The sequence below is a fragment of the Gouania willdenowi genome, chromosome 14 (genome assembly GCF_900634775.1).
Source record: "Gouania willdenowi chromosome 14, fGouWil2.1, whole genome shotgun sequence".
In the NCBI taxonomy this organism is placed as follows: Eukaryota; Metazoa; Chordata; class Actinopteri; order Blenniiformes; family Gobiesocidae; genus Gouania; species Gouania willdenowi.
Genome location: NC_041057.1, coordinates 22,523,744 through 22,595,832, shown reverse-complemented (window position 1 = coordinate 22,595,832; position 72,089 = coordinate 22,523,744). Strand labels below are relative to the sequence as shown.

At 38.9% G+C, this 72,089-nt stretch overlaps 4 protein-coding genes across 4 annotated transcripts in view; all 4 read left to right on the top strand.

Annotated features, from left to right (window-relative positions):
- The window catches only part of LOC114476069 (collagenase 3-like), an 18,844-nt gene extending 14,134 nt beyond the window's left edge, over positions 1-4,710 (top strand). Inside the window, exons 3-9 of the mRNA XM_028467325.1 lie at positions 3,233-3,361; positions 3,469-3,630; positions 3,737-3,860; positions 3,937-4,070; positions 4,162-4,321; positions 4,399-4,502; positions 4,598-4,710. Coding sequence (XP_028323126.1) covers positions 3,233-3,361; positions 3,469-3,630; positions 3,737-3,860; positions 3,937-4,070; positions 4,162-4,321; positions 4,399-4,502; positions 4,598-4,710 — 926 coding nt within the window. The remainder of the gene's footprint in view (positions 1-3,232; positions 3,362-3,468; positions 3,631-3,736; positions 3,861-3,936; positions 4,071-4,161; positions 4,322-4,398; positions 4,503-4,597) is intronic.
- Positions 4,711-20,457: 15,747 nt separating this feature from the next.
- Positions 20,458-28,773, top strand: c14h11orf54 (chromosome 14 C11orf54 homolog). The gene is made up of 8 exons (XM_028466452.1): positions 20,458-20,618; positions 20,704-20,802; positions 20,894-20,967; positions 23,749-23,850; positions 25,954-26,130; positions 26,340-26,489; positions 28,233-28,349; positions 28,442-28,773. The coding sequence occupies exons 1-8, from the start codon at positions 20,552-20,554 to the stop codon at positions 28,613-28,615; spliced, it is 960 nt and encodes a 319-aa protein (XP_028322253.1). The 5' UTR covers positions 20,458-20,551; the 3' UTR covers positions 28,616-28,773.
- Positions 28,774-31,014: 2,241 nt separating this feature from the next.
- On the top strand, positions 31,015-35,969 carry LOC114476068 (homeodomain-interacting protein kinase 2-like). Its single transcript, XM_028467324.1, has 7 exons — positions 31,015-31,535; positions 33,123-33,289; positions 33,735-33,926; positions 34,394-34,575; positions 34,689-34,926; positions 35,016-35,105; positions 35,442-35,969. Exons 1-7 carry the CDS (start codon positions 31,496-31,498, stop codon positions 35,967-35,969), a joined length of 1,437 nt encoding a protein of 478 aa, XP_028323125.1. The 5' UTR covers positions 31,015-31,495.
- Positions 35,970-38,679: 2,710 nt separating this feature from the next.
- LOC114476080 (A-kinase anchor protein 10, mitochondrial-like) lies at positions 38,680-65,329 on the top strand. The gene is made up of 15 exons (XM_028467339.1): positions 38,680-38,889; positions 42,162-42,209; positions 44,318-44,503; positions 49,942-50,430; positions 52,011-52,109; positions 52,905-52,989; positions 53,088-53,211; positions 53,531-53,667; positions 55,010-55,154; positions 57,586-57,753; positions 57,909-58,018; positions 58,271-58,353; positions 60,821-60,873; positions 60,959-61,051; positions 65,023-65,329. The coding sequence occupies exons 1-15, from the start codon at positions 38,868-38,870 to the stop codon at positions 65,026-65,028; spliced, it is 1,848 nt and encodes a 615-aa protein (XP_028323140.1). The 5' UTR covers positions 38,680-38,867; the 3' UTR covers positions 65,029-65,329.
- Positions 65,330-72,089: the final 6,760 nt, after the last annotated feature.

The window sequence follows — 72,089 nt, the reverse complement described above, 5'->3', positions numbered from 1 at the left end:
CTGGCTGTGCTGCTCCGGGGCCCACAGTGCCACTTGCCCGTCTGCGCCATCTACCCTCTCGCGTGGCCCGCCATGCGGACGGGCCCGGCTCACACCGGACAGGCCTCCTACATGTTCACTTCACCACACTCCCAGCTGGTCTGGCTCACTCACAAAATGCACCACACACCCATACCCAACCCTTGGGGGGCTGGATGGTGGGGCTGGGGGTGGAGGGGGCCGCCACCTGTGTTACTATGTAGTGGCGTGGGGGCGGCACTCCCACCCTAGTTGCCCTACTAATCCCTCCAATTTTAATCACATCTCAACATGCCACCCCCCGGAGGGTGTATTATCACTTACACCCTCCGGCCTATTACACCACATACACATAAATCCACAGAGGCTGGATGGGGAGCACCGCTCCCCTCCATCCCCCTTCTTTTAATCACACCCCATACATTCACCAAACACACACATTCACACAGGGGATCGGGAAGTGCCTCTCCATTGGGGAATGGAGAGGCACCATAACAGGGTGGTGGGTTGGTACACACATTTGGGCCTCTCCGGTGGGGGCCTGGCCCCTCTGTTGGTGGCTGGGCCACTGCATAGAGTAAAAATACATCACGATGGTGCGGTCGGGCGTGGCGGTGGGTCTCGGAGGGGCTTTGCCGGGGTCTCTCCTTGCGGGGTCTTTCCGGGCGGTGTCGGCCTGGTGGGGCGCGGGGGTGCCTCTCCCCCTTGGGTGTGGCTTGGTGCTTGTTTCGTCTCCTGGTGGCCTTGGGGGCGGGCCCCGCGGTGTGCGGGCCCGGGGCGGCCTGCCTCGCCGGTTTGGGGGGTGGGTGTGCTGGGGGGGTGCTGGTGTCCTCACCGGGGTTGGGGCGGGGTTGTTTGGCGCCTCGGGATGATGCTGTTTACTGGGGGGGCGGCGCTAGCTGTTCCGGTGGTTGAGGTTGCTTTCGGCCGCCTGGTGGGTACGTCCTGCCATCTGCGGACTGGTGGGTGGGTCCGGGGCATCTTTGGCTGGGGGCTGCTGTCCCTTACTTGATGTGTGCCGTTGGGGTGCCTCCGTCCCCGCGGTGGGGGTCGCCGGTTGCTCGCGGGCCGGCGGGGGGCGCTGCCCCGTGGCTTGCGCCGTTCGGGGGACGGCGGGCCCTGGGCTGCTGGCCTTGTGCCGTCTGGGGCTGTGCGGTTCTGCTGGGCTGTGGCCGGGTCCTGGGCCGGGGTGGGGGGCGCGTCCCGGGGGGCTTGGCCCGGGGGCTTGCCCTTGGGGGGTCCTGTTCCCGGGGGGTGCTCCTGGGGCCCGGGGTGCTTGGCCTGCTGGCCGGGCCGGTCGTGGCGGGGGTCTTTCGGGGCGGGTGGCGCGTGCCGCGCCCTTGCGTACCTACTGGTACGGCCCCTGCTTGGGCAGTGCCCCGTGAGGCAGGGTGTCGGGGCCCGAACAGGGGGCCACATCCCGGCGGGGCGGTCTGGCTTGGCCCTTGGGGGGGGCCCTGGCTTTAAAAAAAACTGAAGCTCGTGGCGCGGGCGGCATCAGCAGGGGGTGATCTGGGGCGCCATGGGGGGCTAGGTTGGGGTGCCTGGGGGCCGGCGGGGGGACTCCCAGCGGCCCCCTGGTGCCTTATGCGGCTTGGGGTGTGGTCGTCCTCCCTGGGCGGGCTGCTCCTGGTGCTGCATCCATTCCGGGTCCTTCTGGCCTGGGGTCGGGCCCCTGCTGGCTCTGGGCTCGCCGGCGGGTGCCCGCCGGCTGCCCGTTCGGCGCGGCTCTGGTCGTCTGCTGGGCGTGGGCTTCGGTTCCTCCGCTGGGGCCTCGGGCAGGGAGTTCTCTGGGCCCTCCCCTCGGGGGGTTGGGCGCGGGGGTGTGTGTGGGGGGGGGGGGGGGGTCGGTGGGGTGGGGGGTCTGGGGGTTGGGGGTGGGATCGGTGGCGTGGTGCGCTGGGTCCTTGGCTCCTTGGGGCTTTCTCGGGTGTGTATGGGGGGGGCGATGGCTGCCTCTCGGCTTGGGACCTTGGGGGCGTGCGGGGGGCTGCTTGGCCGTGGGGTGGTCGCCGGGGGCCCTTAGGCTGCCCGCTCTCGCTGCTGGCCTGACTGCTTCTTCGGGCCCGGGGGCGGCTCGTGGGTTTTGCAGTGGCGGTTCTTGGAAATACATTTGTCATGTATGCACTGGCCTTGGGCTGTGGGATAACACTCATACTGGGCTCAACCTTAGACACCTTGCACCTTGTTCCCAAATACCTGTTTTATGGAATTTCCACTCACCTCTTCCTCTGTTCACAGCCACCACTATTATTCCTAAACCGCACACTGGTCACCAAACTGCACAATATACACAACCACAATTTCACATCGCATCACTTGGAACCTAACAACTATTCCCCACTCATTCCATATCCTATCTTGTATCCCTCTTCCCTGTTAACTTCCCCACCCCCCTCCAACCCCTCACCTTGGTGTAAACACTGCCCTCTCTTTTTTTTACATCCTCCCTTTAATAAAGTATTTCTTACCCTTCCCTAGGGAGGGCTGGTGATGGTCACAATTATGCAATGAAATAAATAAATTTATTTAATTGCAATAATAAAATATGCATTGCTGTTAAAAGATTGCACTTCTTGTAGTGTTAACCTTCGACAGCATGTGCAGACAAGGTAAAAAAAAAAAAAAAAAAAAAAAAAAAAAAAAAAAAAAAAAAAACATGCAGTGACTCTTTAAACTGCTTCATAGGAGTTTATTTGCAGACTAAACACACCTGCAGTAAATGAGGTTAATATAATCTACTGTAGAAATAAAAAAATGAGCATCAGCAGTAAACATCTGCTCTAATTAGATGTTCTACAGTTCACAGCCAGACGTTGTCAAACATGGAGTTTGGTGACATTTTTTAGAGTTTTTTTTCATAGATTAGCTGAGAGCAGCTGTGTGGATGTTCTTGTTTCTAGTGTGTGGGACAAACAAAGTGTGGGGTAAACACTGTCAGTGTGTACAGGATGTTCAACACCTTCAATTACACCGTCACCATATTTACATCACAATAATCACACAGTATCCAACTATATCATTAAATGGTGATAGCAGCAAATTACCACACCTGTTCAGGCTCTAGTTAAACCACAACCTCAAAGAGGTGCTTTCCAATTGACAACAATGTGTATATACTATACTTCGGATGAAATCATATTTTTCAGTTAAAAAATTAAGTAGTTGTTTTTAATACCAAAGTCACCACATACTGTATATGTTTGTATTGTAGAACATGGTGATTTCTACCCATTTGATGGCCCTGATGGCATCCTCGCCCACGCCTTCCCACCATCCCCCGGCATCGGAGGCGATGCTCATTTTGACGAAGATGAGACTTTCACCTTCCGCGCAGACAGAGGTAGATTTCTCCAAAGTGTAGAGCTTGGTATTTTCTTTGCCGCTACTTTGTCTTTGAGTGTTGACATTATTCATTATTCATTCATCGTTCTGTGTTTCCTACTTCAGGATACGTTCTCTTTCTGGTCGCGGCTCATGAGTTTGGTCACTCTCTGGGTTTATCTCACTCTGATGATCCTGGTGCTCTCATGTACCCTGTGTACTCATACAGCAACCCCGACACCTTTGTTCTGCCCCGAGATGATGTGAACGGCATCCAGCACCTTTACGGTGAGTGCACAAGTGCTCAATATTTACAGAAAACCTCACCCCACACTTCTTCTAACACGACTAAATAACAACAACTAAACACTACAAAACACTCTTTGTTCTCCAGGTCCAAACCCAGACACTGTTGAGCCTGGCCCTACTGCTCCTCCAACCCCCGATGCCTGTGATTCAACCATGACCCTGGATGCTGTTGCTACTCTGCGTGGAGAGATGCTATTCTTCAAGGACAGGTATTAAAGATGACTATTTAAAAAATATATAAATTATTTGTTATTTAAATGACTTCATTTGTGTTTGTGCTTTCAGGTTCTTCTGGCGAAGCTATCCTCAGAGCGTTACCCCCCAGCAGACTCTCATCACCAACTTCTGGCCCCAAGCTCCTGTCAAAATTGATGCTGCGTATAAAAGCCAAATATCGGACACTGTCTTACTTTTTAAAGGTACAAATTCCCTGTGATTTTTTCATGTTTACATCCTGTTAATTTGCTTTTACGTGACCGTGACATAAAGTCTTTGTTTTAATCCCATCAGGTCGCAAAGTGTGGGCCTTCAGAGGGTACGATCTTGTGCGAGGCTACCCTAAACCCATTTCTAGCCTCGGTCTGCCCAAAACTGTTTCCAAAGTGAATGCAGCCCTCTATGATGTTCACTCAAGAAAGACTCTGTTCTTTGTAGGCGACCAATATTACAGGTTTGTGTAAAGAAGAACTGGATTTGCAATCCCTTTTGCTTTACCTTCATGGAGGTAACTTCTATCTCCGTTTTCAGTTATGACGAGACAAAGAAGACAATGGACCGTGGATTTCCCAAAAATGTGGATGAGACCTTCTCTTCTATGACCAGCACAGTGACAGCACCTTTCCAGTACAGAGGTAAAATTCCAGAGAACTTTTGAAAGCAGCTGAATGGGCTAAATGGTTGTTATAGAGATGTTGACATGCTAACATGCTATATCTTTGCCCTGCAGGTTTTACGTACCTCTACAGTGGACCCTACATGTATGAGTACAGCATGAGGAGTGTTGCTGAGAAACAGCTACTTTTTGCGCTGCACCAACTACTAGAGCAGCAGACCGGCTGACTAATACACAGAGGCTCCACAACCCACAGCGAATGTGCACTAAATTATTTGATTGGAGTCGTTTTGAATGTTACAGAGAGGTTTTAAAAGTCTCCTTTAAAGCAGCTATTGATTGTGAACTCTTTGAAAAACAAATCAGGTGTTAAGATAACTAAGTTATTTAAACTCATGTTTACTTAAATTATTATGTCTCCATTATGTGTTTTATTTATTTTTTCTGTTGCTGTTTTTGAAAAATGTTTTCACACTGTATTGAAGTTTAATAGTGAAATATTTTACCATTGATGAAGTTGCACACAGAACTATGCATGTGAATATTTGTATGCAAACTTTATTTTGTACTGGATTAAGGATAAAAAATTGAAATAAAATGTTATAACCTTACAGTTACAAAATGGCGAGTCTTTTTCAGTAAATTCACCAATTAAAAAAAAAAAAAATAGCAATTATTTCAGAAAAATTAATTGTTTGTGGCTTATGAGGCATTGACATTTTTAGAATCAGAATGATAAATATATGTAGGAATAATGCACTCAAAGTAGGCAGATCTTTTGAAGCATCACAGGATGGCTTAGGTGGTAGAGTGGTCATCCTCTGGGTTTTCGATCCCGGTCTATACCGGTCTGTGTGTCGAAGTGTCCTTGGGCAAGATGCTGAACCCCAAGTTGCTCCCAGTGGTTGACTAGCGCCTTGCATGGCAGCTCTGTCCCAGTGGTGTGTGAATGTGAGTTTGAATGAGCAAATATGTAAAGCACTTTGTGATCTCTGTCTGTGAAAGGTGCTATAAAAATAAACATCACTTACTTACTTAAAATACTTCATACATGTCTCAAAAGCAGCTCAATCAACCACAACACTCGCAAATATACTCACTTTAGAAACACACAGTGTCAATCTGAGCAAACTGATCTACAAAATACTAACTAGTATTACTAGCATTACATAAAATACTTATCTTACAACTTATCTTTCAATCGTGAATATTTCTTGTCAAGCAAATTAGTATTTCATTATAAAACAAGATTTTTGCACTTCGATGGTTTTAAATGATTGTACGTATATGCCGTGATATATTGCAACAAGACGATCAAAACAATTTACAGCAAGGACATTACTAGTACTTTGGGACCTTACAAAAATATAAACATTACTCTAAACAGGAAAATGCTGAATCTCAGAATTCCAGGGGCAGAATACAATTTCATTCCATGTCACACCTTATGTCTTCTCTGGCGATGCATTTATGTAACCACAATCAATGTATTTTCCAAACTTCCAGCTGATGTAAAGCCATAGATTACTTTATTTTGTAAAATCTGGCTCAATACAGTAATTGTGGGATGCATGTCTTGCCCATTGTTTTGCTGGAAAATTCTCATAATTGATGCAACTGTTGAACGCTGCAAGTTTGGCTGCAGCTTTAAAGCAGCCTCTGTAAGAGAGAGTCTATGATTTAGCACATGGTGAATCATTGTGGCCCTGATTTCATCAGAGCACAGCTCTTGGTCTTCCTCTCTTTCCTTCTTATAACTCTTTGATCCTTATACAGTCCAAGGAGAAAGAATCAGAGCCACTCCTTTGTTTCTAATGAGGCCAAACACAGATCACCTGAATCGGTTTTTAGTTGACAACTACTCTAAGCTGTGTTTGTAATTTCATCATTGTCTTATTTATCTTTATTGTCAATATTTTTTTAACATAATTTTCAATAAATTTCAATGTGGCTGCAGCAGACATTTTTTCCCACCATTATTCTGTTTTGATTGTGTTTTTGAACAAAGTGTGTTAGCATTTGAAAAATGTGTGTGTTAAAAATTTAGTGTTTTGCAGTTGGTGAATTCGTGACTGAGAAAAGAGCTCATGAAATTTGAAAAGTGAGTCACAGTTTTGTCCACATGAACAGTATTCAGACTGTGTTAAGAGTTTTGAACATGTGACTTCAGTTTCAACCAATGCTTATTAACTATCGGTAAAAACTACAATGAGCTGGGCTGGGTGCTTTTATTATGTATTTTAATATACTTACTCAATTAATACCAATACAAGTGTTTTGACTGTCTAAGATGTTAAAGCTGTCAAAGCTGAAGGTAATTTTTTATTGTTAAACATACTTGATATGTAAATGGTGTAAATGGAGTAAATGAAAAAAAGGAATTGGTTTGAATAGTGCTTCTAAGACAAAGTAGTAAGTGCCTTTACATTCCCAGATAGCACACATACATCTCGCCGACGTCGGCACAATGAATGAAGTTGCATCGGCGAGACGTATTATGGAGAGCGTTTGCTCATTGGGCAGACGTAGCGGAGACATCGGCGTTTGGATGATGGCTTAAAGATGCTCAGCGCGGCCTCTATACAGCTTATAATAACCTTTATTTAGCTCAGATCATTCAATTAGTATAAATATCTCCATATCCATAGTCGAGTATTTACTTAAATATGATAGGAATATGGCAATATCACAAGAAAAAAAAAAAACAATATACTTTTTATAGTTTTTATTTTGGAGGGCACTCTTGGCCTGCCTCCCAGCAGCTTTCTCCTGTAATTGATTAACTGCAGTGTATAAATGGGGAGGCTTTGCTTCAGTTCAGTGCTGGGACATTTACTATGGTTTTTCTACGTGTTTCACTTGTAATCTGGGCTTGGGTTCATGCCAGTAATTCCTGGATTGACAATGAGTGTTTGTTTCCCTGCATTTGGACTTTCTTCTTTGGTTTGTGTTTTTTGGATTGCCTCTGCCTCATGGACTGACCACCTGTGTGCTGAATACCTGCTTGTCTGACCACACCTCAAAAGACAATAAAGATTGTTTTTTTGAACCTGAGCTCCGCCTCCGTTTCTGCATTTTGGTCTCTACCTACACCTGCATGTCACAATACTACCAACAAATAGCTTATGTGTGGACAAAATAAAGAGAAACACAGTTCATGATCATTAATGTATATTCAGCAGTATAGCCAAAAGAGCCCCAGCACTAAAACATCATCATTTTTTTTTTTTTTTTCTGCACATGCTGTCAAAGGTCAACACCACAGGAAGTGCAATCATTATGAGACAGCAATGCATATTTTGTTATTGCAATAAAATACATTGATTTATTTTATTGCTTAATTGTGACCATCACCAGCCCTCCCTAAGGAAGGGGAAGAAATCTTTTATTATAGGGAGGATATAAAAAGGGAGAGCAGTGTTACACCTAAGTGGAGGGGGGGAAAGGGAGCAGGGAGGAGAGACTTAAGGCAGGAAATAGAAAAGGTGGGGAAGAATAGACTGTTCTTCATATATCATCATGTGTGCAAAAAAAAAAAAAAAAAAAAAAAAAAACTGCCCTGGGCCCGCAGATGCAGCCAGGCCAGCAGAAAGAGCGGAGGCCAGGGAGCCCCAGGCAACCCCCCCGCGGCCGAGCAACCCCCCAGATGCCCCCAAGATCCCAGGCCGAGAGGCAGCCACCGCCCCCCACACACACATCCGAGGAAGCCCCAAGCAGCCGAGCACCCAGCGCATCCCCCCACCGTCCCCAACCCCCAACCCCAAGGACCCCCGCTAGCGTCCACCCCCCCCCACCCACCCACACCCAAGCACCCAACCCCCCGAGGGAAGGGCCCAGAGAGCCCCCCGCCCGAGAAAACATCATCATGAAAGTGACATTTTATATTTTATAAGTGGTAGCACTGATTTGGGGGGGAAAAACACACAAAATGATGCATTAGGAGTAGAATGCCGACGAACGATCTGAGACCGACATCAGCGAGACGTACTGTATGCGTGCTATCTGTGTTTTCAGCTCAATCACACATGAATGGGACAAAGCTATCATGTAATGCACTAGTCAATCATTTGGAGTAACTTAAAGAACACTGACAGGTAGAACCTTGTAATCAAACCCACAATATCACAGGAAACAATGCTCTAAGTTGCTGAGTTAATTAGTCAAACACATCATTACAATATATTATATTTCATGATGGAACTGAGCAAATTAGCAGAAAGAAAATCACTAATTAACTAAACCAATCGTCTGTTTGCAAGACAGCAGCTGTTAGCGTTTAATGGCAGGTTTCAAACTGCTGTCCAAAATTAGATCATTCAGACGAAAATCAAAAAACGAATACCCACATATTGTATCCAGACAGCATGGAGATGTTGATCATTTGGTATTTAACAATGTTTTATTGGCTCCATGAGTGAAAAGATGTTTAAAAATGCTGTTTTTGTATTGACTCAATTGTTCACATGAGAGTGAAATTCAAAATGCAGTAAAAAAATAAAAAAATGTTTTTGAGAGAAAATTGTGATATTTTCCAAACATCATGTACAATGACAATGATTTTTTGAGGAACATTGAAACTGTACTTAGTGAGAATTTGCAGGTATTTGTTTACATCATTGTTTACAGTCATGGATCGTTTGTGTAGGAGAGTCTGAAGATGCGCTTTAACAAATTTGGTGTCATATGAGCCAAAATGGAGTTTTTATAATTTTTATAGTTCTTGAGAAATGAAAATTAAAAAAAAGTGAGTAATTTACTTCACAGTTTGCCGTAGGTTTAAGTATACAAACCTTTTCTGTGTTGCGGCTAAATTTAGAGGTTTGCTGTAGCGCCATCTTTAGGACGATTGGTCTGTTTTTACAGCTCAGTGGTCCTGGATCTTAGTGCAAAACTTGGTCAGTGTTTGTGCATGGAAAGTATAGAATAGAATAGAATAGAATAGCCTTTTATTATCATTACATAACATGTAATGAGATAGAGCTCCCCATAAAAATACAAACATAATAATAATAAGAATACAATATAAATAGATTTAAAAAAAGTTCACACACTCATATCAGTATTAACATAATACTGTGCCAGCATATTGCATAGAAACTATTGCACATTACCCAGTATATTGCACCAGTTAGATAATATTGCATAACAGTGTATGGTATTGTAGATTTAGTGCATATGAGAGTTCAGAATGGTTATGCCTTTCGGAAAGAAACTGTTCTTGAGTCTGTTTGTTCTAGCTTTGATACATCTGTAGCGCCTACCAGAGGGCAACAGGTTGAACATGTGGAAACCAGGGTGTGAACTGTCCTTGATGATGCTATGTGCTCTGTTGAGGCAGCGTGAGGTGTAGATGTCCGTCAGGGAGGGGAGAGGGCAGCCAACAATCCTTTGAGCCGTTTTTATTACCCTCTGAAGCCTCCTCCTATCTGCCTCAGTGCAGCTCCCGTACCATACAGTTATACAGTATGTGAGCAGGCTCTCGATGGTCGAGCGGTAAAAGGTCAGCAGCAGTTTTGAGTCCAGGTTGTGCTTCCTGAGGACTCTCAGGAAATGTAGTCTCTGTTGGGCCTTCTTGGTAACCGCAGAGATGTTGTTTGACCAGGAGAGGTCCGCAGAGATGAGGACACCGAGGAATCTGAAGGTGTGGACCCTTTCCACACACTCACCGTTGATGTAGAGGGGTGCAGGGTCTGCTCTGTGCCTCCGGAAGTCCACGACAATCTCCTTGGTTTTTGTGATGTTAAGCTGCAGGTTGTTAGCAGAGCACCACGCTGTCAGCTTCAGGACCTCCTCTCTGTAGGCTGACTCGTCCCCCCTTGAGATCAGACCAACCACTGTGGTGTCATCAGCAAATTTCACAGTGATGTTGCTCTCATGGGTTGGCCTGCAGTCGTAGGTGTAGAGACAGTACAGGAGGGGAGTACATGATTGTATGATTTCCTAAAAATGATGCTGGTAATTAAAAAGGAGATACTAAAACACAACTTTTAAAACCAACCAAAAGCAAGATCATTTCTGAATGAAATACATTAATGAACTCTAATCACCCACACTGCTTAGAATTTGATTTACTTAAAGATTAGAGGCTCGTTGTAAGCAGTTGTGAAGCTACATATATACAGTATATAATATACTGTATATGTAGCTATACTGAGGGCCTGCTCATTTTTATTTATCTTGAATTGAATTTATTGGTGTTATTTAAATAAATAAAAATTAAAAAAAAAAATAAAATTTTTAAACTGAAAAACAAAAATTGTATTTAAAAATGAATTGTACATTTTGACAAACCTTTAAGTTTATACATAAGTCTTTGTGGGAAAATTAATTAAGTTCCAATTGTGCAAGATTTGGTTTCTTCTTTTTTAAGTTTATACATGTTGTTATGATGTTTACTGTATGCAAGGGATCCATGGAAAGATTTATTACCAAAAATAAGACTTTTACTTTGAGTACTATTTAACTGAGATACTTTTTACTTGTACTTCTCACCTTCCGAAAACACTTCAAAACCCACTTATTCTGGACTGCTTTTAATGTATAGCCATTTTATATTTTTGTAGTCTATCTATTAGGGATGTAACGATTAATCGTAAGGCAGTTAAAAATCGATTCATAGGTATCACGATTCACATCGATGCTCTGAGAATTCAATCGCAGTACGTTTTTAAACAGCAGAGGGCGCTATATATCCTTCTCATCTAAAAGTGTAGGCGGCGGGCGGAATCTGCTACTACTATCTTTCTGGCCGCCACCTACTCTTAAACATGTTCATAAATGATTCTTTACCCCTTTAGCACCGAAAGAATATCTGTAATATTACGTGACTATCTGTAAAAGTCACGTTTTTCTATTAGCTCTGTCTGCTAGCATAGCTTCTCTTCTTCACTGCAAGGATATCTGCATGCCAACCAACCACTGGGTTACCAGCGCCCTCTGCTGGCCCAAACAAATATCTGACGTAAATGCAGTGCAGACTGTTTTCTTTTTTTTTTTAAGTCCAATTGTTAAGGCACAAAATACGTTTTCAGTTGCACTTTTAAAAAGAAAAGGAACTATTATTTAGTTTTGCATTGTTTACTATAGAACCAGAATTTAAATAAATAGGCTTCTTCTTCATTTGTATTATTCCTTTAGTTATTTCATTCAAGATTTATTTTTAATTAAATTGCAGAGGTTGCTGTGGTCCTCTCTCAGAGCCACCAGCCACTGTGCATCACTGTCGTGTGCTGCCTCCTTCTCCCATATGCCTTTCCAGTACTGTTCAGTTTCCAGCCTTGGTGGGTCTGCTCTGTTATTGTTACCCTGCCACTGAGCGTACACTTTCGCTGGTTGAGTTGCGAACAGACGATTTACTCGTCTGGCTTCGTTGTCTCTCGTGTATCTCTTTAGGCGGCTGGCCAAGGCTTGGAGCCTTTGTTTGGCAGTTTCCAATGCTTCAGGTGTGGGCATCTGGCTGTACCTTTTGGGTACTTGCTTTTTCATTGCACCTTTCAAGGACTCTGTCAATTGACTCACTTCTCTCTGTGCTGCCTTGATGCTAGCCTCCAGCCTTCTTTTCCATGGTGGGTATTTTATCTCATGGTTGCTCTTACGACAGCCAAGCGTCTCTAGGATCACTGCTGCTGTGGAGTATATCAGCTCATTGGTTTCAGTGATGGTTGATGTAGGAAATGTTCTCAGAGCTGCATTCAAAAGTTGAATAGGTTTCATTTCGGTGCCATCCAGAAGTGAAATAAAATTAAAATGAACATTTTGAAATGACCAAATTACGCCAAAATAACAGATACACACACTCGGGGTTTCAGGTCGAACTCGCACCGCGTCCGGAAGATATTTGCTCCACACACACACATCCACACAGACGTCCCTTGCTTTTTAGTTAGACTTGTACAGTGCCCGTCGGAAGTATGCATTCATGTGAGAGCATAAGGGGTATATTTGCGGGTGCAAATTTCCTGGTTTAATGTCATCATTGTGTTTTTTTTTTAATCTTTCAGTTGTCTTTTTTGCATTTTTTGTATAATTATTGTTATTTGTTGCCATAGTAGTGTGATTCTGGAGTCGTTTGGTGTATTTTTTGTATAAATATTGTTTATTTTTTGTTTTATTTTACTCATTTAGTATATTTTTTATTATAAATACTGTGTGTGTGTGTATCTCTCCATCCATCTCCTCCGTGCGTTGTCTCTCGCGCGCGTCTTGCACATAATCCGTTGCAGGTTGTTAAGAGAGACACAGAAGTACCACGAAAAATAAACGTTTTGCAACACCAAAGTCGCAACTCTCTAAACGGCTCTGTGTGAGTTCAGTATTTTCACGTGTCGTGCACAAACGTGCATCAGCCGTGTGTGTGTGTTTACATTGTAGCTGCTAGCATCTTTCTTAGCACATAGAATAATATAAGAAAGACTAACCCTAACTCTAATAATTAAAAAGGAGTTTAGAAATATAATGGTCATTATAATAAAGCAATAACATTAATACAGTAATAGTACAATTATATTATAATAATAATAATATTAATAGCAATAACAAAATAACAAAGAGAATCCAGTAACTGTAATACAATAATAAAAACAATAATAAACGTAAAATAATAAGGTAATAATAATAATAATACAATGAGAATACCAGTAACTATAAGATAAAAGAATAATAAAAAAAAAAACAATAATATAAAAATAGCAATAACAACAATACAGTAGTAGTACAATTAGATAGGGATATAATATTAATAGTAGAAGTAATAGTTATAATAATAATGGCAATAAAATATAATGAGAATCGAGTAACTATAATACAATAATAAATATTAAATAAGGTAACAGGAATGATAATCTTTGATGATAATACCAGTAACTATAAGATAAAATATTAATTAAGAATATAAAAATAGCAATAACAATAATACAGTAGTAGTACAATTATGAAATAATTATAGCAATAACAAAATACTATAATGAGAATCCATTAACTATAATACATACAAATAACACTACAATAATAAAAACCAATATAAAATAATGAGGTAATAGCAATAATACAGTGAGAATACCCGTAACTATAAGATAAAACAATAATAAGAAACACTAATATGTAGTCACATCATTCATCTCTCCTTCTTTGGATGCAGCGTCGAGGTGTATTACCTCGAGCACCATGTGATAAGCATTAGCTTAGCTTAGCTTTCTTAACTGCCGACATTAGAACTATGTGCATGTTAACATGGACTTTGCGAGTTTTTCTGCTATAAATGACTTGACTTCTCCAGCGTGTGATGCTCTGCTCCGGAGTAAAAGCGTCACGTGCTTTTGTTTTGCTCATGTGGTGAAAATATGAGCGTTTATAATGCTGTGTTCACGGATAAACATGCATGTTTACTTACCAGAACTACTAGTACGTCTACAAACAATAATCATAGTGGAGCTGTAATTATAAAATAAACGTTAATTTGACCGTTTTGCTACACCAAATTACTCTAAAATAAGATTGATTAACGTGGATGCCGATTTTTTCTTTTTTTTAGGTGTGTTGCAGTTGATCACCGTTCATCTGTTTTGCCTTCAAAATGGATGCCGGAAGTCGTCTCTCAACATATGGTGTGCTAGTGCCCCCTCACACTCTAAAATAACAGATACACACACTCGGGGTATTTGGAACCCGTTGACCGAGTTTCAGGTCGAACTCGCACCGCGTCTGGGAGATATTTCTTTCACACACACACACACACGCCCACACGCACACGCTACTTGCTTTTTAGTTAGATATTAAGACTATTTATTCATTCTGTTAATGAAGGTAATTTCTTCACATAAACCCTTATGCTATAGTAGCTAATAAAACATCACACAGCATTATTCATTTGAGCTGCTGTTGTCAGCCTGTTACATTTTTGTATCAATGACCCTGTGATGGACTGGAGCCCTGTCCATGGTGAACACCCGCCAGCACCTGATGGCAGCTACAGAAAGGCAGGCCCTGAAAAAGTAACAGTAACAGAGTCAGTATCATTGTTTTCTTGCATCTATAATGATGAAAATTGTGCATTAGTTTTAATGTTTTTTATAATACTAAGCTCACGCCAAAATCTAATGCCTTAACAATTAAAAAAAGAAAATAAATATTCATACGTGAAAATAACTAGAAGGTAATGCAGTACATTAGTAGTAAAACTACTCATGTCAGCAGGTTTAAACTAACCCTCTGATAGAAAGTCTTCACACGGGTTATGAAGTCTTCGTTTGCCTTGTTTGTTCTTCCTGTGTGTGACAGTCAGTGCAGAACTCACACAATCTGATTTCAATGCTTTGCTTTTTCTCTCCCCTGTCACGTTCCCGGGTGTATCTGAGGTCTGCTCTGTCTGAGATGTTTGTGAGCTGCAGGCCAGAGTGGACTCAGGTACCCTCACTGAGTCATTATCAGTCAAAGCTGAAAGCTCTCGTGCTCTTTTCTTCTTCTTTCCCAGCACGTCTACATCAGCAGCACTGTGGGGGGCTTCAGTGAGGGTCAGCGTCTCTCTCTTCCCTTTCTTTTTCCTGTTGACCTCTATTCCATCTCCACTCTGGCATGGATGTGTTTCCTCATCATCCTTCCTCTCAGCTGCCTCTATTTTCTTCTTTTTCCTGAGCACATTGTCTTCCTCTAAACTTGTACTAATTTCTGCTGATGTTGGATCACTGAGGGCTTTTTCCTCTGCATCAGCATGAGGAGAGGAAGCGGTGACACACTCAGAATCCTCAGTTCCAGCCAAGGCTTCACTGCAGATGGAAATACTTGATTTCTTCTTCTTTTTCCTCTTTTTAGTCACCAAATAAGCACTATCAGCGCCCTCTGCTGGTTTCTGGGGCGGTTCCTCCTCCTCCTCATCCTGATTAAGCAGGACACCCACAAACTGAGGGCTACTCTTCTTCTTCTTTTTCTTCTTCATGGATATGTGTGAACTGGTGTGTGTATTATTAGTCACTGCTTCAGTCACTTCTCCAGTTGGATCATCATTAAATACAGACTCAGGTTTCTCTGATGTTTCCTGAGGAGTAGCAGCATCTTCCAAACACTTGCTTGTTTCGTCCATCCGTTCCAATGACAGCTTTATTATTTTTGACTTTTTCTTCTTTTTTTTACTCACCTGAGCATCCTCATTAGGAGGATTAAAAGCTGTGTCAGCCTGGATCTGCTCCGTTTCTTCACTGTCAGTTATTTCCCTCTTTCTTTTTCCCAAAATGTCTAAATCCTCCTTGGCTCTCATGTCAGATTTTCCATTTTCCTGCAAAACTTCTTCTGCTTCACGACGGTTCTTGATCGTCTTCTTTTTCTTCTGTTTCAGCTCTGCAGTATGCATCTCATCCTTTGTAAAGCTCATTTGATCTTTGATCATCAGGTTAGAAGCTTCCTCTTCTCTGCTCTTATGTTCTTCTCTGTTCCTCTTCTTTTCCATTGTTCCACTTTCATGGCAGGCTGTGTCATTGTTTGTGCCATTGCTATGGAGTATTTGGCCTCCAGCTTCTTCTGTCGGTAGGAGTTCAGGATCTGCCGCAGCAGCTGATTTACTTCCATTGTTTTCAGGGTCTTCACGAGGATTGAATTCACCAACTGAAGCATCATCGTTGGAGCACAGAGTGTCCGTCTGGTTTTGATCCAAAATGTTTTCCAGTGATGGCTCAGTTTGATTGGTTTTACTACAATCCTTCCATCGCTGTATCTGAAATCGATCTTTGTCAGATCTCTGATGTTTCTCTCCTCCAGCCTGACTGCGGCTGGCTCTTTTCTTTGACGATACAACAAAACAGTTCTTCTGTCAACACACACACACACACACACACTTTACACTCTACATTCTGGATTACTGCTCGTAACACAATCTGCTTACCACCACTCGGATGGCCTCCTTTTCCATCGTACCATCTTCATCCCTGCATCAGAGGAAAGATTTAGAACTGAACAATACAAGGTGTGGCAGTAAAGAGCACATTCAAATGCTTCGATAGCCTCTGAAACTTTTCTGTTATTCCATGTAATGTAAGGTAACCTTTATTGATCACCGCAGTGAAATTCTTCTCAACAGTTTTTAACCATTTTCCCCAAGGAGGAAGCAGTGTGCTGCTAACTGCAGGCACCCAGGGAGCAGTTGGATTGGGGTTAAGGGACTTGCTCAACATCCCAGGTATGATTCGAACCGGGAGCCCTTCAGTGTTGTACTTTGACACAGGTGAAAACAATCTTTGACATACTGTAGGGCTGGGCAAAAATCAATTCAATCTATTTATTGAATTTGTAGATAAAAACATTTTTTATTTTGCAAATTCGAGTTTAAAAAAAAATTATTTTTTTTTTACATTTTTAAATTTAACATTTTTTTCTCCCACCAGAGTTTTTTTGGAATTTTTCGCGTTCCGTCCTTGTGGGTTACCGTAGCGCGATGTGAGCTAGGCCCCTCTTTGTTTACTCTTTGAGTAGGCTGTATATGTGCCACAGGCAGGTTTAATGTTTTATTCACACTATGCTGTGATTTAAGCTACTGTGAAGTTGCTGTTACACTTTTGCTGAAACCTGGGTTAAAACTTGTTGAATGACAGAGCCTCATTTACTTTTTAGTTTGGTATTGTTCTATGCATTTTAACTCTTGAGGACAATCACAGCAATAAAGTTGCAGTTTTGACAATATATCTGATGTCTGCAGTCATGTTTAAGTGCATATAAAAAAAATAAAATTAAAAATCGAATCGAAACTTTTTTTTTTTAGGCAAACTAGCCCAGCCCTAACATACTGTAAGTGTAGAACACCTTCACGCTCTCACTTCCATTTTCATGGAAATGCTATTTTTTTTACTAGTTTACTAAAGTCCTCCTGTTTTGTATTGTAAATTCCTAATGATGATATTCACAGGCCTATATTTTAAACAGATACAGTATATATATTTACATTTATTGCTGCTATGAAGAAATATTTTCCCAATTGTGGGGCTAATAATGTATGGTATCTCATTTTATAATCTGAGATCAGTCACCAGGTAAAGGGACAACAAGCTATTTTTTTTTTAATGTAAACTTTATAACAAATAATATTTGTAATATGGAACAAACAGGGGACTGAGTTGTACAAAAAAAGGCACAAGAATTGATAAAAAAAAGACATAATAAATACAAAAGTTATGTAGCACGCTCCAGTTTATGATACAGGTATTGTTCAGTGTTTTTGTTTGTGGCAATCCTACTTTTTCCAGTATTCATCTCCTTCATTTTCTCCATGCTTCTATCGGGTTTGTCTTTTTCAAGGTACATAGAGGTGAAGGAAAAATCCAGCATTTTTTTTAGGATGTTGGTAAGCATGCATCCTCCCACACACAGTAGGGCTTTGGCGGTATCCACATTTTGATACCGTCAAACCTCCTCCCTATTTACGGCGGTATATGGTATTACCGTGACTAATTACAAAATATGACGTAAGGCTCAGGGTGCGTTCACACCTAACGTGGCTGTGTGTGTGTCCTTTGCTCATCTGCACAGAGCGAGATGATCCAGAATTTTCCAAAGCACAATGGATTAGTGTATGTGTGTGTGTGTCTGTCTGTCTACGGAGCCGAGTGACAGGAGAGAGAGAGGTCTGATCACTTCTTTTCCTTCTTCTCCGGCCGTGCGTTTACAGCAGTTATCATTAACAGCGTTGCTTTTACGGGTTAGATGATCAACTTACGGAGTCACTAAAGGATGAGCTCACTCAGAATGTAGGCTTATTCAAGAAGTTAACTGCTTTAATTTGGCTCAGGTAAGTTAAGGAAGCCTCTCTCTGCAGCGTCTCACAGCTGGAAGGAGGGGCTGTGGCCTCGGCTCTACAGACAGTGAAGGACGGGGGAGTTGTCGCTTGAAAAATTCAAATTTTTCAACTTTGAGCGACTAGGTCGCGCTTGACCAAGTCGTTCAAATCACGCAAGTCACGTCGCATGAGGGGAGATAACTTGAGGTTGCGTCATTTACATTGATTTGAATGTAATCTAGTCGCTTCAACGGAGGCGCCGCGCTGTCACGTAACGTCAACCCATTCAACACATAAGTGCTCCTGGACATAGAATTGTGTTTAGGCATTAAATAAGTTATATTTAATATTTGTCTCATAAGTGCATTGCATTTTTTTTAAATTACATTATTAAAATTGATACCGTTGCTATTTTCATGACCCCGCGGTATACGGTATTACTATATTACCGCCCAAGCCTAACACACAGAATGATTATCTCTGCACAGTGAAGATGAACAGAGGTCAAAGCCCACATCACAAGTTGTGTGTGATGAAACTGGAAAACCATCAAAGTTCTCTGTATTATTGAAGCATCCAGCTATAACAGATCCCAAAGGTACACATGGGGTGTTCACTTGAACTCACTCTGATAGTGGAGATAAACACAGTCCATCCTCATCAATAGTAGGCAGGGATGCTTGGAGATCTTCTCCTCTATTGAAGCTCGCCTGAAGCTCCCTGACTCCGATGAGGAAGCCTCCCATCACAGCATACTGTAGCATCAGAATATAGAACAAAGCTCCAGGGAACGTTCCCAAACATTCTCACTAAAGAAGTGGAATACTTACATGGAGCTTGGTGTTCTTCTGGACAGTGAATCCATTGCTGGTTGTTTTTTTCTGAAGAAAAGGGAATCTGTACATTGGCAGTTTGACTTTCTTCCTTTTCCTCTTCCTGCCAGGTAGGTATTTCCCAGTGGAAGCAATGGATGATCGAGTGTCAGAGTCATTTCCGTCCTCAGGTTCGGATGACATGCGTCGGGATTTCCGTCCGACACATTATGCTGAGTGATGAACAGGCTTTCCCCTGAGTCACTACACACACACACACACACACACACACACACACACACACACACACACACACACACACACACACACAAACACACCAAGACTTTATAAACTTGCAACAGTTTTATTGTTTGTGCAGAAGTCACACCGTGTTTCCCACTCACCTGTCAGACTGAAGGTGTCCAGGTATTTCTCACGCCTTCTAAGTCCATCAGTTACAAGACAGGAAGAACGTGTCTCCATAAATAATAATATCCAGTGGAGGAAAAAGATTTATCGGGAAATTTGCAAAGTAGAGAAAAAGCAGGTCAAAGTATAACATAAATACACGTTTAATTGTTGTTTATAAATTCGCTACAGCACAACGTGTGTGTACAGTAGAGAACGCAGAGTTTCCGCCCAAACAGGAAGTGAGCAAACGTAACCAGCGTGACCAATCATCGGAGAGGAGGGGCGGAGTTATAAGTCAAGCGTGTTCTCCTCCTGTACTTCTAGCTTTGACTACAGCAGAAATCTATGGAATAAAAATGATCTGTCTGTGGAAAAATTACTCAGCAAATTAATCGATAACATCCCAGCTTTAATAGCTAGCATTATTAATCAACAAATGTAACCTAAAACGTCCATAAAGCTTTGCCAAATAGCCATTTTTTTAACCATTAAATGCTAACATCTTGTAGATTAATTCATATTATTTTATTATTACTATTATTTAGCTTATACTTGTATATTTGTATTATTTGGATATGTTGTTAGTGTTTCTTTTCACATTAAAAAAATAGAAAATAAATTATGCTTTGGAGCCACTGGAAACCAAAAACAACAAATAAACAAGAAACAACGTAATTTCTCCCTGGGATTATGAAAGTGTTTTTATTCAGATTTTTCAAATAATTTCTATCATACCATAAAATTATATACTGTTTTGATAAAAAAATAAAATAAAAAAAAAAATAGCATAATTTTACCATATTTTGAAAGTACCAAAAAAAAAAGAGAGAAAGAAACTGAATAAATACAACCCAAAGTAGGTTTTCTTGGAAGTCTAGTTCCTTAGAGCTGATGCAGGACATTGTTTCTCTCCTCCATCTTCTTGCATCCCCGGTTTATTGTTTTCATGTTTCTTAAGTGCAGACGGACGAGCTTTTCCTGGGAGTGTAACTATCTTGTTGTCACATACTCTTTGGCTGAACTTTACCCACTGCTGTGCTGCTTCTTCTCTCCCTCTACGTTAACAGCACACAGTCAGACTCTGACACCATCATGGACACAACCAGCACCACCGAGAAGATCCAGCTGCACGCGCCCTCCCTGGAGGAGCTCCAACACGGTGAGGACCCCTCACACACACACACGTGCACAGTGACACAGGCGGGCTGTTAAACACACACTGTTGTTGTTGTTGTGTTGTGCAGTGTTACAAACTGGACTGAAAAGCAACTTTGCAGAAGTTGAGGTCAGTGTTGTGGACTGTCCAGATCTCACCAAAGAACCCTTTACGTTTCCAGTCCCAGGTCCGTTCCCTACCTCCCTCTTGCACAACTATATTACTCAATAAAACAAACATGTGTATGTGTTCAGAGTTGGTCACCTTATGTCCTGCAGGTTTGTGTGGAAACCCCCGCATTGCTGATGTTGGTGGTGTACCCTATCTCGTCCCTTTGGTGCAAAAAGATAAGGTGTTCTTTCATTTTATTTGTTACCTCCTCTTATCGTTGGGGTCATTTTGACCCCAATCAATGTTTATCATTCCCAAAAGAAAGTGTCTATGAAAACGTATCAATAGACTCACTGTCTATTAAAAAAAAAAAGGGTTATGAAAGAATGGAACTCACTGCCTGGTCACACCAAACTCACTTTAAATGTGGAAAAATTCAAAAGACTTGTTAAACTACATCTGTTGGGTTGAGGGGTGGTTTGGTTTGTGTGTAGTGTGTATATAGTGGGGTATAATGGGGATCCTTATAAATCAGGGGTCCCCAATCCTGGTCCTCGAGGGCCACTATCCAGCATGTTTTAGATGTTTCCCTCTTCCAACACACCTGATTCAAATGATCAACTCCTCATCAAGCTCTGCAGAAGCCTGACACTTCCCAGCCACCGTAGATAGGTGCACCACGTGACTTAAAGTTCCGTCAGTTTTTTTTAATCTCATATTTATTTTTAGCTACCCTTTTATTTTAGCCCTAAAACCATCCTGAGCCCTAACCCAGGAAATACCCAAAATGTTTATTTTTTTTGTATATGTATTTTTCGAGGTGGAATTTGTCGTGTTAAGTTAAAATGAAAAATGTATGTGACAAAAGCGGGATTCAAACCTACGGCAGCAGAAGGACGAATTCTTGAGTCAGGCGCCTTAGACCACTTGGCCATCCTGACACGGAAAATGTACCAACAGTCCCGGGGGGGCTATTGATATGTTTTTGGGTTAGGGAAGGTTAGGTTTAGGTTTTGACCTAACGTGACCTATCACGTGACCTAAACTGGTCAATGAGGGGTGCTGCGTACGGATAGAATGTCGGTATACTGATACAGAAACTGTACGGATAGCCACTGCCTTCAAAAAACAATGGTTGACTTTTTTTGCTTCATATATCACAATTTTTCCTAATGTGACGGATACAATTGATCAAGCATATAATTATCACAGGGCTGCCAAGTTTCAGAAAATGACAAGAATGAGACTTAAGTGACCTGATGCATTCTGGAGAAAAAAATGTGTCCTTTTTAACATGGCTTTGGCCTGTTTTACCGTTGATTTATACCTTAAGACTGATGTCCTCACCTCCATGCCAGCGGCTCTTCCTGCACTGTGTCCTCCTAATGCTAGTTTTAATCAACCAGAAATTAGAAATGAAAATGTCTTAGCAGCAGACTCAATGTCCATAGAAATACACTATTACATACAATAATAATCAAATAAGAACAGTTCAAATGAACATTAGATTAGACATGGCATTTGTTTCATTTACTATGTATTTATGCTGATATAACCTACAAGTGTAATTCAGCTACTACCAGTGTTCATAACACTGGTAGTAGCTGAACAAGAGTTTTAATTAACTTAAGTTAATGTCTAGCACAGACATACACACATGTAGGAGTGGGCGATATGAGGAAAAATCGCAATTTATACTTGGTAAAATCACGATTTTTTTTCATTCAAATAATTTAGACTATTTTAAAGTCACCTACTTATAATCATCACCCTAAATGGAAAAAAGGAATAAAAGATCATTTAAGACAAGATCATTTTCAAATTTTTTTAAAATTGTATGTAAACAAATTATCAAACTGGTTCCAAGTACAATTAACATCAAACAAAAGGGCTGACATGTTATTTTAGTCACACACAGTCTTTTTACTTTGTTTAACTTTAAGGCAGCAGATCAGTCTAGTGATTTCTATTTGTTATTGAGGCAACACACTCATGTTAATAAAATCTTACTTTAAACAGTGTGTGAACCCCTCATTTCACACAGTTTGGACAATAATATCCTTTACAAGATAAAACGTTACTGCTTTGATTACATTAGGCCTGGGTGATATGGACCAACATTCATATCTCTATATTTTTCCTCAAAATGGCAATAAGTGATATAAACCATTTGTTTTTTATCAATAGTTTTACAAGAAAAACAATAATGGGTCAAAGTCAGTGGAGCCACAAAGACTCTTTTATTAATCACTAGCAGCACAATAACAACATTTTGTGTCACTTGACTTTTTCCTTCATTAACGCTGAAATTTTTATTTATTTATTTATTTTATTTATTCAGTTTATTTCCGACATGGTTACATTCACTTTTTTTTTTTTTTTACATTTTTTTTTTTTTTGTACATGCCGAAAAAGGAGACGAGAGAAGCATTTGCTTATCTGGGTCCCGTCCCCTGTTTTACCATCGCAAATTTACATGGGTTTACATGTCTCTCTGGTCAAACATTCTTGAGTTGTTCTGAACAGTCCTTTTTTGTGTATTCTCATCTGTAGTCAGTGTTGTCTTGTTTTTTTTATATTCCTCCTCCTCTCTATCGTTGTTTGTGTTGGCCTTGTTCCCTGCCAGACGTTGTTAGCATTCCTCCAGTTCAAGAATAGTTCCTCTTTCGAAGGTGTTTGGAAGTTTTTTCCCTTTTCATCCATAGTGTCACCACTCAATGTGATTAAATTATGTAGTGTTGTTTTTTACAGGGCAGCTCTAAGTTGCTGAAAGTAGTTTTTAAAGTAAATCACATTCAGGACAAGTGTTATTTATGTATTTAACAAATAAACAAAGTGCCTGACACTAAAACTTGATTCACTCATTTTCTGGAGGCAAATATTCCTGGGGTCAGATTGACCCCAAGGGTAAAGTGTGTTAGTAATAATTGTGGATAATGGGAGGGTTAAAGGCACTAAAACCCATGTGCATGCAGGTGAATGGTTTGTTTAAAACATTATGTTCTCTTCTTGTGTCTCCCAGGAATACAACATGAACTCTGTGTCGAAGGAGCTGGAGCTGCCTGGAGCGTTTATCCTTGGTGCAGCAGCAGTCCCTTCCAGGATAGTGGGAATGAACGCAGAGGTAGTTGGTGGGAATATTCTGAACAAAGCAAAAGCTTACCACTAAATGGACCATTTGGAAATGTCATTAGGAGTTCTCCAACATTTTTGTGATTTTAAAAGGATACACAACTCAATTCAGAAAGGCAAAAAGACAAACTTTACTAATAGGAATATGAGGCAATAAGAGCTCAATGTTCACCAAGTGCTTAATATCCTCTTTGCCAGATAATCACAGTTATCTGGATCAGTGATCCTGTTCATGGTATTATGATCATTCACACTTTAAAGGCTTGGTAGACATTTCTGTCCCATTTATAATGATACAGTAGGTTCAAATGTATGGGAACCCCCATTTTTTTATTTATTTATTTATTTATTTTAAGTACAATGAAATGTGCAATTCGGATACAATGGGCTGAAACTCGTGGGGGAATTGAGGAATTAACCTGACATAAATTAATCAAATTTCATTAAGCTCAGTCATTTACAATTTACAACCAATTTTGAGCGATAGGGATTTTTTTGATTTTTCTAAAACGGATCAATTAGTATATTGATCCGGATCCCTTCCAATATTAATGTAATCATTCACTGTGTGAGGTCTATCTTTGGGTAAAATGGAATCTAAGTACTTTTGATGTTATCCTGCTAACAAACAAATGTCGTCGAAGTCATGACCTCCTTAGAATGAGAGGCGATTTATGACCTGCATATGAAATTAAAAGCAATTCTAGCACACGCTTGTGGAGGTTGCCATGTTTGACAAACAAGGAAATGCTTCGTTCATGTAACTCCTACTGGTTTTATGAGGTTAAAGGCATTCCATTGTTCCGATTGTAGCTATTTTAAGGTGTCTTCTTTGTTTAGCTGGAAGGCATGCAGGGATATGTAGCAGAATGGCTGATAGTTGCATCCAAACACCGTCTGGCATTTTCCAAGTCTTATTTTTTTTATTTCCTGGTAAATGCTAGATCAAAACCATCATCATAACATCCAAGGAACTGGACGACACGTAACAAAGCACTGACACATCAGATTGAAATGCTGTTCCACCGTAGACTTTCTATAAAAGCAGAAATACAATAAGTTCACCTGACATGATATCAACAGAGTATGGGAAACTGATTGGCTGAAATCTCCAAAAAGGCAATTCCCATGTTTAAAGTATTATAAAAAAATTCTCTTCATAATGGTTTTGCTACAGTGATTTACATTTCTTAAGGCTTATTCAGACTGCCACAGTTGGAAAAATTTCTGTTTCCTCCCTCCCTTGTTATTCCACATTTTGTAAAAAGTCAGCTCCAAACAGGCAAGTTGGATTTTTCTCCTTTATCCTGACAATCCTGGCTCCTCCTACCCTATATAAGAATGTGAGCTCCTCCCTCTCAAACTACCTCACAGGTAAAACAAATATAGCAGAGGCAGGTTGATATTACAGTTAATATCTTTATGTTTAGTATGTAAATAATCCAGTTTATAGATGAATCAAAGAGCGCTCACAATCAGTTTAATTTTCAGTAGCCATTATACCGCCTTGTATCACCTTTATGGGAAAATGTGACGTGTTTGTGACCCAATGCGACTTAACGATCGGACAAAACAATGGACTATCATCTTAAATGGACTAATCATGTGGTCATAAGAGGCGTGGAGGACAAGAAAGTAGTGTAGCTGCTCATCTGAGTGTTTGAAACCTCTGAGTCAGCTGATAGTTGAGAGTTTACTTCTCTGCGGCACAGCGCGTGTGGTCACAATCAGTTCCATTTTTAGTCGACGTTACACCGCCTTGTATCGCCTTTATAGGATGATCTGAAGGCCCAAAAAACAGCCTGTTTTTAGGAGCGCTCTGAAAGTGACTTTTCAGAGGGCTAAAACTCCAGAAAACAGGCAAGTTTGGGAAAATAAACCTCAAGTACTATGTTGTTGGTATTTTTAGAACAATTGGAGATGGGTGAAAAATAACATAATACTGGACCTTTAAAGGCTAAAAGTTGATATAAATGTCTCCAAATAATTTTTTTCCACATATTAGTAACAGTTATATTATCAATCTTTAAACCAATCATAAAGTGCCTTCATGTGATTGTTTGCGTATTGCTTTAATGGTGTTTCCTGTCTGCAGCTGATGCCTCTGGTTCTGACAGAAAAGGAGGGACAGCCTACAGTCAATAGCAGCTATTTTTCTTCCATTAACCCAGCGGATGGACAGTGTCTGCAAAAGAAGTACAGCGACCATTTCTCTGACTGCCACTTTGGGCTGTTGGGTAATCTGTTTGCATGTGAAGGAAAACCTGGAAAGGTGCCAATTTTTTTTAATTCAGTTTAAAAACATTTCAAGTCATTTGTGCTTTTGCATGTCAGTAAATAATGAACACATTTCCATACTTATTAACCATCAATAATTATTCTTGTAGTTAGAAGTTGCTGAGCATGAACTTTGTCCCATTACCTGTGTGCGTTTGGGGTATAAACATTAACAAAAGGCCTCTTCACCCTGACCATCATTAGGTCATTGAAGTACGGGCCAAAAAGAGAACCGGGAACCAAAGCTTGGTTACGGCTCTGAGGACGACGCTCGAAGGTTGTTACCCTGATAAAAGTCTGGCTCTTGGAGGAACCTTCGTCATCCAGAAAGGAAAGGCCAAAATCCACATCATGGTAAACATATCATATCACAGTAAATCACAATGGCCCTCATTCATCAACCATGCGTGAAAACGGGTGCAAATCTGAGTGCACATTGTGTCGTACGACATGACCAACGTGTGATTTATGAAACATTCGTATCTGACCAATCCCATGTTACACCCTCAAATATTCCTGCTTTGGAGGCCCCGCCCACTGAGGTCAAACAAACACTGGCGTGAAAATAAACGTTTATGAGACAAAAATCATCTTCACAGCTGAGGTCAAGAAAAACAAACATGTTTTTCCATAGTGTCAAAACTGGAATTTAAGGAACTCATTTTTAACGCCCTGTGTAGAGAATAACGGAGACAGTGAGCAGCGTTTCCGTATTAGAACGGACTCGGGCTGAGGTTTGAATTCAATTCTCAATAACTAACTTAACCAATGGCTAAAAGTGGGTTCAATGAAATGTTACTCATCCACAGCCTAAAAGCGTAAAACCCTGCTATTTGATCAAGACAATTCTATACATTTTGGTCAAGAAAAAGAAGACGAGTCAGGCTGGCGAGCGCGATCCTGTGCACCCCCAGCAGGGTTTTTCAGTGTTGAAGAAAAGCCAAAAAAGTGGTATCGGTAATAGGGATGTATCAATTCACTCAACTCCCGATACGATTCGATTCATGATACTGGGTTCACGATACGATTCTCTCATGATTTATTTTACAAAATGGGACTGTAGACAAATGATGATTGAAAAATATTCCTTTATTTTTTTTGGGAAAAAACTAGAAAATACTGTAAAGAATCCCTTGATAAACTATTCAAAACAATGCAATTTAACTAAAAATAAATCCTGAATGAAATAAAGGAATAATACAAGTGAAGAAGAAGCCTATTAATTTATATTCTGGTTCTATAATAAACAATGAAAAACTGCATAATAGTTCTTTTTCTTTTTAAAAGTGCAACTGAAAATGTATTTTGTGCCTTAACAATTGGACTTTAAAAAAAACAAAAAAAAAACAGTCATTGCCCTGTATTTAGGTCAGATATTTGTTTGGATCAGCAGAGGGCGCTGGTAAACCAGTGGTTGGTTGGCATGCAGATATTCTGTGCAGTGAAGAAGAGATGCTATGCTAGCAGACAGAGCTAATAGAAAAACGTGACTTTTACAGATATTCACGTAATATTACAGATATGCTTTCGATGCTAAAGGGGTAAGAAATCATTTATGAACATATTTAAGAGTAGAAGGCGGCCAGAAAGAAAGTAGTAGCAGATTCCGCCCGCCGCCTCAGCATTTGGACAAGAGAAGGATAAATAGATATATAAAAAAGTACTGCGATTCAATTTTCAGAAAATCGATATCAACCGTGATACCAATGAATCGATTTTTAACTGCCTTACGATTAAATGTTACATCCCTAATTGGTAATAATGTGGGCTTTAAAAAAAAAAAAATCATTTCTATTTTTTTTTTTTTTCATAAACATTTTTTATCTGTTCTGAATGTGTCTGCTTATGCTGAAATGACAGCTGAGGTTGGTTTAATACTTTATTTTCAGACTCAGTCCATTTTTCCTGTGCTGCAGCAAAAAATCCACTCAGATTTGCGTACACGAGGTCAGACCTGACTGTAGATTGTAGAGTACGCTCACGTCAGAATTGATAAACACCAAAGTTGGGTCGAACGCACGTCGGTTGATAAATGAGGGCCAAAGATCACCGGCACTTTTACACATCCTGATGTATTCTGGATCGGCTCATCGACAGCCAAGAGAGTTTTCCGTCTGCCCTCTCAACACTAACGATGACGTCAACAAGTGGCTCCAACACTTTGAGGTCAGCGCTCCGCTCATCTGCCAATCAGTGCTGGTGTCCAGAGACCCTGTAAGTAAAACATACAGTACACACTTGATCTACACTGAAAGGAGACTAAATCGGACTTGATGAATGATTTCCTCCTCCGTCTGTGCACTCAGGGTTTGGATCTGCGTGTGGAACACACTCACTGCTTCAGCCACCACGGAGAAGGCGGCCACTATTACATCGACACCACACCAGACAGCGTGGAGTATGTGGGCTACTTCCTGCCAGCTGAGTTTGTGTATCGCATTGACAGGCCGAAAGAAACACACGGAGTGGGACGAGACTGAAGAACACAGGAGTTATGTTTGCAACAGAGCTTCTTTAAATTTTACAAATCTGGCAGATAGTAGGATGATTATTTAGTCATTTATTCATGTTAATGTAGATCTAATGTTTTTCATTTAGAAAATTATTAAATCAAAGCCAATAAACACATAATACAAACTGTGATTTTTTTTTTTTGTGACTCAATAGGAAATCAAATACACCTAGAATAAAGGGTTTATGGATTATTTTATTCAAATACAGTTAAATCATGGCACTGACATTGAATTTATATTTCAGCTGAAGCTTTCAATAACAAGCCTTTGCTTTGTTGAGATGCCCATTTCCCTAAATCAGTCACTTCAGTTATTTTTTACTGTCAGTATTTAGTTCTGTCAGTTGCTGGAATGGACAGAGTGCTAATATCATATAATGTAATCTGATCCGATTTTCTTTGGCTAATATCGGACCGATATCGATACTGGGTCGGAACGCCACATTTATAATGCAGTTATAGCTATTATTACTTTGAATCCACAAACCTCTTATTTCCTGTTGTGGTGATGTATTGAAATGACTCAGCCTAACAGTTAATTCAGGTATTTCAGAATTAAAGATGTGTATTTAAAAAAAAAAAGTGTCATTATTTCAGGACTTGGTTTCAGAATTTCCTGATGCCAAATTATTGTTCTCTTGTAAATAAATTGTAAAAAATAGTCAAACGGATTATCTTATAAATCATCTTATTTCAACAAAACAAGACTGAAACATTTTTATTACTGTCATCTATAAATACCAGGATTGGGGTAAATTATAATCAGAATTATAAGTTATAATTGTGAAAAGAAAAAGAAAAACTGTTTCTAGTTGTAATTGGCATGGAATTACAATTACAACTGTAACGTTTATTCCATTTATGAACTTAATTTAAATAGTATTACTCTTGTCATCTGTCCTCAGAGCTGTTCAACTAAAAGATCTGGGAAGAAGGCAGAGAAAACCTTACACTTCATCTCATGATAACAGGTCATTTTGACCCATGTCTTCAATCAAAAATATTACCTAGCATCTAATTTGTTTTTCATCTCTTGGTTACCTTGTAGGCTTCCTTAACCATTTAAATATCGGTATTAATATTTTTGGTGTGAGCATCTGGGCCTATTTTCTATCTGTTTCTATTTTTAAATAAATGGTCAAATGATACTAGGGACAACTGACAGATATTGGGAAAAGTTGAAAACACATTTTAATAATTGTTAACTATGTATGTGTAAGCCATAGAACTGTAACATGGTTCCACAGGTTTTTGTTAAATTAAAATGTAATTGACAGTTTTTATAATAGTAATAATAATAATAATGCATTGGATTTTATATAGCGCTTTTTCATAGACACTCAAAGCACTTTACATTGATGTGCATTAATCTTTCATTCCACACACAGTGGTGGCAAACTACAATGTAGCCATAGGTGCCCTGGGGCATACTGACAGAAGTGTGACTGTTTTTTTCACACCTTCTGACCACCACCAATATTAATGCACAATTCATACCCATTCATACAAGGCAATGTGGGTAAAGTAAATCAGGACGTCTGGTCACCTTATAGTTGAACAAAGTGTTCACCTGCTATGATAAGAATAGAAAGCTTTATTCATCCCACGGTGGGGAAATGAGGTTTATTATAGAAGCAAGAAGAGGATAGGAAATATCACTAAACACAATAAAATAAATGAAATAAAAATGAAGAACAAGGGCAGAATAATTAGGTGTGGCAAGGCAAATTTATTTGCATAGCACATTTCATACACAAGACAACTCAATGTGCTTTACATGATTAAAAAGTGCAACAGAAAACAGCTTAAAAATCAATGAGAACATTAAAATCGGCAGCAAAAACTTAGAATCATCATTAAAAACATTTGAAATGCTATCATAACATAATACTTAAGCATAATAATTATTGACCAAAAACAACAGGGACTCTAGTGGTGGTGGAAATAAAATCAATTGATCTTGATTTTATTATTCTAGACTATTAATAATCCATTCTTCTTATTAAATTTATCAAATTGTAATCAATTAATTCAGCAGCTTACTGTTGTTAAATGGAAGTTCAATAATCAACATTAATTAGAAATCAAATCCATAATTGTTTTTTTTTTATATATATATACAGTGAAGAAAATAAGTATTTGAACACCCTGCTATTTTGCAAGTTCTCCCACTTAGAAATCATGGAGGGGTCTGGAATTTTCATGGAAGGTGCATGTCCACTGTATGAGAGATAACCTAAAAAGAAAAATCCAGAAATCACAATCTATAATTATTATAAATCTATAATAATAATAAATAATTAAATGTCTTAAATTTATTTATACTATTATTTATTTATATTTTTTTCAGGTTTGGTCCTCCATATTATTAAGTCTTTTCACTCCGGTTTGTCAAGCCCCGAGAATTTCAAACCTCAAGCTCCGCCTCCTTTTTCTTCTTCTACTGTTTCTCTATGAGGTTGATTTAACCTGAGGCTGCACTACTGCCCTCTACTGGAGGAGAAAACAACTAAAGACTTCGCCTATGTGTATTTGGTTAGATTATTGAATTAGAACGGGAATAAACGGAAAATAAGCACAGATAGATGTCACTACATTACACCTACTATATCGTATGCACTTCAGAACGGGGCATTAGGTCATTAGCATAGGGCTTCTCCATCACAACGTGATTGTTTTTTAACCGATGAGAAGTCGTATCTGATTGGCTGCAGAGGGCACTACGTCCTCAACCAATCAGGAGCAGGTATGAGATGAAAACGAGCTGTCAGTGAAGACAGAGCAGTTGCAGTTAGTGAGCATTGTGAAGACAACTGTTTATGTGACTTTTAAAGCATCTGAGTGGAAAATGTCCCAATTTCTGTTCTCTGGAACTTCAGCTGCTGCAAGTAAGAAAGACTCAATGACAAACAGGGCTTTTATACTTTAGAGAGGGCCTTTAGACTGGAAAGTGTGTGTTATTACAGTGGTGTAGCAGCAAGTATTTATGTCTCCTCATAAAAATAGTTCCTGTATTTTATTCCTGAGATGGATAATTAAGCAATATCACACCAGAGGGAGTGCTGGTGTGCTGAAATATCAGCACTGGTGTAGATTTGATTGTTGTAAATATCTGTATCTTTCTAATCCTTATTTTTAACAGTCTTTTACTTAATTACTGTATACACTTATTTAACGTTTATTCTTTCTAACGTTTATTCTTTTATTTGTGATTATTTCTTGAGTGGCTGTAACAAAAGTAATTTCCTCCTGGGATTAATGAAGGAATTCTGATTCTGATTCTGATAATCATACCAGTGCTGATATTTAACCCAACAGCACCACCTCAAGTGTGATATTAGCTGTTGCCAGGCAACACATAAACGTTTCCTAACTGACCGTTGACTAATGTCTGTATAAAGTCCCAGTGCTGTTGTTGATCTATATCAGCAATTACGTTTTCAATTACCCATGTTCAATTACAATTAAATTACAATAACAGTGAGCAGTATTTTTTCCTAATCACAATTAAATTACAATTATTTTTTATCCTCAGAAAGTCAATTACAATTGTGTTTTCAACTACTAAAGTCCAATCACAATTACTGAGCTTGAAATAAATAACCTTGTGTTAGCTTTCTGTTAGCATCTCTTATGATAACAGGTCCTAAATCAGCTAAAACACACTAAAAATTTATTTCTATCATCTAATTTATTTCCTATCCATTGGTTACATTGTTAGGCTTCCTAATCAATGAAACTATAACTTCGAATATTTTTGTCGTGGGCATCTGAGCCTTTTATGTGTCAGTGTACCCCTCAATTTTTATATTTTTTTAATGGTAAAATGTGGAAAAGCTGGATTTGAAAAATATTTTCATAATTGTTAACTACATATGTGTAAAACTGTGCATAAAACTGTAACATGGTTCTTTAATTTTTGTGTCAAATTATAATTGACAATTTTTATAGAATTTACGTGGTAATTACAATTACAAAATTACATTTTCTGAATTCAATTACAGTTTAATTACTCTTACAACAGCAACATAATTTTTCAAATGGGATTACAATTATAATTAAACAAAAATTGTACTTAATTATCAATTACACGATTACAATTTTAATTGACCCCAACCCTGATCAGCACTCATGGAATGTGACGTCTCTTTTCCAATCAAATTACTAACTGTTGTATGAGTTGCATTGAGTCTCTTCCAGGTACCAAGTCCTGTTGGAAAATGAAATCTGCATCTTCATAAAGTTGGTCAGCAGCAGGAAGCATGAAGTGCTCTAAACTTCCTGGTAGACGGCTGCGTTGATCTTGGACCTAAGGAAACACAGTAGACCAACACCAGCACATGACATGGCACCTCAAACCATCACTGACTGTGGAAACCACAATACAATTATGGAGAAAATATGTTGTCCACTACAGACACATACACAGACTGAACTAGTCTATACTCACCCTCTGTTCTTTCTTTCTACTGCAGCAGCTGAACTTCAGGTTCTCCACAGCAGCACTGTGGATTACTCCATCCTGGAGTGTGTTGGTGAAGGCAACTTTGGGAAGGTGGTCAAGTGCCAGAACCTCAGCAACAATGAGACGGTGGCTGTAAAAATAATCAAGGAGGGCTTTGAAGAAGATCTTGAGCATGAGGTACTTGTTTGTACCTTCTATCATATTTGAGGGCTCAGGTTTTGCTACTTCTAAACTCTATGAAGAATATTTTTTGTTATTAATGTGTAATTACTTCAACATAGCAATGTACATTTCAGGACTTCTGTTCTCTTCAATGCAATTTTGGGAATAAACATATCTATTTTTATTTATTCATAACCTAATATTCCATGTACATATCATATCAATATACATGTAAATGTAAAGCTGATTTACACTTGTTTATATAGCTTTTGTACCTATTACTTTAGATATTTATTCATATCTAATCCAACACTGAAAACAAACTTTGTTACCATTTGCACTTTTTTGATATTTGCAAAATAACAATATAAGATTATCTAAGACCTGTTGGAACCAGATGATGTATTTTAAATCAAACTGTGGATTCTTCTTCTTTTTTCTTTTTTTTTTTTTTTGACAGATTTCCATGCTGAAGTTAATCAGTGTCCTTGATGCTGACCACACAAATTTGCTCAAATTTTATGAGCATTTTGTGTACATGAACTATAACTGCCTGGTATTTGAGATTCTGGACATCGACCTTTACACTCTAATGGAAAACCGAGAGTGGGAGTACCTGAGTCTGAGTGAAATCCGTTCTATTGCTGAACAGGTATAGTTTATAATATTTGTTGTCAGAGTGTGGGTGTGTGTGTGTGTGTGTGTGTGTGTGTGTGTGCGTGAGTGCGTGCGTGCGTGTGTGTGTGTGTGTGTGTGACCTTTTAACCACAAATTAATGCAATATCATCCGACCAGCAGCAAAAAGGGGCGTTTTGGTTTGTAAGCGGGTACACCCCCTTTAAAGACAGATACACCCCCTTCTTCTCATTCATTTTTGAATTGTAACTTAACGTCTGGTCTTGATCGGTATTTCATCTGACCAGCAGCAAAAGGGTTAGGTTAGGGTTAGGGTTACTTCTACTTCTACTTAGACTATGACGGAAGTCAAGTAGCGGAAATGATGTATTTTCAAACCCTTTCTTATTTGTTGGTGAAAGGCCAATCAGATTGGTGTAAAGCCTATACAGCAAACAGACAATGTTTATTCTAATCCTGTGTCTTCTGATCTTGTTTCTGCAGCTACTGGTGGCTTTAGATTCCCTGAAAGACCTTGGAATCATTCACACTGACATAAAACCTGACAATGTCATGGTGGTCAGTGGGAAGATCCAGCCATTGAAAGTCAAACTAATCGACTTTGGTCTGGCTATTACAACTTCCAGCATGGAGCCTGGCCTTGACATTCAGCCTCTAGGATACAGGTAGGAGGATTTCTCCTCACATGGCTTAGCTGTGGTTATGACAAACCTGTATTGTATTGTATTGATATGTTGGTCACAGATTCTCACTCTTAACTCGTGTCCTTGCTCCTCAGGGCTCCTGAAGTCTCCATTGGCCTTCCCTTCAGCGAGGCCATTGATGTGTGGGGCCTGGGTTGTTTGCTCACATTCCTCTACATTGGAGAAAACCTCTTGTCTGTGTCCTGCGATTATCAGATGATGAAGCGTGTTTCAGAGCTTCTTGGTCTACCAAAGGATGACCAGCTCCAGGCCGGGGTTCACACCAGGAGCTTCTTTTGTGAGGCTGAGAGAAGCCCAAAATGGCGATTGATGGTAAAACTGAAGTTTTTTTTTCGGCAAACCTGAGTTCACCAAAGTTTAACTTTACAATGAACTTCATGACACTCATCTTGTTTTCCCAGACACCAGAGGAATATGAAGCTGCGAACAACATCGTACCTGAGGAGGAACAACGTTTCGTTGAGTTCTCTTCTTTGGATGATCTGGTTAATGTAAGTTTTGAATTAACATTTTCTATTTAAACATTTGTTTTTTGTCAATTTAAAAAAAGCAAGTTTTTAAGTTTAATAACTCTTAAAACATGGATGACATAGATTACTGTTTAAATATTCTAGATCATTTATTTGGAAAATGCTATTCATGATGCATGAGAAATTTCCTTTAAACAAAATCTGATGTAAATTCATGCAGTGTCCAAATCTATTCACTGTCCTGTTATTAAGTCTTGACTGCCATGAAGCTTGTGAGATATCCTGACCATAAACTACTCACTGATATGCCTGATGTGTGAGCTTGTGTAATAACCAGTGTCTTGTATTAAAATGCAGGTTCATCCAGGAGAAGAAAGTGGTGAGGCTGAGGACAGAAAAGCCTTTGTCGACCTGCTGAAGCATCTCCTGCGCTTGGATGGAGATGAAAGGATCTCTCCCTGTCAGGCTCAGTTTCACCACTTCTTCACCACATCCCACCTCAACCAGCAGGAGACCAGCAGACACTATCAACCCTCCTCACAGGTTGATAACACAACCTGCCCTGCATCTGGTGAAGAGTCTGTTCTGGATCAAGCCTGTGTGACAGAATCAAACGATGGTGACAGACTGAATTTGGCCGCTACATCCTGGGATATGTTCAATGTGACTCTGCCAGAAGAAGAACTTTCAATCAGTTGTGATGCCTTGGTTGAAGAAGCTTCATATGATCTCCCTCCTGTAACTGATGTGGACCTGGTTTCTGTTCCCACTCATACAAATGATCAAGTTCTGGATCAGTCTTCAAGTGGAACAAAAAAACGTTCTTTGGTGAAGAGGATTCGAAGGCTTTTCCGAAGAATCAGGACTTTTTTTGTCAAGAAGTGAATCCTTATACATGTAAATACATATACTGTATGTTCAATAGTTGGTTTTAGATCATTTGGAATTTCACAGATATATTTTTTATATTTTTATATTTAACAAATAAACATGTAAATATTTATTCTTTTGTTCTTGTTCCATGTTTGTGTTGTAGTTTAAGAGCCTCTTAATTTATATAATAAGTGACTTAAACTGGAGGTGATCAAAGAACAGGTGGAAAACGCTAGAACCTTGGTGTTCTGATTGACTCAGATTTGATCTAACTGCTTATTGTTAGATTAAATCAAAAACAGCCTTCCACCACCGCTGCAGTTGGATTTGCAGGTTTGTAAATTCTCTTTAAATTTTTGTTAAGAACTAATACTGAAATACACGCTAACACAAAACAATTCAGTCATAAAATTGTGACCAGTGACACCTGCAGAAGGGGCGGAGCCACGGTTGCCCTGACTTCCTGTTGTACTGGTCGCACTCCATCAATGTTGGGTGGAAATATGCCTGATCAGAATAAATGATAAACAAGAGCAAAACCTACACCAAGACCTAAATATCCTCTTTGTCAGATATTTGTCAGTTATCTGTATCAATGATCCTGATCATGGTACCATGATCATTCACACACTATTCCCATTAATAACCATACAGTAGGTCCAAATGTATGGGCATTAGGGCTGGGCGATATGGACCAGAACTCGTATCTCAATATTTTTTTCTCGAAATAACGAGACACAATATAAATCTTGATTTTTTTCAACTCAATAAAATCTTACCAAAAAGACCATTATAGGTTAAATTTGCTGCAAAATGCCACACAGAAATAAACAAGGAGACAAAAAGAATAAATAAGATGCTGAGGCTCATGCATGGGAACCAACACCTTAGACACACACACACACACGCACACACACACGCACACACACACACACACACACACACACACACACACACACACACACACACACACACACACACACACACACACACACACACACTAATTGCTTATATAGGGTGAGAGATTCCACAGTTGCCATGGAAAACGTGTTTTTAAATAATGCTCTTTTTTTTCCTTTTTTTTTTTAAAGCAAATTATTTGTTTTTGTCAAGTGTGGCTAAAGCAGTGGTTCCCAACCTTTATTGGGTTGTAACCCCATTTTAATATCACACATTTCTGGTGACCCCAGACACATATTTTCCCCCTAGAATTATTTTTTGATAATGTTTGTAATACTGCGTTAAAAATATAGAGTAGGCCAGAATTAGGGCTCAAAGTGACAACATGCGCCAGCTCACCTATTATACTGCATTTTATTTGAACTAGATTTATGTTTTAATTTGTTTTTTTACATTTTTTTTTTTTTTGTATTTTTAATTAATTTTTTTTTTCTCTCATTAAATATTAAACATTTCAGGCGACCCTATGGTAGAAAAACTCTGTAATAAAAAACCGTATTCATGAATGTGTGTAACACGATTTTTTATTTATTTATTTATTTATTTTTAACTCAACTTCTTTGTCCACATGTATTGATCTTGATGTTCAGACTAAACATTAGTCATACTGCAAACTTTGTTCCATTAAACATCAGCATAAACCTACCTCACTCCAAATAAATTTTAAAAAAAGAAATAAAATACTAGTTGAGGTTTTGTTTTGGCTCAATATTAAATGGAGTGCCAGGAGGTTCACATACAATCAAATATTTTAGATGTAAATGTTTTTCTGAGCCTTTTTATTTTTGGATTTCTTAATGAGATTTATGTAATTTATTATATTAATATGAAAGTGAATGAAGGTTGGTTTTTGTTTGCTGTACTTACACTTGTGGATGTAATATTTTGCCAAAATACTCAAGAGGTTTATTTAAAAAAAAAACAAAAAAAAAAACAAAAAAAACATTTGCTTTAGATTATTTTCTTTAAAAAACACAAGAAAATATCCTCTCATTTCAGTGCAAAGTCTTTGTAAAGATGAACAATGATACATTCTCTGAAGAGCAGGACCAGAAGAGATGTTGTCCTGTTTCCAGGTGGGTTCCACAAAAACAACAAATCACATCAATGTCTCTTTTAAACTTGGTCATTAGATGGTTGGCTGGGTAGTACTTATGTACAGTGTTGGGTAAGTTACTCTAAAATTGTAATATATTTACATTACTAGTTACTGGGATTAAAATGTAATATATTTGTTTTCCATTATTACTGTTTTTTAAAATGTAACTGAGTTACACTACTTTGAGTTACTTTTGGTCCAGAACACTAATTATATCACACTGATAGTGTTTGAATAACATCTAAGTTTTGTGTCAAATACTTCTGCTGTTTCAAAAGCAGAAAGCTCTTTTTTTGTTCCCCATAAGTTATATTTAACTATAATGATCATTTTTTCCCCCTTCAAATAATTTCAAACAGTGAGAAAAGGAATCTTCAGTAGTTATGCATGTAACTTGAGTTACTTTCATTGTAACTTGTAATATATTACCACTTTTCACTTTTGTAATGAGTTACACTACTGAGTTACTTCAAAAAGGAATATATTACAAAAAATAACTAGTCACTCCCAACACTGATTATGTAATATTTTAAAGGAGAACATTTATGTTGATCTAAGCATGGGTTTGAAACTCGTGTACTCTGAGAAGTTAGCCTGTAGCGCCCTCTGCTGGCTGTTTATGGTAAAGCGGTATTTCCCACAGTGCTGCTGCCGCACCAGCCCGGAAGTGAGACGTTTATTGACAACATGGCCGCTGAGCTGTCCGTGGGCTTGAGCAGGACTGAAATCTGACAGCACTCGACCAGGCTGCGGTGAAAGCCCGTGTCCGGTCTGGAAGAGAAGAGCACTGATGCGTCTGAATGAAGACATGGTGTCAGTGAGCTGAGGACACGTAGACAGAGACAGCCGTCATGTCGTTTTTCAGGAGGAAAGGTAAGGAAAGAGAGCGGCGGCGGCAGCGTTTACGTAGCCCCGGCTCAGGGAAGACAGGACTGACAAAATAAAAAGAAACACACAGTGCTTATAAGTGAGCAGACGACAGTATGTGGTCAACAGGGATGAGTTTATACTCAGCTGGCTGCAGTAACACTGTTAGCATGTTGCTAAGCCCTCCATTCCGTCTGTTTTATTTCGAAGATGAAGCTAACAGCGGCTCCAGAAGCGGAGCAGAGCTTTAGCACACACAGTTTATCTGTGATGTGTGCACAGCACTATTAATGCCACACCACGTCCCTCGTGTGTCGGAATTTGAGGCAACACACAAGTTAAAAAAAAAAAAAAAAAAAAAAATCAAACAATAATGCTCAGGCCACACGAGCCGGTGTTACAGTTCTGCTGGTGCCCAATTTAACTGGTGACACATTTCTATACACTGCTGGGTCATTCCCTAACCTGAGGTTATGAAACATGTTCACTCATCTTAAACTCTATGAATCAATGCACTCTGTGAGCTTAATTAGCAGTATTTACCATCTGCTGTTAACTGTCAGCAACACTGATCACCAGTTGATTTGGTCACCAGTTGAACCCTAACACCGGACTGTATCAATCACACTAGAATCTGACAATTAGGTACATATTGATAAATACAAAACAAGTGATGTAAGCTATGCTGGTTAAAATAGCAGCATTTTTTGATCGATTACATCACGTATCAAATGCAAGGCCCGGGGGCCAAAATGTGCCCTTTCGAGCATTGAATTTGGCCCACTGGAGAAAGTAAAAATGACAGAAAACATGATTAATTGTGTAAACAACAATCTAATTCAGTTCAGGATATTTGTCTCTCCAAATACACAAATTGAATGAAACTCGTCAATAATAGACCCATGCCACATGACCTCACAGGTCACGTGATATACGGCACTCCGCCATGATGGAAGAACAAGCCACCGTAGGAAACGCTGTGTTTGGGTGTTCTAACACGGCTGGGACTGGAGTACACAAGTCTTTATTTGGGAAATTAAATGAAACTAAACTAAATTAACTAAATAGGTTTATTTGCATTGATCCACGTGTGCAGATCTGTTTTTCACACACATTTATGTCATCAATAAAATAGCTCAGATTCTGAAAAACCAGCGTTGCAAACTCATAGTAGAGATTAATTATGAAAAATTAGCCTTCTTACCCTGGATTTAACCACATGGTCCATTCATGTGGTCCATTGTGTATGAGCTTGTTGTAAAGACGAGGTAGTTCACAATGTCAGGATAAGTCACTCCCAGGAAATAAGAAACATCTTCATTCCATTTATCAACAGGAACGTTGTAGGGGTCATTCCCGCCGATCAGACCCAGTGACCGACTTCTCTCTGCTTCTGGTAAAGTGTCAACATAACCCGGGGCCTCCGACATATTGAGGCCAAACGGAGATGACCTTCGACATTCCTTTTCGCACATGGGCTGCTTTCAATAAGTCAAAAAATAACACTATTATTCAAGTAAACACTCCCACGCAGGTGCATCTGTATAGGGCCGACATCATCCAAGATGATAATGTGCCGTGACGTCAGTCGCAAGTGTCTGTTGCTGGATCTCGATTTTTGCCTGTGCTTATGTTACATGACTGCAGTTATATTTAATCTCAAATTGTTAAAAGAATTCTCACTTTTTTTTTTTTTTTTTTTTAAAGTGTTTATTTGTATGTTTGCTGTACGGACAACCCTCGGTGCTATTGGTATGTTTACTGAAGTACAAGTACGGAGCGTCTTAGGTTTAGGCCTAGGATTAGTCTTAGTCACGTGACCTAAACTGGCCAATGAGGGGCGCTGCATACGGATAGAATGTCGGTATATTGATACGGTAACCGTACGGATAGCCACTGCCTTTTTTTTAATATCCTGAAATTTTGCACAAATAATTCCACAAATTTCTTCTAAATTGTTATTGCTAGTGTATCGTGGGTGCCTTACATAATGTATATATTATTTATTGTATATATGGAAGCAAATTAGGGCACATTAATGTCAAATTTGCTCTTTTTGCGCCTAAAATCTGCAGCCCACTTGAGATCAAACTGCTCCATGTTTGGTCCCTGAGTGAAAATGAGTTTGTTGCCCCTGGATTACACAATTAAGTTTGGGTCTGAAAAGATCAGTAAAGACGATGCAGTTCTAAATAAATCCATGGTTATTGATCTCCCTGTTCATCATCCCAGCTGTCACGAACATAGTATAAACATTGAGGAACCCAGTGCAGTTAGGGAGCCAGATTGATTCTTCTTGAGTAGTTTGCAGACCATAAACAGCCTACGGCGAGTGTAAACAGTAATGAATCAACTGTAGAATCACTTAACAAACAACAGGATTTGCACTTTGAGTAAATATCCTGGATAATCTGTGTTTATTGTTTATGCTGCTGGGTTTTTTTTTTGTAGTTTTGTTGCATTATTATTCCTGAATCATACATACAAACAGGAGCCATCCATCTGTTCTGTTCCTTCCCTGGTCCTGATCATGTTTTTTTGTGTGATTAGAGGTTTTAGTTCAACAACACTCATTTTTCATAAATAAAAACCAGTGTAAAGTGAAAATGTGTGTCTATTTCTTTGATTCAGGTGTGCGACAGCAAGTAAAACCTACTGACAGACGTGTTGTGAACTAAAAGATCATTAATTACACATTTATTTTGTTGCAGTTCCCCCTAAAAGAGGAAATACCAAGAGACCACCCTTTTTAAAGCTATAAATCAGTTTATTTTAGGGCAGAATGTAGTTCTATAGTCCTGTCTCAGTTCTGATTCATGTGAAAAGCATTTGAAGCATCTCTTGCTCAATCATCCACAGGGCTTAAGCGTAAAGACATAAAATATTAGAGCTTTCTAGTAGAGTTAAGACCTTAAATCTCATCTGCTTTAGGCAACAGCCGTGTTTCAGTATTTGCTTACTCAGCTCCTTTGTTGCATTCACAAACAGCTTTGTTCCATATGTCTTATTAATAAATTTTTTATTTCTCATTTTAGTTTTTTTTAGTTGTAACATGGTTTCTGAATAGTTCATTCTATTGTCTGTACACAATAGAAAATGAAAGGACAGATTGTGTCCTTGGCTTTGAGAGCGTGTACAGTACTCAGCTGAGGGAAAAGCAGCTCAGAGAAACCAAGGTCACAACAAACATACCACTAGTCATAATATAACAAGAAACCATCCCGTCCCAGTCTGTATTGTTATAAAAGCCTTATTGTGTCTCCTATTTCTCCCTACAGCCAAAAGCAAAGAATCTGAGAAAGTGACAGAAGCTAAAGTCAGCAGAGGTGAGTTCATCATCACTTCTGTGAAGTATGAAATAATGAGATGATGTCAGCCATAAATACAATGTTGGATGAAGTTTCACTGAAACCCTCCAGCGTTCCAGCTTGCTTTAGAGAACTGGGTAAGAATTAGTGGTTCAGGCTTCTCCTCCTATTAAAGTCTTAGTGCTAGTTCTCATTTTGTACCTCATCGTGAGCTGTAACACTGTAACCATCACTACTGCAACATCATACAGAAACTTACCAATTAGGGGTGTCCCGATCTGATATTGATATTGAATATCGGTTCGATATCAGCCAGAAAACGAATATCGGATTTTATCAGACTGCATCTAAAATCTCCGATATAATTAATATTGGATTTTTTTAATTAATTTTTTTTAATATCTTCTATTTTATTTTTTTCTTTAATTTATTCAATCATAGAAGATTATTATTCTAAAAGGTTAATTATATGTAATCCATTGGTTTATAATAAATGGGTCTGTTTTTTTAATAATCAAGCCTTTTCTAACATTCCACACTACAAAATAAGTATTAAAATTATATATGATTTGTGCGGTTATCGTATCGTATCGACCAATACTCAAAGCTGCAATATTGGTATCGTATCGGAAGTGAAAAAGTTGTATCGAGACATCCCTATTACTAATGTTAAACACCATTATGGATTGATGTTTATTTTAAAATTAAGATAAAAAATCCTAAACAATGGTTTTGTTAACATTGAATTGTTTATGTGGTTTCAGATAAAATAATAAAGTAATTATTTGTAGTTTGAAAGGACTAATACTTCAAAAATCAAGTTGTTATAGTTGTTGTAATAGTCCTGTACACGGGCTGTCCCAGTACAACTTTTTCACTTCTGATACCATACCGATATCACAGCCTTAAGTCTTGGCCAATACCGATCCAATGCACAAATCATACATACTTTTATTTTTATTTGATCATATTTATATTGTAGTGTGTAATGTTAGAAAAGGCTGAATGAAGGGACATTTTTCACACAGATAATGATAATCATTTATTTTTTATTTATTCAGTTCATTTCCGACATGGTTGCAAACACAGAAATTCATTTTGACATTCAGAGCAAAAATCACATCATTGGTTTTTTTTTTTTCATCAGTAGGTAGAAAGCCTGACCCATTTACTATTATTATTACATCAAATCTAACAAACATAAGAATATTCTACAACTGAAAAAGTGAAAGACAAGTAGATTAAAAGACCTCAATAAATTCAATAAAGCATAAATATGTATCAGAGTGTTTCTATTGGAGATTTTAGAACCAGCCTGATATAATCTAATACTTTTTGCTGATATCAGATCGATATCTTATATCACTGTTGGATCTTGACACCCCAAATGCTGTTCAGAAGCTACTTTTATATTTAATAATAATAATGCATCAATTATATATAGCTCTTTTTTGGGACTCAAAACAGGTTTACAGAAAAACAGGAAAAATAAAGAAATTACAATAAAAGTAAAAGAAAGTTTAAGGATGGGAGTGAAAACATGGCATTGCAGGCTTTCTAAGAGCTTGATCCTGTTTTCTATCAACACTTTTTTAAAAGGTGACAAACAGTTGTAAGTTTGACATATTAATGAAGATGGAAACTCAGAGTTTCACACAGAGGAAAGAGTGATTGCTTCACTTGGTGTAGTTTGCTATTGGACCTCTGTAAATGCTACATGAGCGTCTTGTTAGTCGTCTGAGATGTTCTGTTCTCAGCCCCTTCTGTCCCGCACAGAAAGAGTGATTGAGTGCTTGCTGAGGTTTGTCTTGTGTTTGATCACTGCTGGATTTATTGTCACTACAGGCAAAGCTGTGACCTGGAGGTATTTAAGGAACAGGCAGCGCACACAGTCACACACAGAGGAGTCTGTCCTCTGACACACCCTGGTGCCTCTGTACCACATTCATCTTTCTAAGAAACCCTTCACTGAAAGAATCCGTCCATGATGATATGCATTAAAAGATGATTGTGTTAATGCCTCCTTCATTTTAACATTTAATAGGTTTTATTTTTATTGTCACGTTCACAGATAGGAGACACCGTTTGCTCCTTTTGCCCAAGTTGTGCCTTTTCTACCTTTGCAGCTCCTCTCAGCCCGCACTCTCCGTCACTGGGACAGCGGAACCAGAATGCCATCCAGGAAGCAGCCGGGCCGAGCCACGTGGCTATCAACGCCATCTCCGCCAACATGGACTCCTTTGCCCGTGGCCGCACCGCCATCCTCAAGAAACAGCCCAGTCACATGGAGGCGGCGCACTTTGGCGACCTCGGTAAATAAAGATGAGAACACACGTTAATCTGTTGCATCCCTAGGTTTAGAGATGACGGGAAAACACAACGGCCTGTTGGTGAAAATGTAGCTAAAATGAGCATGAAGTAAAAAGTGGAGTTTTTCCTTAACTTGTTCTGTTAGGATTTCAATGCCATTGCAAGCATTTCACATTTTGGCATTTACAGCAGTAGCTACTACTCCATTTACTCTGGTTAAATAGTTTTTCATTTTTAGTTCAAATAATTTATGAAAGCAAATGAGAACGTAAAATGAATGTCATGAAGAAGTATCCTGAACACCAGGGATTCACCAAATCTTGGTCGAAAACCAACTGTAACTTGACCCCACTCATCCATTACATAATATTATACAGGCCTATAACTGACTGGGCTGCTGAAAGAAAGTCCAATTAAATATGTTCTCTCATGAAAACACAAAGTGCATTGAAGTTCTTGGTGAAGAACAGCTTCTCTGCTGTATTTATTATCCAAGCACACAAAGACAATTCAATCCAAGTAATGATCTTTATACTAGGATAACGTACGTATAATGTTAACGGAGGGCTACACGTAACGACCCATGAACGTAAATCACACTTACGTCCCTCGTCTGAAAACGCTCCTCAGAAAACGCTTTAGTGCTTAAATGTGTTGAAATACAGCCGCTCCGTCAGTCCTCGGACAAGTTAGCCCGTTTACAGACAAGGGCGCGCTGAGCGTGCTGTTTGCTCGCGTCTTCGGAACATCCTGTTCCGGTCGGCTTTTTTTTGGTGGCAAAATGCTTTTGAGCCATTTTCTGCCGCAAATTTTCAGTGGCTGCAATTTCGGCGCATCACCCCTGAACACTGATTAATCTGGCTGTAGTGTGTGAATTAGTTTTATTTTAGATAAACGGTTTTTACCCATAATTCAGTTTTTATACCTCGTTACACCTCAACATCAACATCATGATCCTTATCCATGATGGAAAGGGTGAATGCTCAAATGAACACATTAAAGCAGCCCAATGTCCATCTGCTCAGCTTCAATGAGGCTGTGAGGGTGACCTTGGTGAAGATAAGGGTAATGATGGGTGCCCAGTGGAGGAGAGCTGCAGAGGTTTTATTGCATGCTCCTGAAAGAAGGTGACATCAGAGGACGACCATCAAACATCTGGCCGCAGTCACTGGGTGTGGCTGAGAAGAAAAGAAGACAGGGGAAACAGCGTATGGAGCCAAATGAGCGGTCGCTCAGTCCCATGTGACTCACACCCAGGTGTGATCAGCCTGCGGTGGGTCGGTGTCAGCTCAGGGTGTCTTGTGGTAGTTAGACAAAACACTCAATGAAGCTGGACCACACAACTTAAGATGTGCCAGATTAGCAGAAACATCTCTAGGTGATCTTTTCTAACCCATTCCAGGCACATGCAGAACAGGATCTATATTTGGCAGAGGTTCTCCACCTTTTTTGGGTCGTGATTCCATTTTAATATCACAAATGTCCAGTGACCCCAGATGATTTTTTTTTTCTTTGAGAATGAGTTCATGTTTATTAAAGTGTGTTACAAATATAGAGTAGCCATGGGATTAGTGCACAAAGTGACAAGTGATGATTTATTTTTATACTGCATTATATTTGAACAAGATTTATATTTGAGAAAGTTAAAGTATAGGAAACAGTTATTTGATATTTATTGTGTGTGACATGTATTTGAAAAATAATAATTTTAAAAAAAAATTCTAAAAAAACAGTTTTAATCCATTTTTTACCAAAGTTTTTTACATTTTATTTTTTGTATTTATTTATTTTTTCATTTTTTTAGATAACATCATGCATTATATTCAACAGACACACAGAAGAATACAAACACTTTTTTTTTCTTCCTCTTTTGTGACACAAACTGGAGGAACTGCTTCTGTTGTTCCTAAATGAAATAGTAACTGGAATTATAATAAGTGTGGTTTATTGAGGAGTTAATGCAATAATAGGAAGTTAGGGCTTTGTTCAAACATTGACAGGAACTGTACGAGCAAGTTGTCCTCAGAGTAGCTAAAGTGAGTCAGACTGAGGTGGATCAACCTGTGGCTCAGCTCTGACAACAAAGGTAGGAGGAAGTGACAGCCAGTGGAGGGCAGCACTTTAGAGCACAGTGAAAAAGCATGATGTTGAAACTGAGAAACATATTTCTCCTCTTTCTAATTGGATTTTTGCACATTTAACAGCTTAGACCAGCATTTAACTCTAGTTGTTCATGATCAATATTAAGGTGGCTGTGGAATCTGAACAGATTAAAGTCAAAGCTCCTCCTGCACTTTAAGCCAATTACAGTTGATGCATGTAATGTGTTTCATAACAGACAAACAGATGGACACGTGGGTAAAAATTGCACAACTACTCCTGTGTAACTGTAGTTGTATTCTAACAATGTGAGGAGTGGTTCTCAGGAACAAGTAGTGTTGATTTGTGCTGTCCGATGTAGCTAAAAATTCTATAGTCCTTTCAAGTTACTGCATATGCTCACATGATGATGTACATCGTAAATAATAAAATATCTCATAATATTCTGAATTTGTTTGACATCTGTGGACAGATGAGGACTGAAACACAGAAATTGAGCCTGACAAGGGCCGAGACAGAAACTGAGAATAAAACAGGAAGACAAAACATTAACAGTTGAAGATTTGTTCATTCTTGACCAAGTTACTCAATTATAAAATAGAGGGACATTTTCTTTGTTGTACAGCTGGGCGATATGGACCAAAACTCATATCTCAACATTATTTTTCCTTAAAATAGCGATACACAATATAAATCTCGATAATTTTATTTCAAATGAAGTCTGACCAGAAAGACAATTCTACGTTAAATTTGCTGATGAAAAATGCCACACTAGCACATTTACTAACAAAGAGCTGCACAATGTGTGCGACTTTAGTGTTTTCTCCTGTAAGGGACAGCACGTGTGAGTGTGTTCTGTAGTGTGGCTTGTTTAACGGAAATTCTGGCCTAGGAAGCACTTAGAAATCCATCAAATTGTGCTTTTTATGCTGTTCTGAGAAGTAGTGAAAGCAGCGACTCCTAAAACAAGTATTTTAATACAAAATAAGCTATGTATATATATATATATATATACATACAAACAGGAGCTGGTCATAAAATTAGAATATCATGAAAATGTTGATTTATTTCAGTAATTCCATTCAAAAAGTGAAACTTGTATAATGTATACATTCATTTCACACAGACTTTCAAATGTTTATTTCTTTTAATGTTGATGATTATAACTGACAACTAATGAAAACCCCAAATTGAGTATCTCAGAAAATGAGAATATTGTGGAGAGGTTCAATATTGAAGACACCTGGTGCCCCACTAACACCTGCAAAGGCCTTTAAATGGTCTACTGGCAAGTTCTGTAAGCTACACAATCATGGGGAAGACTGCTGACCTGACAGTTGTCCAAAAGACGACCATTGACACCTTGTACATGGAGGGCAAAACACAAAAGGTCATGGCTAAAGAGGCTGTCTGTTCACAGAGCTCTGTGTCTAAGCACATCAATAGAAAGGTGAAGGGAAGGAAAAGACAAGGTAGAAAAAAGTGTACAAGCAATAGGGATAACCACACCCTGGAGAGGATTGTGAAACAAAACCCATTCAAAAATGTGCGTGAGATTCCCAAAGAGTGGACTGTAGCTAGAGTCAGTGCTTCAAGAACCACCACACACAGACGTATGCAAGACATGGGTTTCAGCTGTCGCATTCCATGTGTCAAGCCACTCTTGAACAAGAGACAGCGTCAGAAGCGTCTTGCCTGGGCTAAAGACAAAAAAGGACTGGACAGCAGCTGAGTGATCCAAAGCCATGTTCTCTGATGAAAGTCAATTTTGCATATCATTTGGAAATCAAGGTTCCAGAGTCTGGAGGAAGAGAGGAGAGGCACAGAATCCACGTTGCTTGACTACAAGTGTAAAGTTTCCACAGTCAGTGATGGTTTGGGGTGTCTTGTCATGTGCTGGTGTTGGTCCACTGTGTTTCTTTGGGTCCAAGTTCAACGCAGCCGTCTATAGAGCACTTCATGCTTCCTGCTGCTGACCAACTTTTTGGAGATGCAGATTTCATTTTCCAACAAAACTTGGGACCTGCACACAGTGCCAAAGCTGCCAGTACCTGGTTTAAGGACCATGGTATTGATTGGCCTGCAAACTCGTCTGACCTTAACCCCATAGAAAACCTATGGGGTATTGTGAAGAGGAAGGTGTGAGACACCAGACCCAACAATGCAGAAGAAAGCTGAAAGCCACTATCAGAGCAACCTGGGCTCTCATAACACCTGAGCAGACTGATCGACTCCATGCCACGCCGCATTGCTGCAGTATTTCAGGCAATAGAGGGTGATTTGCTCCTTTCTTACTGCAGGGCGAGCCAAGCTCCTCGCTCCAATTTGATGATGCGTTCCCACTTTGATGACAAATTTGATGCAGCACTGAGCTGGAGAAGCCACGCCTCCAGGAAGCTCTCTGCCGTGATTGACATGTAAACAGACACTCCCACGAAGGTGATAATTTCAGCTTCGCGCTGTGCTGTGTATGTACCGGCGAATGCCCCGCCCCCACGCTCTGTCTCATGTTTATAAAGCTGCATGAGCTCAGCTACGGAGTGGGTGGTAGGAGGGTGGGCCGTCCTCTGGCCCTACATCACCGTGCGGGGAGGAGGAAGTCAGTGTCCCGTCTATAGACACACCCACTCATTAATATGCATAAGTAGGCCACAAATCAGCCTGTTTGTGTAGAGTTGGTCAGAAAGTGACTTTTCAGAGGCTAAAACTGGAAAACAGGCGAGTTTGGGAAAATAAACCTCAAATACTGTGTTTTTGAGGTTCTTAGAACAATTGGAGATTGGTGAAAAATATCATGATATGGGACCTTTAAGTAATATTCAAATTTTCTGAGCTACTAAATTTGGGATTTTCATTAGTTCAGTTATAATCATCAAAATTAAAAGAATTAAACATCTGAAATATGTCAGTATGAGTGTAGTGAATTAATATAATATACAAGTTTCACTTTTTAAATGGAATTACTGAAATAAATCAACTTTTTCATGATGTTCCAATTTTATGACCAGCACCTGTATATATTGATATCGGCAATATTGTAATTTTTTATATCCTCAAAATAGAAAACTTGATATATCTTGAATCTTGATATATCGCTCACCTCTAGTTTGTTGCGCATTAATTGTTGTTGTAAATAAGACTTAAACTACTTTTTTTTTTACCTAATCATGCCATTTATTGGGCTCTTAAGGTACTAGTGTCTTTTATATCCTGACAAGAATTTCTGAAAGATTTGAAACAAAGCTTGTAACATGTTATTGTGAAAAACAAACAACGCCAACCCTTTAACGTGAATTACATACAAATGGACGAGTGATTCAGATGTATGTGTGTGTTCCAGGTCACTCCAGCGTGAACTATCAGTCCCAGGAGACTCGCTCCCGCCTCTCTAAGACGGTGGACCATGTTCTCCGGGATAACGTGGCGTTGCCTCACTATAAGCACTTCATGGAACAGCGTGGTGTGGAGCACCTAGTTCAGTTTTGGTTGGAGGCTGAGAGTTTCGGCTCCAACAGCTGGTCGAGTGTCCGGACACACAGTCTGAACTCGGTGAAGCACAGCTCGCTGGCAGAGCCCGTTCCCTCCTCTTCAGACGGACTCGAATACCAGAACATTCAGAACTCTCTTGGAACTCTGTCCCAGCACAGCAGCTGTGAGGGCTCCACAGTGTTAGCTGAGCAGCAGGACTCCAGCAGCACACATGCAGGACCCAGACCCGGCACGCCTCGTACACAGACCCCCACCAGCCAGGCTTCCTCCAGGACAGGGACACCCTTTAAGACACAGCCCAACAGCACCCTGAGAGAACTCTCTGACAAACTCATGAAAAGTGAGTGAAGTGGTATGAAGTAGCACTGTTGATTGATCTTGGTCCAACTCTCAATATTTTAGTTAAAGTATTTAAATTTAGTATATTTAGTTGTAAAATGTCAGTGACTGCCCTCTATGGGTTGAAACCAGCTATTGCAATTGATTTTTGCTATTGGCTGAGAACAAGCTCATGTGATGTTTTGGGACCATCTTGTGTCACAAACGAGCACTTTTAGCCCCGCCCCTTTTATAAAAACTGGCACCTGTGGGCTCTACAATTTGTGGTGAGTAGTTTGGATTGAGATAGGTCTGAATAGAGAGGTTAATTGAGTAATGAGTAGCTCGTTGGCATATCATAGATTGTTCATTGGAGATTTTATAGTATAGACTGGGCGTGTCTTAACTGCTCCAGGAGCCCCGCCCATAATCGAGGCATTTTTTGAATTTAGTTTAGTTACTCTTTAAAGCTGATATCCGGAGTTTCTGAGAAAAATCTCAATGTCTCGGCCTAAACAGCTTCACTATTTTTTCTCATTTCAAAAGAATCGTACATAAACATAGATTTCTCCGAAACTCCGGATATCAGCTTTAAGGAGCTTTACAATAGATTTGAACATAACTGCATTTCAGGCAATCTTAAAATTGTTTATTGTAAAAAAAAATTAAAAAAGTGACTAAACCCTGAGGTTGTAGCTGACATGTGTCGGGTTAGAACAAAAAAAGACTTGATAATGGGCGGGGCTCCAGTCAAGACATGCCCAGTCTATACTATAAAATCTCCAGAGAACAATCTATGCTAACCCAACACTTGCTGTACCTATTTGTTCACAATTATCTCAATCCAACCTACTTGACACAAACTGCAGAGGTTTGCAGGTGCAATTATTTATAGAAGGGGCGGGGCTAACGATGCTGTTTGGTAATGGAAGAAGCCACCAAAATGTCACAAACCACCATTCTCAGCCAATAGCAAAATGTGACTGTAACAGTCAGGGTTCAACCCATAGAGGGCAGTCACTATTACATTTTTGACTAAAATGTCAAGAATTGGACAAGAATTAATCAACATTACTTCATACGCAAATACATTTGTTTCTCGCAGTGGTTCTGGGGTTTATTACTATTTAACTAAAAACTGCTTATGTTTATTTAAGAAGAGAGCGCTGTGGTTTGGTGAACGTAGTATTTACCGTTTTCAGTGGCACAGTTAAGGTAAAAATGAATAATCAGCTTTAATAGAGGGCACTCTTTCTTTAAATACTAAATAACTACTCTTTAGGCTTTACTCTTCCCCATGGATAAAGTTTGGAAACACCTTGTCCAAACCTTTGACTCGTAGAAGTAAGTGTACACCAGGAAGCATCAGTGAATCGGAACATTTGAAATATTGAGGTTTGCAATCAGTAAAATGCACATTAACATTGCCAATTATTAAAAAAAGACTAATATATAATGCCTGTATTACAGTTTGATCTGTAATTAATTAAAACAAACATATAACAATTATCTTGTTTTTTTTGCATGTATTTGTCCCTCTGTAATTTGGGCAAAAATCTAATCTATATGCGTTTATGTGTGTGTGTCTGTGGGTTTTTGCAGGTATAGAAAAGGATGCGATCACCATCTTTACCAGGTACATCTCTCCAGACGCTTTGAAACCAATCCCTATCACAGAACAGGCACGAAACGACATCGTCGGTGAGTCACGCCTTATTTTATTTTTCCAACATGCTCCATATTTAGTGTGTTTCTAGCTAAATTTAAAAAATAGTGATAAAAAAATTATTATGACAATGATTTCTAATGATGAAAAGAATAAAAAGATACTGTATGTCAAAATGGAATGCATTGCAATGTAATATATGATCTGAAAAATATCTTTTAATTTTTTAAAAACCAACATTTTAAGCCGTGCCAGTGTATTCCCACTCCCATTAGGCTACATTTCAAATCAACACAAATAAACTATTAATATATATTTTTTTAAATGAGAATTGCAACAGAACACACACTTTGTATAGAATAACACTGTTTAAAGATGAATACAGATTGGATACTGTAACTGTAATATGCAGAATTGATAAAGCATTAATTTTGGCATTTACTGTATTTGCACAGTGCAAGTGGTGCTACACGATATGGTAAATAAATCAAGATTAAAAACGACTCAAACATAAAAGTCATGTATTTACTCACTGTTTTTATGCTGGACCACGAACTACCATTTGAAAAGCCTCCAACTACACTGTACACTATTCATTGGGCTCAATATGTTTTATGTGGGTCTCAAAATGCGACAAAGTATGCAAAGTATGGTTCTTTACACATAAAGCAATATTTCTGTTTAGTTTGTGTTTATTCTGTGGGGTATCGTTTGATTTCAGGTGGTCACAGAGAGAACAAGGATGATTCTGTCTCTTCAGGGTTTAGACAGAAAGCAAACTTGTAGCAAAGCATTTTAAAGTTGTTGATGACACATGCTTCTGTGTGTAGCTAAGATATGTGGAGAGGACGGCATGGTGGATCCAAACTGCTTTGTCATTGCACAGTCCGTCGTCTTTGCCATCATGGATCAACAGTGAGTTTTTGTCGAGTTTAGGGCAATTCTTGAAACCGTTTTAGGATAAAAGTGCAAACTCAGCTGCTGTCCCCCTCCCACACATTTCTGATTTCCAGGCACTTTAGTGAATTCCTGCGGAGCCACCACTTCTGTAAATACCAGATAGAAGTGCTGACTAGCGGCTCTGTGTTCCTGGCTGACATCCTGTTCTGTGAGTCGGCTCTCTTCTACTTCTCTGAGGTAAGAAGATCCAGCTGCTTGTAAATATTTTTTCTTTTTTTCTTTTCACACTTCTACATGTGGGCTGAAAAAGTCTCATGTCGTCTGTTCATCCTTTCTGCTCGATCTTACACCTACCTTTAAAAGCAGTGAATTGAAAGCAGTGTAAAAAACAGTTCATTTGTTGTTGTTATTCTTCCTCAATACATAATACGATCCAAACACACTTAATGGTGGTGAGTGTAGACACACATCCAGGTCTTCTATGTTAGCACATCTTTTGAGTAACTTCATTATTAGAGCTACAGTGGAACTCATTCACATTGTCTCCTGCTCACAGTACATGGAAAAAGAGGAGGCCATGAATGTGCTGCAGTTCTGGCTGGCAGCGGATAACTTCCAGAACCAACTGGCAGCTAAGAAAGGCCAGTATGACGGCCAGGAGGCTCAAAATGATGCAATGATCCTCTACGACAAGTAGGTCCTCGGTTTCCTAAGTTTTGGGTTGTGCTATAGGGTTTTTTTAATCTAGATGTTGATGCAAAAATGGCGTAAGAATCTGATGAAAGTAATTAAATAGAGATTAAAAGAGATTAAATAGAAAAGCTGCCATACAAACAAATTCCAAACAGACATCCATCTTCACCACTCCACCCCTTACAGTGATTTAATGATAACAATCTGCCTTGGTGTTAACATATAAAATAATAAATAACATTGTTTACATTTTTTAGTTCTGCAGTTTTCCAAAACTACTCAGGTTGGAATGTGGCAGGAAAGTTTTGGTAAATTTCCACGGGAACATAAGCTTGGGGATTCGTGAATATTGAAAAATATAAACCATTCATGGGGGTAATTTATTGGATTTAACTGGAAATTGGGAGTCATTTAAATAATTATCATATCCAAAGAAAAATATTGGCATCAATAAACTTGAGTTGAAAAATACATGAATTTTCAAAGTTCCATGAAAATGAACAAGAATGTATTAAAATTGTAGTTTGGTTCTTAACGGGGTTGTTGGGTATAGTTGGGAAAATATATAGCATCATCTAAAATATCAGAATATTTACTCCCAATTTCCTGTTAACTAAAATTTTAAGGGTATAAAAACGTTTCTCTCAACAAATGTGTTAGTGTGGGGATAAAAAGTAACTTTTAAGTGGCAATTTTGACCTTTTTCCTTTCTTTTTGGAGTAAATGATGTATGATTCATTGATCTATGAGGCCTACACTATGATTTTTTTCTCAAACAAAGTTAAGGGACATTTTGCTTCTTTTTGCCACTCTAAATACTACCACCATTACTACTATTACCTATGAAAATATTATTATTATAAGACACACACGCACTCGCACCTATTAATTTTTCAGAAATAATATGAAATCTTTTCCCATGGGCCTTGAGTTCGACACATGGGAGCTACATTTATAATTTAGTGGATTTAATGTCATGCTTTGTGCTTTAGGCTGTTGACAAAATGTTATTACATTACACATTCAGGAAAGTTGATTCAAGTGCCTCAGAGCGTTCCATTGTTGTTGGTGACAGACAGGCTGAAGTTCCCACACAAAACCAAGGTGTACACAGCACTGATCCAGATGATACAAAGGCAATAATAATTCAACACAGATATGTTAAAGACCATTTCTCACTTCACTGGATACTGTCATTTGAAGCTTATGGGCTATCATTGTTGCTAAGTTCTTTTAAATATACTAATAACACTAGTTTCGGTGTGCCTAACAAAGTGGTCACTGATTATTTTGGTGTGTTGTTGTCTGTGCTCACTGGTTCCTCACTCCTATTTCTCTCCAGGTATTTCTCACTCCAGGCCACCAACCCTCTCGGCTTCGGTGACTCTGTGCGGATGGAGATTGAGTCTAATATCTGCCGAGAGGGCGGGCCTCTTCCTGTCTGTTTCACCACTCCACTCAGACAGGCCTGGACAACCATGGAGAAGGTTTAATTCATCATATAAATTATACACCACAGTAATCCTGATTACTCGGCTCTATGCCCTAAATGCAAAACAGAGATTGGGTTTCTTGTTCATATGTTTTGGTCATGCTCCCATTTAAACGAGTTTTGGAAAATCGTTAAGAATACAGTTGGGAAAGTAATAGGTTCTGTGTTTGCTTTAAATCCAAGATTGCCGTTTCTGGGAGATTAATCTATGTTACTTTTAAGTTTTGGATATAATATCAGATTAGTTTACAATGGCTTTGATAGCTGCAATTTAGTGTACTATTGCCCTAAAATGGAAAAGTGTTGCACCTCCATGCTATAATATGTGGTTGAATGAACTGCCGTCTTATATTACACCAGAGAAAATAGTGTACAACTTACAGTGCATACGGAAAATATTCACAGGGCTTCTCTTTTCCCACATTTCATCATGTTACAGCCTTATTCCAAAAGGGATTAAATTCACTTTTTTTCCTCAAAATTCTACACATAATACCCCATAATGACAACTTAAAAATGTTTGTTTGAGATTTTTGGCAAATTTATTAAAATTGAAAAACGACGAAATCACTTGTACGTACAGTATGTATTCACAGCCTTTGAGATCAAGCTCAAAATTGAGCTGAAGTGCATTCTGTTTCCACTGATCATCCTTGAGCTGTTTCTACAGCCTAATTGGAGTCCACCTGTGGTAAATTCAGTTGATTGGACATGATTTGGAAAGGCACACACCTGTCTATATAAGGTTCCACAGTTAACACTGTATGTCAGACCACAAAACAAGCATGGAGTCGAAGGAATTGTCTGTAGACCTCCGAGACAGGATTGTCTCAAGGCACAGAACTGGGGAAGAGTACAGAAAAATTTCTGCTGCTTTAAAGGTCCCAATGAGCACAGTGGCCTCCATCATCCATAAATAGAAGAAGTTTGGAACCACCAGGACTCTTCCTAGAGCTGGCCGCCCCTCTAAATTAAGTGATCGGGGAAGAAGGGCTTTAGTGAGGGAGGTGACTAACAACCCGATGGTCACTCTGACAGAGCTCCAGGGTTCCTCTGTGGAGAGAAGAGAACCTTCCAGCAGGATGACCATCACTGCAGCACTCCACCAATCAGGCCTGTATGGTAGAGTGGCCAGACGGAAGCCACTCCTTAGTAAAAGGCTTATGGCAGCCCGCCTGGAGTTTGCCAAAAGGCACCTGAAAGACTCTCAGACCATGAGAAACAAAATTCTCTGGTCTGATGAGACAAAGATTGAGCTCTTTGGCGTGAATGCCAAGCGTTATGTTTGGAGGACACCAGGCACCGCTCATCACCTGGCCAATACCATCCCTACAGTGAAGCATGGTGGTGGCAGCATCATGCTGTGGGGATGTTTTTCTGCAGCAGGAACCTGTAGACTAGTCAAGATTGAGGGAAAAGTTAATGCAGTAATGTATAGAAACCTCCTGGAAGAAAACCTGGTCCAGAGCGCTCTTGACCTCAGACTGGGGCGACGGTTTATCTTTCAACAGGACAACGACCCTAAGCACACAGCCAAGATATCGAAGGAGTGGCTTCAGGACAACTCTGTGAATGTCCTAGAGTGGCCCAGGCAGAGCCCAGACTTGAATCCCATTGAACATTTCTGGAGGGATCTGAAAATGGCTGTGCACCGACGCTCCCCATCCAACCTGATGGAGCTCGAGGGGTTCTGTAAAGAGGAATGGGCCAAAGTGGCCACAGATGTGCCAAGCTTGTGGCTTCATATTCCAAAAGACTTGAGGCCCTAATTGCTGCCAAAGGTGCCACAACAAAGTACTGAGCAAAGGCTGTGAATACTTATGTACATGTTATATTTTCATTCTTTATTTCTAATAAATTTGCAAACATTTAAAAAAAATGTTTTCATGTTGTAATTATGGGGTATTGTGTGTAGAATTTTGAGGAAAAAAATTAATTGAATCCCTTTTGGAATAAGGCTGTAACATGATGAAATGTGGGAAAAGCAAAGCACAGTGAATACTTTCCGTATGCACTGTAAAAAGAAAAGTCTGGGCGATTTTGATGAGATGAGGTGGACTGAAATTATGTGATGAACTTTGGATTACTTGTGTATTTTTTTAGTGCATATAATGTCTTTGTATGTGTATCTATATATTTATTTCTTTGTTAGTTTTTTTTGGTTTATTGATTGATTGTACCCTTCCTGTTGATATGTGAGGGTGGGAGATTGACATTTTCAGAACATAATTTTTCCTGTAATTACTATAATAATAAAATATGACTGGGGTGAGAAGGTCTGAGGCAGATGCAGATGCACTTGTCTCCAAAACGAACTCTTTTGATGAATAATTTTTTTGCCTGAAGTCTGTGAAGCAGCTGCTCATGTCTACAACCAAGCTCATCTTTTGCTGATTAAAGCTGATGAAAGCCTTGCATGTGTTCAGGTCTATATGCCAGGGTTTTTGTCCAGCAACCTTTACTACCAATACCTGAGTGACCTCATCAACTCCGTGCGGGCAGACGAGTTTATAAATGTCAGCGGTCCAGGCCAGGGTGGTCCTGCAGACAATGAGCGCTCCACGTCAAATGCCAGCGAGGGCTCTCAGACTCAGGTGACCCCCACAATCTCCAGCCCCTGTGGTCGTGGTTTTCTGTCTGTTGACATTTAGGCCTGTCAGGCCGCATCACCAGAAATAAGAAGCTCTGTTGTATTGGTAATAATAGAAGATGGTTAGCCTTAATCACTCTGTCTTTTTGTCTCCTGCAGCAAGGTTCCAAAAAGGCTTTGGTGAAGATCCTGAAAAACTTTGACGAGGCCATCACGGTGGATGTGGCCAGTCTGGACCCTGAGTCGCTGTACCAGCGGCCATACGCTGGGTGAGCATGACGTGATGTCCTTATCAAACCATTTTTATACATGACTGTGGACTAGTAACACTTCCCTTTGACTTGTACCCTAACGATTGTTTTTTTATCTGTTTTGTCAACATGAGCTCCTTAAATGAAAAGATAATTTTTACTTTGTTTTTATTGACTCCCATGAAGTGCATCATTATTTAATTTTTGTGTCTGTGTGTGCATACCATAAGAGCAGATATAGTCTCAGATGCTTGTCCCTTGTGTTCTCAGAAAGATGACGTTTGGGAAGGTGAATGAGTTGGGCCAGTTTATCAGGGAGGCAGAACCAGAGCCCGATGTGAAGAAATCCAAAGGTATAACTCTTCTTAATCAACTCTGTCCAACTTTCCCACGTTCATCTAAGGTTTTTATTGCTACTAAAACATTATATATACATCTGCTAACATATCTATAACTTTTCTTAGCTAACTAAACAAAAGTCCTGATTCTTGTATATGTTGCACGATACCCATGGTACCTTGAGGTGCCAAATTGTAACGGTTCCTACTATACTAGAAATTCTACACGATGGTACTACCTTGGATTACGATACTCCCAGTACCAGTTTTCGCTACATAGCGGCTGCTTCTACTCTCCTCCCGGCTTCTCACCGCACAATCTAAGCTCACTGCGCACTGCTCACTTGAAAACAAACCAACTTGGCAACCACTGCAGCCGAACTGCACAGCTGCTCAATGATTAGCTGTTTGCCTGTTACTGGTGACGTCCGGAGATATGATAAACTGTTTACGCACGCTGGGTCTGTCAGCTGATTGTTTTTCTGCCAGCAGAAACTGAAGGACAGTTCCACTTTGACAGAAACTTGCTTCAAAACAAACAACAAGCTAAAGTTTTGTCTCGCCTGGACACGTGCACGGCTTACAGTCACAAACACGAGACAACACATGGCAGAAGCACCGGTCCTGAGCAGTGAGTCTGGCGCGGCGTCGTCATCGTCAGTAGGAGTGGGAACCTCTGGGTGCCTCACGTTACGATATGCGATACACAGCTCACGATAACGATTATCTCACGATATGACGATACTGCGATTATCAATATGTGGTCGGAAATCTATCTACGATAATTTATGACATAAGAAAAAAAAAGATTAAGTGAAAAAATACATGTTTATCTTATATCTCTGAAAGACAGTAAATTGAAAAAGTGTCTCATGACACTATTTTAGTTCAACATTTTTGTAAATAAGTGTCAACATACCAATGTAAACGAGGCAGAGCCGGTAAAGCAATGGGAGATCCACTGTGCAGGCGCTGTCACCAGCTATAGGAGCCAAAGGAGGGAACACTTTTTTTGTTTTTTTCCGAAGGGACTCGGAGCAATCTTTTTTTAAATTTTTTTATTTACAGAGATATTTACAATGTACAAACAATATTTTCAAATTATATACATAAAAAGGAGGGATCACATCCAATCTCATAAAACACCAGTGACGTCACCCAGAAAATGCATAAAAATATAGTTTCCTCAGGTAATCAGTTCCTGTTTATTGTATTTTATCCTCTGTAGTTTATGATGTTACGGAAGAAGCATTATTGTCAAAGATTTTTTTTTTTAAATACTGTGGATTTTTTTATCCCAGGTTGATTATTTATATTAGTTAAACATAAATTGATGTGCAAAGGAAACTGAATGATTATTTTTTTAATTTCAACCATATAAATTCTAACTTCATTTATTATTTTTTTTTATTGCTTATATGCTTTTGTTCATGTACTCTCATCATGCACCAAACAACACTATACGTAATTAATACGTTTTTATAACTTGTACAAATACATTGCAGTTCATAATAATAATAATAATAATAATAAAAAGGCTTCAGTATCGCGATATTACCCGGAACTGTGATCCTCATGTTGGTATCGTGGCAACTCTAGATTCTTGCCTATTGTAACTTATGTTAGTAGATAAAACAATAGAGCAAAAGTATTAACAAAACTACAGATTAACAGTCACTGCGGTGGTGGAAATAAAAAATCTGAAGGTATACAACCTTCAGTTAAGTTTCACACATTGCATTATGGGATGTGGAGTCCCGTAGACAGATGCATAGAAGTGTTTTTACTTCATTGTCACTGTGATTTTTTGTTTCTTCACCAGAAAAGGAGGACAGGGATTCTTTTAACACCATTTTTGTTCTTGTTTTTTCCCAGCATTCCCTGTGATATCGCATCACTCCGCAAAATATTTCATTTTGGCAAGATTCAGGTTTTTCTGTGTACACTGCCAAAATATACATCTGCCATTGAAAGAAATGACGCAAAGAATGAAGTTAAAACTCTTCTGCGCATCCGTTCAATGGACTCTATGACTATTTACCTACTATGTCAATGAGTGTTTACAGTGGAGATCAGAACAAACTTTCAAGCGGCGATTTTAACCTTTTACATCTTTTTTGAGCAAATGATCTTAGATTTATTGATCAATGAGGCCCACACTGTCTTTATCTGATAAACAGGGATCATAATCATTTTTGAACACTGTAACAAGCCTTTTAAGGAGAGTATTGTAGACATTTTGGCGCATGTGAATAATCTTAACGTAGGCACATTTAATGTGTCACAGATTGGATGTTTTTTGTTGTGGTTTTTAGTTATTCATTTAAAATCAAAAGGTTTGCTCATTTCTGCCATTGACTACATGCAACAACTTTTCTAGAGGGTATTTCTCCTGAAATATTAAAGCAAGCAGTTTTGAGCTCATATTGGTGAAGTATTGTCATTGGTTGGTGTCTGAATCTACCTTTATATTTATTCTCAGGTTCCATGTTTTCTCAAGCCATGAAGAAATGGGTGCAAGGCAACTCTGATGAGGTGAGGAGTTCAGAATTCATTAAAGCTAACTGTAGAACAGAGTAACACCAGTAACCTGGTGTGTGCTGTGATCTCTGTGATGAAGGCCCAGGAGGAGATGGCCTGGCAGATTGCCAAGATGATCGTCAACGACGTGGTTCACCAGTCAAACCATGGCAGCCCAATCAAGTCCACTAAGGTACGCAAGCCATAGGGCAGGCAAGGTTGAATGATTCATTAGGTTCAGGTGTGTTGGAGCAACAAGATTTATACTATAATTTCAGGATGGTCTGTGTGTGTGTGCGTGTGTGTGGAGTAAATATATCTCCCCGACGTGGTGCCTGTTCGACCTAAAACTTTGTTAACGGGTTCCAAATACTCCGAGTGTTTGCATCTGTTATTTTGGAGTAATTTGCTTTTTTACAAATGTTTATTTTCATGTTAGTTTGACCGTTCGCTATTTAGACCGGACAGACCTCACCCGGAAGTTTTTGACGGCAATGGCTGCTGTGTTGAAAGCTGCACATTTGTTCGTGGCACGTGTGTGAGAGAGAACCAATGGAGGAGATTAGAGTCCCAGGTAGAGAGTCTCAAACACACACGTTGATCAGGTGCGCTTCGCTATCGATCACCATCTACGTGACATGCGTGCAGGTATGTGAGTGTGTGAGTGTATAACGGACCACTATTTAGTCCGGTTACAGTCTGTGTCATGACACCCGTCCATTGGGTGGTAGTGACTGTAGTGTTACGCTCTGAGTCAGATCTAAGTGTTTACATGTTACGTAGACGATGCTACATAGTGAAGGTCACCTGATTACTGCAGCTTCACTCCCGCCACAGCTGCCACTACAACTAACTACTGAAAATACTGTAGATAAGTTTAGTGAAAGTTCGGCAGGCAGGCACATGTGGATGGACTTGTGCGCAAACACACACACACACACACACGCGCACACACACACACCACACGACAACAAAAATATGAAAATGACTCAAAATACACAGAAGACAACAGAAAAGCAAAAAACTACACTAAAAAGATACAAAATTACTCCAGAATCACACTACAAATGTAACAAAAAACAATAATTATACAAAAAAAATGCACAAATGACGTGAAACAAAAAACTAAACAATATTTATACAGGAAGTACACAAAATGACAACAGAAATGCACAAAAATATACAAAAAGGCTCCAAAAACACACAAAATGACTCCAAAAAACATATATTACAGAAATATACACCAAACCACAACAAAAATATGAAAAATGACTCAATATACACAAAACTAAATATTTATACAAAAAATACACTAAAATGACAACAGAAATGCACAAAACTACACAAAAATACACAAAATGACTCCAGAATCACACTACAATGGCAAAAAACAATAATTATACCAAAAAATGCACAAAAAGACAACAGAAAGATACAAAAATACACATATGCCCATAAGTGACAACTCTACTTAAGCTCCCACTATATGAATACATACTTCCGAAGGACACTGTACTAGTACGTTAAAAATGCAAGACAACAATCCTCCAGGACCAGGGGCCTCATTTTTAACCGTTGCGCACACTCAAAACGAGGCCTGTAAAGTGCGCACAAACTTTCCACGCAAAGTTTGTGATTCAGAAAAATAAACGTAGCGTATGAAAGTAGAATGTGCGCATTGGTACGGTAAATCTGACTGTGGCGTATGAACATTTGGAGACGTGGGGAAAATGACAATGCTTGTGGTGCGGTGCTAAATTGAAGCCAGATTCATATCACACATTTAATGTCCGCACATGTCAGGGTTATAGATCCACATAATCATAAATACCCCAAAATGCCAAAAAATGCATCTACAATCTGACATATTTGGTACAGGGTGGCATCAACACGTGATTCATTCATCCTGACGGACAGCCGTGTTGGAAAGTTTATTTTTTGTTGGAAAAGCACTTTCTGACTCTGAATGCATTATTTTGTACTTTTATATTCCTACTTGAACTTTATTTTGAAATTTTGAGTTGAAGAGCAATAAACATATTGCAATGTTAAGGAACTCTTGTTTTTTTTCTCTTCCTTTTAGATATGTAAATTAACATGTATGAATTACTTTTAGTCAATTAATGGGGAAATAATTGATAATCGAGTCGAATCGAACCGGGAAAAAGGAATCGTTAGATTAATCGATGCATTGAAGAAAATAATCGCTAGATTAATCGTTTGAAGGGGACATATCATGCTAAATTCACTTTTTTAGCCCTTAAATGCATTTTGTTGTATATTTAGAGTGCTTAGAAGTACAGAAAAAATCAAATTAGTCTCTTCAGATGCTCCGTTGATATCTTTATATTCTGTTTTGCTCATATTTTTCAATCTGTTTCGATTTTTTCTATTCTCTATTACGTTTTTTGAACTATTACATCACAGTATTTGCAGCGGAACTGCCAAATTAGTACATCAACTCCAGGTCCAACACTTCGAGCAATCCGACATTTTTATTTCTCGCTTTTATTTTGTAGTCCAAGCTCAAGGATGCCGAAGTTACGAGAGGATAAGTCAAAATGTTCAGTTGTTGGATGTAGTAACCCACACGCTTCATTACACCGTCTCCCAGCATCAGAACCTTGTCAAAGTGCCTGGTTGAGTTTTATTTTTCACGGAAATGTACCCACATCTGTGGGTAAGATCATTTTTGTGTGCGCGAAGCACTTCAAGGATGACTGCTTCATCAACCTCCGCCAGTATAAAGAAGGATTTGCCAAAAGACTTTGTCTGATTGAGGGTTCAATTCCTTCTATCTTTGGAGACAATGAACAGAGCACTTCGGTAAGCTGTAAATAACGCTAAAAAGTGTGACGATAAGACGTCCCTGTCATTGTTTTGTTAGCATTAGCAGTTGCACCGTCTTCATATGTTAGCGCTGTGTGCTCGTTTTAGATCCTTGATGATATGGCCTACGTGATTTAATTTAAGTCTAAAGTTTTCATTAGTCATTTCATTTTGCCGTTTTTGTCTCTGAAAAGACTGTATTAAAATGCATTTCGTGACGTTAGCTTGGCGCTAGCGTTAGCTCGGTGCTTGTGTTAGCTCACTTGTTAGGGTTCTGCAGGTTCATCATCATTTTCATCTCGCTCCGCTGGGTCAGACTCTGGCTCGAACATGTAAAGCTGGATGGACAAGTCTTCTGTTGTTGACATTTTGTAAATAATTTCTGAATAAAAAGTTTATGCACCGCTACATAGCCGTATCTCTTCTATCAAACTACAAAAATGGCCGAACAGGGTGGAGTTGAACCGAGTGTCACCGCACCAAAACCAGTTGCTCTCAGAAGCACATCAGAAAAGGGGTAGAAAAGGGGCCTGTGGAGCTATAATAATGAGGAATTCAGACCCAAGCATTGCAGTTCCGCTTTATATAGACCACAACTGTATGATTTATATGTAAAAAGGAAGGATTTAAAACCATGATATGTCCCCTTTAAAACATAATCGTTTATCCCAGCCCTATTATGGTAGAATGTGGGTATTAAGTGAATTCACCTGTGAAAATGTTATGGTGGGTTGTGATTTATAAAGTTTTAAATGCTTGCAGGTGTGCCGCGTAGGGCTGGGCGAGCAAAACTCATTTGATATTTTTTCTCAAAATATTGATATACAATATACATCTTGATAATTTTAATTCTAATGAAGTCTGACAAGAAAGACAATTCAGGGTTAAATTTGTCAATGCAAAATGCCACAGAGACACATTTATGATCAATGAGTTGCACAGAATGTGCCACTTTTGGCTTTTTCTCCTTTAAAGGACAGCATGTGTGAGTGAGTTCTTTAGTGTGGCTTGAGAAGCGACTTCTAAAAAGTGTTTTAAAATGAATTAAGCTATAAAAATATTTATCTTTATATATCGATATAGGCGATGTTGTAATTTTCTATATCGCCAAAATAGAAAACACGATACAGTATATCTTGAATCTCGATATATCGCCGAGCCCTACTACGTACGCACGGTTTTATAAATCAGAATGTTTTCAGCCGCAGCAGTTTTTCATATTATCGTTTTAGTTTGGATCCTACACAGTGCTTTATAAATGAGGCCCCAGATTGTAAAACGTGTTTTTCCAGAAGGATACACATCTTACTCTTGTACCCTTGTATGTTTTTGCAGTTATGACCCCTGCAGTGAACCGAGGACTTGCACGTCTTGCTGAAGCCGACCGTGCTGCTGATGAAGATTAAACGCAATTCACAACACGATGAACGGCATTAATCTGAAGAAGATCAGTGTACCAAACGTTAACCTCCATAACACTATAACAGCGGTACATACAGTCCACTGACGTTAATCATGGTGCTTGCATCAAGCTGAAGGGTAACTTTCATTGTTAACGACCTTTGCTCTGTCTGTCTAACTTTAAACTCTCGGAGGACGTGACACAGACTGCGCAGGATTCACTCCGACACCATTTAGAAGCATTCCTTGTTTTTTACACCAAACTTTCTCCAAAGGGTCAAAGCATTGTACAGTATTTGCTTGTTCAGCCTGCTCCTCATGGCCAGCTGTTGTCTGGCGGTTGTCCACGTACGGTGGAACATCTGGAGGTGTGAATAGGTGCAGGTTTATGACTAGCTCACCTTCTGTATGAATTTCCCAGCACTTTTTCATGAGCGTAGAAGGCAAACTCCAGAATGAACTCTCAGTGCTTCTTTTGTTTTAAACACGTTATAATGTCCTAGTTATTACTATATAAGATGTTTATGTAGATCTCTGGTTTATCCTGTCATATCATTGTTAGTCCTTTTTAAATGGTGATTGCTGTTGTTTTTATACATTGCTGACACAATTCAGCAATGACTGAATTCTTAGATTGGGAAGTCTGCCCAGTGAAATAAACCCCTTTTTTTTTTGTTTTTTTTGTTTTGTAATTTTGTTTTGAGACTTACCAAGATGTGGAACAGGACCAGAAGAAACTCTTGGTACTATGTACCACTAATGTTTTCAGATATATGTGTACCTAATCTATAATATATTTAAATTGTGTTTCCTTTAAATACATATACTATAAAAGTTGTTGTACTGTTTTTATTTCGCTGGAATGTTTATTTATTATTAAAGTTTCAACGCAGTGCTGTGAGGTTGTCTGCTCTGAGAAAAGTTATAAGATCTCAGACTCTTTGGTCATTTTTGCCGCTATTTACGGTTGTGTAAATAGAGGCAAAAATGACCAAAGAGTTTGAGTTTTGTCAATCTGTATTAGCATTTTAATCTTTTATTAAATATATGTCAGGGCATTTATTTCTTAAGGTCTTTATTATGTGTTTATTAAGTTAACATTAGGCAGATGATGGACAGAGGGACAGTTACCAGTTCAACCATGAGGGGGCAGTATGGTCTCCAGGGTAAAATCTGACAAAAGGACACAATAAGTGTTTCATTCAGACAGGAAATGTACTGGTTTGAGCTAAGCTCTGTTTTGATAGAGTGACCACTATAGAGAATTACACATTACCCATCTGTAAAATATACAAAGTCTAAGTCAGGGTTTGTGATTTTAAACATTGTGTATAAAGAAAAAAATTATAAATATAAAGAAGAAAATCACATTCATGTTGTTACAAACACCCTGGTTTACTTTGTATGAAATTATAGTCTATTATCACAGATTATTTTGATTTATGTATTTGCCTTTTTAATACTGAATTAGGTATGAAATATTTATTTTAGCTGGAAATCACTTGCTTTGGTGTGAGTTAAAGCTACAAGCTTGTCTGTTATGCAGTCCTCCTTCACCACATTGACAATAACTCTCCTTTTCAGTCCTTAAAAGACCCAAATGTCCCGTTTTGACTAAAAAAATCTAATATTTTTCGTGTGCTCTTGATTTTATTTTTGTCCAACACTCACTAAGTTTCAAGAAGAAATTTCATCTTAGTTTGAAAAACTTTTTAATTTAAAAAATCCATTAACTTCTGGTCCTGCCCCCCCCCCCCCCCCCTTTTCCAGCCTCATGTTTACAAAACAACTAAAATAATGGATGTGAAATATATTTATTCATTATTAGTTCATTGCATTTAGCCTTATGTCAAAACTATTAATCCACTAATTAGAAAGAGTTTACTATTTTAAAGTAAATGTTCATTATGTGGCTTCTGAATAAAACGAATTAGGTAAATATTTTTGCTTTTATTTCACGAGTTTAAACAATGTTATAAAGAGGGCAGCATTTAGTGTTTATATTGGCCAGATTCCCAGTTTGCATGATCTCCCCAGGCTTTTCATCAGGTACTTTAGGTTCATTTCACAATTCAAGAGTATGTGTGTAAGATTAATGAGTATAATTAGTGATGCTTAGGAGTGAACGAGCCTTTGAAGAAATAAGGTTTAGATAATGAATGGATGATAATAGTATATGCTATGAGTAAGCATATTAATTACTTTTTTTTTTTTTTTTTTTTTTTAACTTTAATTTGAGTAGTTTTGCTCCAGTTAGGAAATAATTTAACTTGTTTTCACATAGTGTTTAAAAGTTATTTTATTCTGAAGTTTGCATTTTTTTTCGTTTCAAAAATTAATCAAATGCTTCACAATAAAACCAGAAAATCAAAAACTAAGTATCATCAGTCCTTATTTGACTCCTCCCACATCTGCAGTCATTTTCCTCACACATGATTTGAATATTAAAATAAACAAAAACAAAAACAAGTTTGTCACAAAGTAAGAAAACTAAGTGCTGGGACTGCATGGTGTGGAGGAAGCATTAATAAAGACAGCTTAATGTTTTCAGCATTTTGTTTGTATTTAATTAAAATAAACACACTAACGCTCTGATCACAGAAAATGAGTGGTGGGTCAAAAATAAATCCATATGGCAATAATCCTCCTTCCAGGTGCTTTATAATGATCATAATCAATATGCTGACGCTAAATATTGTATGTTGTTTTTGTGTTGTTGTTGTTGTTGTGTATGTTTTTAATATAGATTTATGTTTTTCTTCTTTTCACATTGCCTGCAAAAGAAAATGTTTTGTCATTTTTGTGGGGCTGATAATAAAGTCTTATCTTTTCAGTTCCGCTTCTGCCCATGTTTGCTCACAGAGGGTTTTACTTTGAAAATCAAAATCGGATGTTGGTCTTGGCTTAGTCCCGTTGCCTTGACGCGGTACAGACGCACTTGTTCAGGGAGGCAAAGTGCGCTGCTCACAGTGAGTGACCAACTCTAGTCTGTAGCACACACACACGCACACACATGTGATAAACATCGTGTGCGTGCACTTGACCTGAGCACGTTCTCCACAGTCTCTTCATGGTTTGTTTGTCTCCAGCCCAGATGTTGTGGACACGCACACCCTGTGCCGCGCGTGTTCCTCCGCTGATGTAGCGCGCGAGGAGGCTGAAGTTAGAGAAGCGTGAGCTCCAGATGCGCGCACTGCTGTGCCGGGAGAAGAAAGCAGAAGAAGAAGAAGAAGCTGTGGGTCCATGTTCTGCCACCATGTTCAGCTGTGTGGGCTGCTTCTGGGTGCTGCTCTCCTCCGCACTGGTGGCCGTCTGCAGCTTCAGCTTCATCTCTCCTGCCTGGATTGTTAAGGAGCAGCTGAGGAACCACCATCCTCTCCATCACCAACACAACAATAACAACAACAACAACAAGGACTCGGTGAGCTTCGGCTTGCTGTGGCACTGCTCCGAGTCTTTGGACCACATTGTACCGGTGCTACACCTTTGGAGGACTGGGTAAATTCTCAGAGATCCCCTCCAGCTCCTGGCAGGTATGCTGGAATACACACCCAGGTGTTTGAGCGTGCGCGTGTGTGTGTGTGTGTGCGCGTGAAGGTAACATTCCAGCTTATTATCCAATCACGTTCAAGACCAATTAGTCCCTCAAATCATGAAAATGACTTTTGAGTGGCGACATTTAATCAAGCAGGATGATTTACATTCATAGTTTTGTTCATTTATGAAATTATATTCTGTGCAATTAAGCGATTAACCCTTGTGTCCTGGTGCCTGAAGGTTCTTAATCATTAATCAGGTGCTGATCAGCTTCTGTTTGATCACAAACTTTCCTTAGGAGACTTTTCACTTCTTCTAAACAACTTTTCCACTACAGGCATCCTGGTTTTACATGAGCTAGTACAGTCAGAAGTATGTATTCATATAGTGGGAGGAACTTAAGTAGAGTTGTCATATACAGTATGGCCAAATGAGTATGTGTTTGAAGGTGGATGTACAAAGAGGTGGACATACTCTGTAGTGTTATAAAACGGTTTATTTGCGTGTGCGATTTCCCTGGTTTAATTATATGGGACATGTGCATGATAAATGTTTGTTGTTTATTTCACTAATTTTTAAATTTTTTTTCTTTTTCGTTTGGTGTATTTTTCTGTAATGTATGTTTTTTGGAATCATCATGTGTATTTTTAAATTTATTTTTTTTAATCTTTCTGTTGTCCTGTTGTGCTTTTTTGTATAATCATTGTTTTTTGTGGTTATTGTAGTGTGATTCTGGAGTCATTTTGTGTATTTTGAGTCATTTTCCTATTTTTGTTGTTGTTTGGTGTATTTTTTTGTGATATGTTTTTTGGAGTCATTTTATGTATTTTTGGAGCCTTTTTGTATATTTTTGTGCATTTCTGTTGTCATTTTGTGTACTTTTTGTATAATTGTTTAGTTTTTTGGTTTATTTTACTAATTTTGTATATTTTTATTCTAAATACCTTATGTGTGGTGAGGGCGTGTTTTGAGATGTGTGTGTGTGCACATGGCTGCGTGTGGGTGTGAGACTTGATCGTCCTCCTGGTTGCCATGTGGGACTTTCTCCATCTCCTCCGTGGGTTGTCTCTCACACACACACGAAACTTCCGGGAACTATTGGAAACTTCTGGGAACTCTTTCGTTGTCGCAACTCTCCCTCTAAACGGCTCTGTCTGCGTTCAGCATGTATATCCAAGTTGCGCATTTGATTATATAGTACGTGGTGAAAATACTGTATCAGCGTTTATAACGCCCTATCTGCGGAGAAATGTGCATTTTTTTGCCGTTCGCTCTCAACACAGCCGCGGCTATTGCCCGCCAATAATTTCCGGGTCCCGTCCGTCCGGTCGAAACATTGAACGGTCAAACAAACATGAAAATAAACATTTTGAAATCACCAAATAAGTCCAAAATGACGCATGCACACACTCGGGCTATGTGCAAGCTGTTTATAAAGTTTCGGGTCGAACAAACACAGCGTTGGGGAGAAATTCGCTCCACAAAACACACACACGCAGAACTTCCTTGCTTTTATAGAGAGATTCAGTCTCCAATGACAACATGAGATGTTTCTACAGCTACTCTCACTAACACACACACACACACACACACACACACACACACACACACTGGGGTGCTTCTACCAAGGTTGGTTTCAGTTACATTTTTGAATTACAATTACTTTTTCAATTATCCACGTTCAATTACAATTCAATTATGATCACTAGGGATGTCCCAATATAGCTTTTTCACTTCCGACACGATACTGATATTGCAGCCTTGAGTATTGGCTGATACCGATATCCATCCGATACAATATCAGCACGAATCATGCATACTTTAGTTACTTATTTTGTAGTGGTGAATGCTTGAAAAGGCTTGATCAAGTGATGTTACTTAAACAGAGAACAATAGTCAGCAACAGTCGAAAAACTGACCCATTTATTATTAACCAATTGGTTACATACATTTTAACCTTCAACAAAATATATACAGTATTCTACAATTGAATAAATATAATATATATCGGAGATTTTAAATGCAGTCTGCTAAAATTTGATATTCGTTTTCTGGCTGATATCGGACCCATAGCCGATATCAGATTGGGACACCTCTAATGATTACGATAACCAGCATTTTTTCTCAATTTCAATTACAATATAATTATTATTTTCCCCCTGAAATTCAGTTATAATGATGCTCTCAATTACTAAAGTCCAATTACAATTTTACTAACTTTTATTTATATAGCGTTGTGATTGTATGCGTTTTATCGTGTGTACGATGTCGTTTTAACATTTACATTTTAGTGCATTTATTATAATGTCTTATGTAAAGGCCCAACTAGGGACGAGAGTTGGAATTTAGTACTCGCTGTAAACTCTTTGTATAAAACATCAGTTACATTCATACTATTGTTACTTGCTCTGTAAAATAGTTTTAAATAAATAAAAATAAAATAAATATCCTATTTTTAACCCCTAACTCTTCTAACCCTTACCACCTGTATGAGTGTGAAACTTCACTGAATTTTTAGTTAATTTCCATGGTAATTACAATTGTAAAGTCAATTATATTAACGCTAGGGTAGGCGATTTCCTCCAGATACGCTTTTAAAGTTTTTGGTTGAAATTGTCTTTATGTCCTGACAGAAATTAAAATCTTATATTCTCTGAAAAAGGAACGCAGAAAATCCATCAACTGTAGCAGCTGTAAACCTGTAATAACTTTGATCAATGGAAATGTCTCCCTGCTCGTTCTCAATTCCTCGCATGCACGAGCTCGCGCTGAAAGCACGTCACCGCTGACAGAGTTGAAACAGAGTTTTTGGTCTCATTTTTTAACATATATAATAGTAAAGTTTATTGTTTACTTACTGATGAATAAGACATGAGACAACGAGGTTTCTACATAATACAAGTGATGAGCTGAGCTCCTCTTCTGCAGCAGCGCATGCATGTGAGTGAGACGGAGCGCAGAGGGGAGGGGTGAGGGGGGTAAAGGCGGAGCCATCAGGGAGGCTAGTCTACATTCTAAATCATGCTCGCTTTTGAAAATCGCCTACTCTACCTTTAACTCAATTACAATTCAATTACGATTACAACGCCAACAGATTTTTAAAATTACAATTACAATTATAAATTATGTCATAATTGTAATTAATTATCAATTACACGATTACAATCATAATTGTCCCCAACCCTAGCTTTTACAGATCAGGCATGTGGTGCAATTAAAGTTGCCAGGAAAATAAAAAGCTAAAAATACTTGTTTTTTTCCATTCTAAAGATTTACATTAAGTTTATAAATACACTTTATTCCTGGGGCTGATGATCAGAAGTGTAACTTTTTTCCCCTCCTCTTTAGGTTTTTATTATATTTTCCACATATATACAATATGAACATCGAACAACAAACAACAAGCATGGCATCAGGTCTTAGTGTACACATGGTATTAGTTTTCTTCATTATACAAGATAGAA

Coding starts and splice junctions, on each gene's coding strand:
- LOC114476068 (XM_028467324.1), top strand. CDS start 31,496: ATGTCCCAATTTCTGTTCTCTGGAACTTCAGCTGCTGCAA. Junction 31,536..33,122: donor TGGAACTTCAGCTGCTGCAA/GTAAGAAAGACT, acceptor TTTCTACTGCAG/CAGCTGAACTTCAGGTTCTC. Junction 33,290..33,734: donor AAGAAGATCTTGAGCATGAG/GTACTTGTTTGT, acceptor TTTTTTTGACAG/ATTTCCATGCTGAAGTTAAT.
- LOC114476080 (XM_028467339.1), top strand. CDS start 38,868: ATGTCGTTTTTCAGGAGGAAAG. Junction 42,210..44,317: donor AGAAGCTAAAGTCAGCAGAG/GTGAGTTCATCA, acceptor CTACCTTTGCAG/CTCCTCTCAGCCCGCACTCT. Junction 55,155..57,585: donor CCTGGACAACCATGGAGAAG/GTTTAATTCATC, acceptor GCATGTGTTCAG/GTCTATATGCCAGGGTTTTT.
- c14h11orf54 (XM_028466452.1), top strand. CDS start 20,552: ATGGACACAACCAGCACCACCGAGAAGATCCAGCTGCACGCGCCCTCC. Junction 20,619..20,703: donor CCTGGAGGAGCTCCAACACG/GTGAGGACCCCT, acceptor TGTGTTGTGCAG/TGTTACAAACTGGACTGAAA. Junction 26,131..26,339: donor GTGAAGGAAAACCTGGAAAG/GTGCCAATTTTT, acceptor GACCATCATTAG/GTCATTGAAGTACGGGCCAA.